At 39.6% G+C, this 72089-nt stretch overlaps 1 protein-coding gene across 1 annotated transcript; it reads left to right on the top strand.

Moving 5' to 3' along the window:
• The first annotated feature begins 13035 nt into the window (after positions 1-13035).
• SLC15A4 (solute carrier family 15 member 4) lies at positions 13036-61533 on the top strand. Its single transcript, XM_036741825.1, has 8 exons — positions 13036-13638; positions 34000-34295; positions 45202-45370; positions 45980-46057; positions 46871-47039; positions 50969-51124; positions 53731-53889; positions 61278-61533. Exons 1-8 carry the CDS (start codon positions 13036-13038, stop codon positions 61424-61426), a joined length of 1779 nt encoding a protein of 592 aa, XP_036597720.1. The 3' UTR covers positions 61427-61533.
• Positions 61534-72089: the final 10556 nt, after the last annotated feature.

The raw sequence follows: 72089 nt of genomic DNA, 5'->3' as shown, positions 1-72089 counted from the left end.
AGAAATTCACAGACTGACAGTATTCTGACAGTCCTGTGCCCCTGGCTACCTTTGTAGCCCATTCTTTTTGGCAAAGTTTGGAACTGTCACCCAGGTCCTATGCATTCTGCCCACTCTGTCCCCAGCAGCTGCAAACCGCCCTAGGCTCAGTAACTTTTGCAGTTGTGGGGGAAGGGTAAGGTAGATGGATTTGGACTTTCTGCTTCCCAGAATTGTCACCGCTGGGATACTAGCTTCTGCTCTAGGTAACTTCTCTAGGTAACTTCACACTTCTTGTTCCAACTGCAAAACTGTATTTTAATCTCTGTTTGACCTGTTTCCTGAGTTTTAAAGGGAAAGTAATAATGATGGTTGTTATGGGATCAAAATGATAATGATTGTAAAATGCGTAACATAAAGTCTGGTATATGTTAGATACAACATCATTATTATCTATCTCTGATTTAATGTAATTGTTAACTTTTGAAGTGGTTTTTAAATACCAAAAGTAATAAGCTGAATAATTTCTATATGTGGAAATCTGGAAATGCAATAGATGTCATCTGAAAATTATTGTTTCTGTGTTTCTAAACTTGCATTGTGTTCCCAAAAATTCTCTTAGATTGTGGAATTTGAGAAGACCATTGTGTGGTAAGAAATGATATTATAGCAATTTTAATCTGATTTTGATATATGTGAATTGGGTTTTCAAAGGGATGTGATAAAATTTGGAACTGTTACATGTGGTTATAACAAGTAAATAATTAATAATACTGATATTTAACCATGAGGACAGACTTTCTGTGTGAAAAAGTTTTCTATTACGAAAATATATCTGGGGATTTAAAGTTATAGTTTCAAATGATGAGATGAAAGATTCTCTGTGCAAGGAGATTTAGAAATATGTTCACCTAACTGATAAATGGGTTGTTTCAAGTTTTAAAATGCATAATTATGTTTAGGGCGCTGTTACATTTCTAAATTGTGTAATTTGACAAACAGATGTATCAGCAATATTGAAAATGTGGTAATCTTTTACAATGCTAAGAGTATTGGGCCTTAGAAATTAAAATGTTACCACCAGTGGTTAGGAATCAGATTTGATTTGCTTATCCAACTCAGTTATGATCACTAGATTGGTAATTAATTGGAATCTGTTTCAAGTCTTAGATACATGATAATTGCTTGTGGTATACTTATCTCTAAGTTAGTTATTATATACAAATTGGTTAACATCGCATTACCTGTGCTGTTAGAGAATAATTCCTCTTATAATCTGGATGTTGTTAGATTAAGAATTGTAGTTAATTAAGAAATTGAGGTTATTAACTGAAACAAGAACTTTTGAAACCATCTAGTCATGAATTCTTATCAACCTTGTGTGGTTTTCTGTGTAGAGGAATTCTTATGGAGAAAGTTTTTAAAGTCCTGGTAAAAGTTATTGTGATAAGGCTAATTAATTGGGTATGTAATTTATAGAAATTACGTGTCCTCCCATTATAACACCTTTTGACTAAGGAACTTTTTAATATCTAGGAATTCTGGGCAATATTTGAGAATGAGGACATTTGGCACCAACTTAGAATGAATCCCAATGTTTAAAGGTTATTTTGCTTTAAGAAGGAAAGGGGAGGGGCAACAATTACTGGGATTTGAGTTTTTACTGAAAGAAAGAACAGTAGGGGTCAGAAGCCTAAAAAAAAAAAAAACCTGGCTTTTTAAAGTCAGCAAAAGTGATGCGTTTTTAGGATAAGACTGGGTTTCGAGGAGGATGTGGGTCTTAAGGATACAGTTCTTATTAGTGAAGCTTGCCATCTGATGGGAAAGAACCCACCCTCAGGGGGAGATGATGTGGCAGATCTCTTTAATCAGAAATAAGCAGGTAGTGACAAAAGGGAAGTTATCTGCCAGAATCTGTTACCATTGTGAAAGAAGTTGTTTTTTGAAAAAATGGGAAATTGGATAAATGCAAATATGTAAAATCTTGTTGTTTTAATCAAATGACTGGTTATATTGGTACTCTTGTATAGTCAAATGAAAGAAAATATGGTTTCTAAAGTGTTAATGAGAATAATTAGAAAGGGAAGAGAAGTTTTATGATGTAGGGTTGAATCATTATCCCGTGGACTAAGACTGGGATTTTAAAGTTGTATTGTATTTATGCGAGATAGAGTTCTTAGGTGTTGTGAAGTGATATAAGAGCAATTGGGTATTGACACAAATAGTGTAATTAATTACTGCGACTACATCAGAGACATCTTCAGTTTAGGTAAACAATTCTAGAAGTATTTTGGAAAATGTTTTTGTGATTTTAAGCGAGAGTTATTGCTTAACAATGTGTATAAGACTCAATTCCTGAAGTGTTCTTTTTTTCCCTCCAGAAGGAATTAACAGGGACAAATCCATTGACTTGTGAGGTCAGTCATTAACCTCTTTTGTTTGTTTAAGCAAACTGGAATGGGATTCCAGTATACACAGTTATGTCAGTAAAAAGTACTAACTTATGAGTTGTTTTGTGTTATGGTTGAAACGTAAAGGGACACTGAGTAATAGGTTGGAAAGGTAAATAAAAGCTTGAGGGGATACAAAAGGCAGATGAGAAAGTTAGGGGACAAATGGGAGTTAGCTAAGCCTTCCCTGTCCTGAGAATGATAGTTTCAGATGGTTTTAGCAAGTTGGAAAAGAGTGTGAGGAAGTATTTAGAAGCTGGAAATGTTATGTAGCTTGACTTGATAATTATTAGCTCAATGAAATTTGAGACAGTCCTATCTGAAGGATATTTATTTGCTATTTAAGATTTTATGGGACTACAATTTAATATTGTTTTAAGCTCTGATTACAGGTATAGGTCACATGAAGTCAGTAGTGGAATGGCAGGCATTACAGACTGAGAATTCTTAAAGGTGGATGTCTATGCCTGGGAAAAAGTCTTGAAGACGACCTTGGACACAACCTAGGTAGGATCTTCCTGACTCTATTTCCCAATTCTGCTATTTCCTTTCTGAAAAGGAAAATCCCCACCTGATTACTCCTAAGCCCTGCTTTCAGCATCTAATGGCTATATGATTGGCTAACAGATATGACTCATGCCTGGAATCAAACAGAGCTAAGGAAGTTCTTTCCTTCTGTTAAGATATATGAAATTGTCCCTCGTTCCTTTCATAGCAAATTTATATTATCAAGAAGTTTTGTAAGCACAATGCTAAATCTATTAGGTAATAGATGAATATTGGAATATCTCTGAGTTATTATAATAGGATACAGGAATGAATAGCTTACAATTTTAACCTATGTTCATGACCAAATAAAGATTAGAAGGAGTTGTAGAGATAACATCCTCCAAAAGGAGGAAATGATTAGACACAGTAATAAGACAAAGATGTAATGTGATAAATGTCTAATTAAATAGGATAGCAAATTTTGAGAGGAAAAGGCAATAGGACCAAATTGATTCCTCTAAGAATTATATACAGATGTGTATGATTGGCTCCAAAATTTATCAGTCATGGAAATTCAAGTTAATTAGTGTGTTTTGGTAGTAAGATCTTAAATGTGGATTTTTGTACAAGAAAAAAAAAGGAAGATGAATTCAATTTATGGTTGGACCTTTATATTTTAAAGGACTCTTATACCAGGTACAAAATTTAGGTAAGGTTAGAAACAGTAGATGATATATGAACTGAAATACTCTGAAGTTAAAAGAAGGAGAGCCAAATTTAAGTGATTAAGTTATATTAAGTTAGAATTGTCTGAGGATTTCTAGATCTGAACCAGAGAAGCAGAACTCTTTTACTATCTAGGAACCAGATAACCACAATCAGGCATCTGAAAAAAAAAATTTTTTTTTTTTGCTTTAAATGGACATTGGAAATATGTAACTGGGATTTAAAGCTACTTTGTATTTGTACTGTTTGAACTTAGCCCTCAGTGGCTGGGACCTATGGTGTGCTGTTTTTCTCTCAATTATCAAATTACATGTGTTCTGAGAGCTCCTGTCAGATCTGACTACTTCTACAGCTGCCAACTTGTGGATATGGACTCCTTGATCCTTCTATCATATCTGATGATTGCCTGTGCTCCTGAGTGGACATCTGAGCCCATAGGACACCTTGCCCTCCGGTTTCAAAGAGCCTGAAGGGGACAGCATCAGACGCAGGCAACCTTCCCAAGAGCCTGGACCAGAACCTGAACGAAGAACTGCTCTTTCCCTTTCTGAGTCCGTTGCATTCCCAAGACTGTTTACTTGTACCTTTGGTGTCTTTAGCTTATTTTACTTAGGTGTTCTAGTTTCCCCATTATGCTGCCTACTGATACCCCTTTCAACTTGCTCCCCCTGCTTGTTTACAAGTAGTTTATAATTACTGTGCATCTCTGGGGATGTCCAAACACAGAAAGAGAAAAAAAAACCTGAATCCACCTACATAAGGATTTTTACAACTTTACCCCTGAGGAAGATAGAGGTTTTTCCATACCTTAATTGGTCTTCAGGTGAAGCTTTCAGCTTACCTTTGACCAAAAGGAGGAAATGTGGAAAATATTATACTATTTTATATCATTTTTGTAATTTCAATAAGACTCAGGGCCTGAACTACTTAACCAGAAGAAAAGCCTGATCCTAACAGTCTCTTTGTTCTCTGAGTAAGCTCAGAGATACCTCTGTCTTGTATCAACAAATCCAGATGGAGCATTTCTTGCTCTGTCCATGGCCATTAAGGGTGAAAACCTTGACCCCAGACACTATCTTGAATTATGTGACTTTTCCTTATCCTAATATTTTATGGGCATATACTATGTTGTGGAATGTTAATGGCCAATTAAACACAGAGATCCTGGGGCTACAAATCCAATTGACACTTTGACAACTATCTAATTTGTTGTATTTACAATCTATTTCATTAAGGAAAATCCTCTTCTTGTATCATGGTTAAACATACATGGGGGTCATAAAAATGAGGTCATACAGGCTTGCTAGCTCTGCTAAAATAACGTATATAAGTTTTCTCATTGCTTTGTTCAGGCTGCCAGAGTTATACTCTGACTCCTTGTACGTACAAGTAAGCTAGCTCCGCTATGCTTTAAGGGAAAATAATAAACAACATGGATTTTTCTATCACCTAGCTCTGTTGTTTCCTTCAACCAAATTTTCAGGTTTAACAGTTACATTCCCAAATCATTACATATTTTAGGCTTACCAAGCATAGAGGCTTTTCTTCTCTCCTCACAGTTGCAGAGCCTAGCTGTGGACTGAAAGGGGGGGGAGGCGCAAAGGGGGGGAAGGTGCTGGGAAGCTGCAGGGTCCAGCACCTGAATTAAAGGTCTAAGGAGTCATTTAGGAGGGTCTCTGAGAGATCTTTACTTTCTAACAGGGGTTGTCGGGTTTGGAAGACTAGGAGCAAAAATTCCAGGTTCCAGTGGTGTGTGTGGGGGGGCAATTGCCTAGAAGTGTGGGCTTCAGGGTGCCCGGGGTCCAGGGCTGTTGTCAGTGGGGTAATTATTTTTGAAAAGGAGCCAACTCTCTATTGTATATTCGCAGCCGAATCACTTTTTAAACTTTTCAAGTAACAAACTTAGGAAAATCACAGCAAGTTAGAAATATCTATATCTATTGAGCTAATTCCTATTTTAGGAAGTATTTTTGTTTCTCAGGAATGTAATAAGCAACAGTCTTTTGGGTAAAATATGTTCAGATTGGCTGTCATTCTCTGGTCATATTTCTCTATTTTGGAAGCTTTAAGCCATTTTTAAATTCAAATAGGAATAAGGGTCACTAAATTGCACATAAAGATCTCTGTAGTTGTATGTAAAAAAAGTACTTACTGACTCTATAGATTTATTTAATACCTTTACGTTATTAAATATTTTCCAATTCTATTTGTAGGATCATTACTTAAAGTTCGTAAGTCTGAAAATTGGGAAACCATAATTACAATGCATCATAGTACACATTCTAGATTTTTTCTTTTCTCCTCATATTAGGGAGCTCAAAGTGTCTCTTTTTCATATCATTTTCTGAATTTGCCTTAGTACCAAATAGCATAATAAATTCTGAGCATCAAATTAGAAGTAACACATTTCACTTAAATTTAAGGGAAAAGTTTCCGCTTTCTTTCTTATCTTTCCACATTCCAAATTGGCCAGATCTGGGATGGAGGGAGACAGAAAGAGCATATATACATACATACATACATATATATATATATATATATATATATATATATATATATATATATATATATATAATTTTTTTTAAAACAACTTCCCAAAAGTTTCCACCTTGCACTCTCAAAACCTCTATTCACACTATTTGTGCAAATAGATTATGCCTTTTTTAAACTTCCTTCACATGTCTCTTCCCTACATGGTTAAACTTTCTTGCCTTTCCTTTCTGGTGGACTTTGATGAAAGCCCTGTAAAACTGCACATACCTTATTTCTTTCTAATTCTGACCTGACACTCCTCTTTACCTTGCCTTTTCCATCACATAACTTAAACAAGAAAACATTTTTCTCTCTCTTTCTCTCTCCCCCGCCCTCCCGCTCCTCTGCACGCCAGGAGGAGTCAGGGAGGGAGAGAAAGCCAGATAGTGGACATTACAGGGTGTCAGATTACACACACACAGAAGCACAGATACAGACAGACACAGACACAAAGATACAGAAATCCAAAAGCTTTTTGTTTTTCGTTTTCCCTGGGAGAGCTTTCCTCAAGACACCAGGAAAAATCCATTCCACCCACCTAGGTCAAATATTTTAAGAGCTCTTGTCTATGGCCATTTTCCTTTCTACTTTTATTGTTCATTCCAATTTTGCAATTGATTGCCTAAAGGTACCTCACATTTGTGCTCCGACTGCACAGACTTAGATTGGTTTTCCCCATAATTTGGTCGGGAGCCGTCACCGCACTCCCCGAGTCTGAGACTCAACAGAACTTAGCTGAACGGGGAGGGCACACATGCCTCAACTCCCCAGGGGGCAGCTACTCCCCCGAAGTCCCCCGCGAAGCGTTCTCGAGAGCATCCTTGCCTTGGGGTCATATCCCACCCTAATTTGGTCGGGAGCCGTCGCCCCACTCCCCGAGTCAGAGACTCAACAGACTCACCCCCAGACCTCTGAGTGCTTACCTTCGGAGAGTACGCGTACTTGTTTATGACTTCAACACAAACCACACGGGCCGGCTGGACTTTTCTCTTATCTCTTACTTTTTGGAATGTCGGAACCTAGCACAGCTTCTGTTCCTCCAAGTCCCTCTCTTCAGGATTTTCCCCCAACTGGGTGGAGCCCCACACCAGGACCAGGAACCCCCAATAAATCTTTGTGGTACGCGCTGGATCCTCCTCCCTGGTGAGGAGAACCCCCCCCCCCAATCGAGGGGGTCCCGGCCGAGCCCCCAACTGTGTGGGACAAACCACAGGCTCAAAATAAACAAAAACAGAGGTGTCTCGGTTTTCTCAAGGTAGAAACAAAACAGAAGCTTTATTTGATCAAGTCTCGCGAGAATTGGGCACCTCCCACTACCAGGGTGGGATGGTAGTGCAGAGAGGCAAGGGGGAGAAGGCAAGCAAAGGGATATATAACCTTGTACAAACAATCCTAAGAAATTCCACCCCTAGAGGCTGGACCCCTGTCCCTATTTGCTGGGACAGGTGGCCTCACAATCTATCCCAGAATAAGTTTATCCAATACTAGCACAGAAACTACAGAATTACCTTATAGGGAAATCTCAATGTTAAGATGACGGCATGCGAGTAGGCTAGGGGAGGGGGAGAGGGGGAGACCACCTGATTTCCCCGAAATCATATGATTTACAAGAAAACGAAACTTAGGCTTAGTGAGGTCTACATCCTAACTAAATTTGTACTATCTGAGTATTACCTTGCTTGATTTATTCATGGGAAGCTTTCACAAACAATCTTGTATCCCACACACTACCATTCCCACTGATACTGTGGAAGAGTGAACCCCAGGTTTGTGGGCGTATGGGGAGAAATATTTTGTAGCTAATGTTCTTATGTACCTAATAGTTCTAGCTTGATGATACTGATGATCCCATCTGGGAGTGTGCTGTTAAATGTTTAACAAATGGCTTTCCAAAAGCATCACCATACTTTTAAGTAGAATCTGCATTATGCTTTCTCTATAATTTTCTTAAGTCTAGATGATCAACAAGGCAATAAACCAAACCTAGATTTGCAGTGTTTGCTGATTTCTGAGGTATAAATGCTCACACTGGAAATCTAGCGATCAATTCTTTGAGATGGTTCAAATTGGCTGCAGCATACATCGGATTAAATGTCTTCACTTTGAGCTAGTTATGTTTATTGGCTGCCTATTAATGGGAGACATACTGGTGGGGATTCCTAAGGTATAGTTTTAGTCAGTGGTGTAAACTCAAATAGAAATGGATTCTTTAGAAAACCACAAGTTAATATCACCTGTATTGTATTATATTTTTATTTTGTTCAACATTTTCCACTTTCATTTTAATCAGCTACCAAGGTGGTTCACCTCTGGTTTTAGTAGTTTTATACCCACAGACTATCTCGAACACAAGGCAGTTGTCTCTGGCTGACCCAATTTCTAGTTGGGGAAGGGGAGGATCATTGAGAGTGCTATTGATACAGAAAAGCAGAAGAAAAGTATCAGAGGTCCAAGGTCCAAGGTCCAAGGTTCTTTTTTGTTGTTGTTATTGTTTTGTTTTTTGCTCCTGGAAAGGTAGTGTTACAGGATATATCCTACCATTCCTTACGGTACTGAGATCTGGAAGTCTAAGGGAGAGAAAGGGGGGGCAGGGGAAAAAAGAGAGTAGTCCTTTCAGAGCCACAAGGCTTTGCTTTAAAAAAATTAAATTTTAATTAAATTTAATTAAAAATTAAATTAGTCAATTAATTAAACATTAAATTAAAATTACATTTAAATTTTAAAAAGATTTATATTTTGCATTATTTTTCTAAAGTTAAAAACATTTTACACAAAATTCAAATATTTTATTCGTCTTTTTTTTTTTAACGTCACCAACATTTCCCCCAGCATATCTCCTTTTCCCTGGTGGAGCAGATATCCCTTCAATAAATGAGGGCTGATAATATTAACAATAGGGCTCATATTAGTAAGTTAATGCAATTATCTGTTTTTTCAGAATCAGTTGAATTCAGCAAACATTTATGAAGGTAGTGTGCCAGGTGCTAAGAATACAAAGATGAAAAAGAAATTTACCCCCTTCCTGGCAAAGAAGCTTACCCTTTCTACTTGAGGAGGGGGGAGGGACTAGAACATGAATGAATGAATGAAGAAGCCTCTACTAAGAGCTTACTCTGTGCATAACACTAAGTGCTGAAGATAAAAATAGTAAGGCTGCCCTCTCTCTCCACGAGAGATACATAGAGGAGGATTCTGTTGCAAGTCAGATAGAAAGGCCCAGTGGTCCTTAGGGCACAGCAGCAAGACAGATGGTGATACATCTTCTCTAGTATCATGGCCGCTAAATAAATCATTTTCATTTCTGACGCTAGCCATCTGACAGTGCCAAAGGATTTTAGTGGTGAGAACCTTCTGGGTCTTCTTTCCTTTTCTAGCTGCAGCTGCAGCATCTGTAGAGGTTGCTGCCCGATCAATTTTCCACAAAGCAAAGGGGCAAGATGAAAGTGATGCTTGTGGTCTGGCAGTGCTGTTATATCTGGGGTCCTATTGTTGGGCCCCAGCAGGGACCTGGGCTGTCTCCACCTGGTTTGAGGGGAGGTGACAGAAAGTTGAGGTGATGGTGGTGATGGTTTGATCTGCCTGGTTCCCATCTCTCCCACAGGATGCTTTGATGCTCCAGCTAGGGTAGCTTATCTGCCCTGCCAGTGCCCCTTGGTAAACAGTGGTATGTAAGTGAATGAATGAAAAATCATTTATTAAGCATTTACTTATGTGCTAAATACTAGAGATACAGAGTGATAGTCCTTTATCTTAAGGGACTCATTCTAATAGGAGTCAAAATAGATAGGATTCAGTTGTGGGGATGGAAAGGTCCAGAGATCCTTAGGGTGCAGCCATAAGATGATAGGTCCATTGATAAAATCACATTGGTTTCTGATGTTGAACCATCTGATGGTGGGTGGTGAAACTGTCTTTTTTTGTGTCTCCAAGGGCTGCTCAAGAGAAAGGATTTCAGTACCTACTACTGGGGGAGTGGTGGGGAGGGTGCAGGATCCTGGATATTACATATAAAGTCATTTCAAGAGGAAGAGCTTGCTAATGTTTGGTAAATCAGGAAAAGCCTCATGTAGGAGGTAGTTACTTGAGCTATGCCTGGGAAGAAGTTAGAAATTCTGGGAGATGGAGGTGAGGATGCCCCACATTCCAGGGATTGCAAGCTTCATATTCCACCAATGAAAACACGGATCTGCTGAAATATAAGGCCAATAGGACTAAACTGCCTGCCTGGAGCTGCGTAGTATAAATGCCCCAGATGTGATTCTAGCAGGTTTGGATCAATTGGTAATTGTAATTGAAATTGAATGGAATAAATTAGTGACTTAAATTCATGCTGCTCACATGCATATGGATTTCTTATTATGTGGCTCATTGCTGAAGAAACTTGAACATCCCTGGTCTAGTGGAAAGCTTGCTAAACTGGAAGCCAAATGTCAGTGGGCTCAAAGTTTAGCTTCTGCTATTTGCTAGCTGTGGCCTGCTACTTTGGGTAAATCACTTCGATTTTATGGTTCTCAGTCCACCCATCTGCAGAATGGGGATGATCAGACACCTAGTGCCCACCTCATAGAACTGGCTGCTTCAAAGATCTCTTAGGTAAATGAAAAGCTGCGTAAACTGTAAACGGGAGCTATTGTTATTATTTACTATACTGAAACACTGAGAAAATGGTGTGGGATGAGTAGGTTCCTGTCCTGCCTCTGACACAAATTGGCCATAGGCATGGCCAAGGGCAGTAAACCTCAGGAAACCTCTCAGTGCCTTCTTGTGGCTCTCTCAGACTAGAAATTGTAGAAGAGCTGCTGATTTAAATCAGTGGAGGGAGTTTCCACACCAGGATTCCTTAATTCACGAAGTCAGAGATCTGAACCAACCCCTCCCTCTCCAGCATACACACACAGACACACACCAGAGGATTTGTGTTGGAAGAGAAAATATAATTTGTCTAACTAGGTCCAGTAAATGCTCAGCCCTCCCCTCCCTACCTTTAGTGAGTATTTATAGAATATTACTGTAGCATAACACTTTCTTGAACAGGAATCTTCTCAACAACCACTGAAACAAGTGGCCATCTAGCCGTCCTTTGGAAACCTCTCCCAAAGTATCTCTGATGGTGACTTTTTTTTTTTTTTTAGCTCTAATATTCCCAGTTCTAAGGACTCTCCCACGTCCAATACTCTCTATTCTAAGGTCCCTCTCAGCTTTGACATTCTCCATTCTAACGTTTTTTCCCAGCCTGTTTCTATCTGGTTCCTATGTGATTGCTGGAATGTCAACTTCCCCACTAGCGTGTGAACTGCTTCAGACCAGGGCCGGTTTGAGGTCTTTCTCATGCACAGCACTTAGTGTAGTCCCTTGCCCATAGTAGGTGTATACTAAATACTTGTTGATATGAATTACCTTGAAGTTCTCTAAGACCCTCTCCAGGTCTAATGTTCGCTAAGATCCTTTGCAGCTCTGACATCAATGTTCTTCCTAGTTCTTAAATTCTCTGCTTTGCAGTCTCTCCCAGATTCTAGCATTTGTGATTCTGTTCTCTTTCCATCACCTGTCCCTTCCCCTCATCCCTTCCACTTTCCTCCAGTATCGGCAAGTGCCCTAGTTTTGGAGTCATTGGGATCTGGGTTCCATTCCCGGCCTTGCCACTTCCCAGAGTGGCACTGTCATTCAGACCCGAATTCTAATAAAATAACTACTAACATTTATATAGCACTTACTATGTGCCAGACACCGTCTTAGCTGCTCTCCAATTATCTCATTTGGTCCTCACAATAACCCTGGGAGGTAGGTGGTGTGATTAGCCCCATTTTACAGTTGAGGAAACTGAGGCAAACAGGTGAAGTGACCTGCCCACGGTCCCACAGCTAGTAAGTGGCTGAGGCTGAGGTCTTGCTGCCAACCTCTGACACTTTCTCCTTTAAATTTTTTTTTTTTGATTTGGCTTCCTTATCTGTAAAATAATACTCTGTATCTCTGGGTTTTTCCATGAATCGAATAGGATATCTATTAGTAAAGCGCTCTGCAACCCACAAAATGATCTATATGAATATATAATGATCTATAATATATAATAATAAATATAAAATGATATATATAAATGTTTGCTCTTATTTCTCTTGTTATTATGGAGTGCTGGATTTGCTTTTCTTGATTCATTGCTGTTGAGTCATTTCAGTCCCGCCTGCTTTGCAGGGTTTTCTTGGCAGAGATACTGGAAGAGTTTGCCATTTCCTTCTCCAGCTCATTTTATTGATGAGGAAACTGAGGCAAACAGGGTGTAATGACTGGCCTAGGGTCACACAGCTGGTAAGCGTCTGAAGCCGCATTTGAACTTAGGTCTTCCTGATTCCAGACCTAGCTCTTTACCCGCTGCATCACCCCGGGGCCCTTGATTCACTCTATTTCTCCAATTAGAATGGAAGCTCCTTGAGAGAAGGAGCTGTTTTCTTTCTGGTCCTTCCTGCCAGGCACTGAGCCTAGAGCTGGGCTCAAATGAATTCAAGCCGTGACAGCTCGCTCCCTCGGGGCCACCCTGTCAGGGTGGGCGCCGGATCTCTCTCCGGGGTTCAATTCCTACAAAGGCGGCCCTTCCCCTCCCACGCCTCTGGGTTTGTGTTCATTCCCACGTGCCTTCGGGGGAGGAGGGAGGACGGGCGAGGGGAGGAACCGGAACTGTCACCTTTGGCTTTGACCGAAGGCGGGCTGGCCCAATCGGGACGCGCGGAGGGCGGGCCGGAGGAGTCAGCTGAGGAGAGGGCGGCTGCCTGGCGGGCAGGCGAAGGCGGTGGCCCGCAGCGTAGACGAGAGGGGGACGCCGGAGCTAGCGGGGGCGGCGGTTGGCGGTGCGGGGCGGCCCCCGCGCATGGAAGGCCGCGGCGGCGAGGATGGGGTGGGCGAGCGCAGCCCGCTGCTGGGCGAGGGCGGCCGGCAGTGGCGGTCCGGGAGCGCGGGCGCGGGCCCGGCGGCGGCGTTCGCGGGGCGGCGCGCGGCCTGCGGGGCCGTGCTCGTGGCCGAGCTCCTGGAGCGCGCCGCCTTCTACGGCATCACCTCCAACCTGGTGCTCTTTCTGAATGGCACCCCGTACGACTGGGAGGGCGCGCAGGCCAGCCAGGCGCTGCTGCTCTTCATGGGCATCACGTACCTGGTGTCGCCCTTCGGCGGCTGGCTGGCCGATGCCCTGCTGGGCAAGTGCCGCGCCATCCTGCTCAGCCTCGCCCTCTACCTGCTTGGCATGCTCAGCTTCCCGCTTGTGGCCGCACCAGCCACCCGCGCCGGCCTCTGCGGCGACCTCCCGCTCAGCCCGCTGGACAACAGCTCGCAACCCTTCCCCAATGGCAGCGACCCCGGCGGCGGCGGAGTGGGGGGCGGCCGATACTGCGCCCGGGCGGTGTACGCCGGGCTGGTCATCGTCGGGCTCGGTGTGGGCACCGTGAAGGCCAACATCACCCCATTCGGAGCCGATCAGGTAGGACCGCCTCCGTCCAGGTCGGGGTCAGCAGCTAGTGCCAGAAGGGACCTCGGTGGTCCGCTGGTCATAGCGGCATCATGTGGAAAGGTCCTCAAAAGTCACCGAGTGCGTCCATCCTTTCCATTTCTGCAGGAGCAGACAGGCTCTTAGAGATCCGTGACATCACAGACTGGCAGCTGGAAGGGGCCTGAGAGTTAGAGCATCATAGATTCGGAGCTAGAAGGGTCATCGGTGCACCCCTCTTGTGGTCATCTAGAAGAGCAAACAGGCCCCTAGAAGTTCGTAGGGTCGTAGACGGGGAGCTGGAAAGGACTTTGCTGGTCAACTGGTCATAGCATCGTTAAAGTCATCTAGTCAGTCCACCCTTTCCATTTCTAGAGGAGCAAACAGACTCTCAGAGGTGCATGGCATCACAGACTGGAAGGAACTTAAGAGCTCAGCTGAGTGATAGATTTAGAGCTGGAAGGGACCGCAGCTCATCTAGTTAATAGCATCATAAATTTGGAGCTGGACGGGACTTTTGTGGCTATCTAGGGACTTAGTTATGCCATTGTAGATTTGGAACTGGGAGGGGTTTTATTGATTATCTAGATGAGCAAATGGGTCCAAAGAAGTTCATTGGACCAACAATTTAGAACTGGAAGGGCCCTCAGAGCTCATCTAGTTATAGCATATATTTAGAGTTGGTCTAAGGGATTTCATTGGTCATTCCAATTCTAGAGGAGGAAACAGGCCCATAGAATCCGAGAGTTGGAGCTGGAAGGGATCTGTAGTTCCAAGTAAACTAGCAGCCGACATAGCGCTCCTTACAGTTTGAACAGTATGTTACATACATCATCTCTTACCTGATTTTTATAGCAGCCATCAGAAATAAGTGCTATCATTATTATCCCCGTTTTACAGGGATGCTAAGGCTTAGAGAGGCTCAGTGGTGGTAAGTGGCATAGTGACTAAGGGTGTCAGAATTGATATCAGGAAGCCCTGAGTTCAGATGTTGTGTCAGAAACTAGCTGTTTTGACTCTTGGTAAGTCACTCAAACCTCTGTGAACCTCAGTTTCCTCACTTGAAAATGGGGATAATAGCACCTAACTCAACAGTTATTATAAGCATCAAGCGAGATAATATTTGTAAAGAACTTTGCAAATCTTGAAATGCTAGCTGTTATTAAGTGGCTTACTCAGTGAGGGAATGTTAGTTAATCGTTTCACAAGTATTAAGCGCTTCCTACTGCCAGGCACTGTGCTAAGTGCTAGAGACAGAGAAAGGGAGAAACAGTCCTCCTCCTTCCCCAGGAGAATCTTCACACGCCTCTGAGGCCAGTGCTCTAGTTTCCAGGACAGTCTGTTTTTAGTCTTAACATCATTTTGTAGATGAGGAAACATGCTTGAGAGGTGAAGCAACTTGCTGGCATTTTCCAGGGATAGTCAGTGTTGAGATAGGATTTGATCTCAGGTCCTGGAGTGATTTCCCAACCCTGCCTGTTCCCATCATAACCCAGTGAAGTGAGTTCTTTGTGGTCAGTCTGGGTGTTCTGCAGTCTCCTCTGGCTGTCCCTATAATCATACTAATATAATAATCCTAGCTAACATTAGTATGGTATATTATGGTTTACAAAGCATTATTGGTCTCCCTTTTACAGATAAATAACCTAAGGCTCAGAGAGGAGTAATAAGAGTAACACATTTTTGTAACCCTTCCTTTTAAGGTATAGAAAGTATTTTCCTTCACATCAGCATGGTTATTGGCATTCTGATATAGCAGAATCATGTCAGGATTTGGCGTCAGGATTTGGCATCAGGATCTGGGTTTAAATCATATTAAGTGGGTAAATTTCAGCACTGGAAGAAACCTCATTGGGCGTCCAATACATTCCATGCTTAAAAAAGGATCTCTGCTACAGTATGCATACATGATGATCTCCCACCCCACGATGGTCATTCTGTCTTAGCTTTAAGATCTTTAGTGACAGCGCCCACTGTTTCCTGAAGCCACCTATATTCCACTTTTGGATAGTTCTAAGTGTTAAGAAAAATTTTCCTGACATCAAGCCTATTGACAGTTTCACCATTTAGTTAACTCTTACCCACTGTTTTCCATTTTAAGTAGGTTGTTAATACAATGTTTGGTCTTTTCATATTGATGAATCCTTAGAATTTTGCAGTAGATTGTTATACATGGAGTTGTTTTTCAGTAGTAACAGTGATACAGCATTTTGCAAGAAAAAAATGCCTTTGGTCTAATTAACATAAAACAAATCCTTTCAAAACTCTATTTGCAATATACTAGTAGTGTGTGCCAATCTCCCTCCTATTAAAAAAAATAGTTAATTCTTTCTGCACTGTTTTTTTATAGTTAAGTTCTTGTGGTAGTAAATTAATTGCTAGTTTAAGCCGAGTACAAATGTATTATAGGTTGTGCTTTCCCCCTCTAAGTTTGACCTGTGTAAAAGCTAAATATAACCCTCACTCGGTTTTATGCCTGTATGTATATTTTTTCATGTCAGACATCTCATTTCTGGGGTGTGGCCCCCATTTTCTCCAGTACGGTTTTGGTCAAAGGGAAACAACTTTTAAAAATGGACTTTCATAATCTATTGCAAGAATAGGTGAGTCCTCGTGATTGTGTGCATACTTTTATACTGGAACTAAGTAAAAGACTCTAGAAACATTTAAACAAACATAAAGATATCTGCATAAATATCATGTGCAATTTAAAAACATTTTCTAAATGTTTTTTTCACCTCACTAAATCAGAGATTTTTACTTTCATTTAGCAAATGTTTTATTGAGCATCTACTATGGACTGATTTCTGGAGTGAGCGTTGGTTGGTTCAGAGATAAGTAATAATGATTAAATGTTACATATAAATATACACATATATATTTATTTATCTTCAGGATTTACAAAGCACTTTACCAACAACCTTTTCCCTCTAAAGGGCTTACAGTCTAGTGGGGTGGAGGTGGAAAAATCCAATCTTTTGCCAAATCCTTTTGATTTTGCTTTCATAATATCTCTTGTGTATGTACTCTCTTCATTCCTCTGAAACTGAAACCATCCTGGTGCAGGTCCTCATTACCTCATATTATTTTAATACCCTGTGGATTGGTCTCCTTGTTTCAGGTCTCTCCCTCCTCCAGTCCATCTTCTACTTATCTTAGCAAATTCACAGAATTCAGGTCTGAGCCTGTCACCTCTCTCCCTCCTCTCTCCCATTCATTCATTAAATGCCAGTGGCTCCCCCTCCCCTCCAAGATCAAATATAAAATTCTCTGTTTGTCATTCAAAGCCCTTCACAAGTAGCCGTCTTCTCTCTCCCCAAAGTACTGTGTAATCCAGTGACCCTGGCCTCCTTACACAAGACACACTGTTTCCCTGTTCTGGACATTTTCACTGGCCACTCCCTGTACCTGGAATAATCTGCCTCTTCATCTGTAACTCCTGACTTCCCTGGGACTTCAAGTCCCAGACAAAATCCCATCTACGAGAAACCTTTTCTGATTCCCCGTTAATGCTAATATCTTCTCTAAATTGATTATCACCAGTTTATCCTGTGTAAATTTTGTTTGCATATGGTTGTTTTTCATTTTGTCTCCTCTATTAGACGGTGAGCTTCTTGAGAGAAGGGATTGTTTTTTTCCCTTCTTTGTAGCCTTAGCATTTAGCATAGTGCCTGGTACACAGTAGGCACTTAATAAATGCTTACTTATTGATTGAATAAGACACATAAATAACTCATACAAAGCAGAATGTAAAGGGGGGGGGTACAGATAAAGTACTCTGAGAAATTTATAGAGGTAGAGGTCACATATAGTTGTGGGAAGCAAGGAAGGCTTCATGGAGAAAGATGTACCAGAGTTGAGTTTTGAAGGAAGGTAAGAGATTTTACCATGAGAAGGTGGTAGTGGTGAGGGAGGAAACAACTTTAACTTGGGAGATACTTAGAGGCAGAGAGGTGAGAAAGTATGCCAAGGTCTAGAGATAAGGAAAGGAGTACAGCCTGATAAGAGTGCATATGCAAAGAATGGCTAAAGGGGGCCCTGCTGTGCAGGAGCTCACCTTCATGGGGAGCCTAGCAAGGTTGGAGCCAGCTAGTATAGGTCCTTGTATGTCTGGACCAGGAGTTTCCATTTCATTTGGAAAGTGACAGGGAACCAGAGAAGTGTGGAAATAGAGTAGTGAGTGTCTCTCTGATCAAGATTATCAACGAATGAAGACACAAGCATTTAAAAAATACTTGGTATGTGCCATGCACTATGCTAAGTGCCATGGATACAAAGAAAAACAACACCCCTGCCCTAAAGGAATTTACATTCTGATCGGGAAGACATGTTATTAACTAGGTACACATGAGATACAGCCAGGTGGTCCTCGTATAGCACTGAGGCCCGAGTCAGGAAGACCTAAGTTCAGTCTGGCCTCAGATGCTTACTAGCTATGTGATCCTGGACAAGTCACTTCAGCTCTTCCTGCCTCAGTTTCCTCATCTGTAAAATGAGGATCATAATAGCAACTACCTCCCAGGGTTGTTGTGAGGATATAATGAGATAATATTTGTAAAGTACTTTGGAAACTTTATATAAATATATGCATGTATGTATGTATGCACACACGCACATACACACACACACACACACACACACTCTTGATACAGAACAGATGGAAAAAAACAACAGTGTGGAAGCTGAATGTGGGGGGGTGGATGCATAGGCTGGGGAAGCAATAGGAGGATATTAATCTAGGTAAAAAAATATGCTAGTAACTGTAGATGAAGATAATAGTCCCTGCCCTTTAGGATTCTAGACTAATGGGGAGAAGGGCATGTTAGAGGAATGAGACTATAATAGTAATTCCCATTCATGTGCTCTAAGGTTTGCTGAGAGCTTTGCTCACAGTCCCCCTCCAAGGTGGACAGTACAGGCATCAGGATCCCCATTTTACAGTTGAAGAAACAGGTTCTGAGAGAATAGGTGAGTTGCCTATAATCAGTGCCACAGCAAATAGGGAACTGTGGCTGAATTTGAATCCAGGTCTGATTGCAAGACCAGCTCAACCTGCTAAGTGCAGAGAAGCAGCACAGCTTTATTTATGGTCATGAGCATTAAAGGCACCCAGAGCTCTCCCAGGCTTCCCTAGGAGAGCTTGTTATTGCCAAGTTCTCGTTGGTCTCTCCTTTCATTCCCACCTCTGAGCTCACCCCAACATCTTTCAGACTCGTATTCTAAACAAGTCCAATTCAACAAAACAATTTTAAGTGTCTGCCATGTAAAGGGATCTTTACCAAATGCTAATGTTCCTGTCCTCCTACAACTTAAAGTCTTGTAGTGTGTGTGGGGGTGGGGAGGGCGGGGAGGGAATGATACAGACATGCACACACATTTAGTGTAAGTTAGTGTATGATAAGTGAGAGGAAGAATCCAAACTCTAGCATTAATGATTCCGGTACAGATAGTTGGGATAATTAGGTAGGGAGAATTCGGAATTGGGAGATTATTGGTACCATTAGCAGAAATAAGGAATTTAGGAAGAGGGGGAAAGATTATGAGTTCATCTGGGGACATATTGATTTTGGAGATCCTATCAGGATGGGAGTTGTAGTAGTTAGAGATCAAATATCTCAACTCAGGGGAGAGATTAGGGTTGGAGATAAAAATTTGCTAGTCCTTGTGATCTTTGGAACAGGGAGTAGAGGAAATAACCAGGGAAAATAATGTACACGTTAGGATAGCAGTTGCTTTTTCTTTGGACATCCTGCCCGTCAGAATTTAACTAATCCATTCCAATCCAGTAAACATTTATTAAGTGCCTACCACGTGCTAGCCGCTGTGCTAAGTGCTGGGGATACAATTAATAAAATTGTCTCTGCCTTTGTAGGAGCTTAAAATCTAAAAATTTGCTGGTGATTCCTACTGCCCCCTTTGCTGTGAGATGTAAGCTATTCTTGAGTATGATGCTTTTTAAGTGGGTGATCCCTTAGCTGATTTTGCTCTTCTTTTGGTCATTCAGTGATACATTTTCCCTTGTAGCAGTGTAGAAAATAAATTTTGAAGATTGGAAAAGTTGGGGGACTGTGGGAGTGAAATCTTATTACCTTTGCCATTAGACATGGTTGATGAGTTGGTTGGTTTTTTGAACTGCTTTTTTTCCCCCCATCTTTTAAAATCTTTGTTACGAGAAATTACTTGTAGTGGGTGTGGAGGAGGGTGAGGAATATATTTGGGAATAAGTATTATATAAAAATAAAAGGAATCCATAAAATAAAGACAGTGGGGGATGGCCTTAAAGAAGATTTGTCCATTTATGTGACTTTTTGGGCAGGTCACATTCTCTCTGAGGTTCGACTTCTTTATATGTAAAGTGAAAGAATTTGACTAGATCTCTAGGGCTCTTTGCACCTCTAACTCCTGTGATCTTGAATGAAGATGTGATCTAGGGAATGGGAAGGGAATAGAAAAGAGAGAACAGATTCAAGAAAGATTGAAGAGAGAACATCAGTTAGACTTAGCAGCTGATTATGGAGACAGAATTGAATCAGATGATTTCAGAGCTTCTGCCTTGAGTGATTTGGAGAGCATCGTGCTATTAAGAGAAATAGAGATGTTAAAAGTGACAAGTTTTTAAATGAAGAAGAAGATGATGTCTGTTTTAGGCATCTATTAAAAAAAAACTGAAGAAAAGGAAGAACCATTGGAGATAGGAGCTGGGTTTTAAGACCCAATTTTGCCCCTTTCCCTGGTTCTTAGTTTCCTCATCTGTAGAGTTGGCATAACATGTATACTGCCTACCTGTTAGGATTGTTGAGGAGTGCATTTTGTGAATTCTGAAGTATTCTATAAATGTTATTACCTACCATGTGGAACTGTGGTGAAGACATTACTTTGTTAACTACAAAGTGTTGTGGCAGTGTGAGCTGCTATAATTAGTAGGGTAGTTTTTGTAGGAGGTTGGGTCTGGACCTGTGATTTCTTTCTTTTTTTAAAATTAATTTATTTTTTATTTTTGTTTTATAACACTCAGTTCCACAAGTTTTTGAGTTCCACATTTTCTCCCCCTCACACACCTCCCCCATCCCTGCCCAAGATGGAGTGTAAATAGGTTCTACATATACCTTCGCATTGAACTTATTTACATAATAGTCCAGTTGTAAAGAAGAATTATAACCAATGGAATGAATCATGAGAAAGAAGAAACGAAACCAAAAAAAGGTGAAAAAAAAAGAGAGAGCAAATAGTTTGCCTCAGTCTGCATTCAGACTCCATAATTCTTTCTCTGGATGCGTATAGCTTTTTCCATCATGAGTCTTTTGGAGCTGTCTTTGAGCCTTGCATTGATGAGAAGAGCCAAGTCTATCAGAGTTAGTCCATACAGATACCGTCTGTGTGTAATTGTGTATAATGTTCTCTTGGTTCTGCTCCCCTCACTCCGCATCAGTTCATATAAGTCTTTCCAAGTTAAAATGAAGTCTGTCTGCTCATCATTTCTTATAGCGCAATAGCATTACATTACATTCATATACCATTATTTGTTTAGCCATTGCCCAATTGATGGAAGGGCATCCCCTTGATTTACAATTCTTTGCTACCACAAAAAGAGCTGCTAAAAATATTGGAACTGTGATTTCTTTGGTGTGTAGGGACTCCCCATGAGGCAGCACCTTCTTCAGTTGCAGATCAGTAACTGTTTTACAGCTTATGGTCTTAGAGAGATGAGTGGGGGGAACCTTGCAAAGATAGCAGTAGCAACTTCTAACGAAGAAGGCATTTTTGCCAGTTAAATGTGTGATTGATAGGAAATGAGCTGTTCTCAAAATATCCTTGAGAGCATTTCTGTTTAGGAATGTCTGATTCTGGGAGGGGTGGTCAGTCCTCCCCAGTAGCAGTCATCATAAACAGCCCTTCAATGTCTAGCTAGGAATAAGATTACTTAAGAGTCAGATTGCAGGCATACTGAGTGAGGTCAGAAGGACCTAAATGAATTTATGCATCGCAATTTGATTAGTGCGTTGGTTGGTTTTGATGAACTACTTTTTGTTTGTTATAAGGGGTGGTTCTGGGTGGGAGAGGGAGGAGGGGTATATTGGGAAATAAGGTCATGTAAAAACAAAAGACAGCAATGAACATTTTTTAAAAATTTCAAGTTTTTGTGTATCGGTATTTTGTTTCTGTGCTTGTGGGTAGATACTTACTAGTTGCTAAATTTTTGCAGCCTGCAGTCATATGTTGCCATTAAGCTCAGGCCTCTTAAGAGTGAACTTTCTGTAGTATCTTGTAGCAGTGATACAACAATCTTGCATTACTCTTATGAACCCTTCAAATTTATGTAAAGAAATCTGCTTGACTCAGCTATTTGTTCCTTGTCGACATATTTTTGGTTTAGTTTGTGTAGAATAGATAGTCTTGCATCTTAGCTGTTTGATTTGCATTTTAGCTGTTTGATAGATTCTAAAGTACCATTTGTTAAATTTAAAAGGTTCATTGGTCCCTGATCAGGCTTAACTATTGCTGTTACTTGATATCTATTCAGAAATTATTTCTTTACATTTTGAATTTAGTGTTACTATGTAGTCTGAGAATATCTTCTATTTTATGAATAGTATTAATATTTATGTAGTTGCTTTGGGGTGGTAGCCCTACATTTTGTTAATATATGAGTTTTTGTTTTAATACTATCTAGATCCACTGTCACCCATTTTACTCTTTTGAAGGTGCTGTTAAGATTGGTATTTCAAAGGTGCTAAGTGGGTTTTTCCCCTTGAGCTGTGATTTGAAGATGTCAATGAGTCTTTTTACATACATAGCCATGTAGAAGCATAAAACTCCTGAGATTAAAGCCTCTTGGTTAAGTCTGTAAGAAAAACATTCAGGGCAGCAAGTTGGTGCAGTGGATGAAGCACTGACCCTGGAGGCCTCAGAAGGACTTGAGTTCAAATGTGGACTCGGACGTTTACTAGCAGTGTGACCCTGACAAGTCACTTAACACTGATTACCTCCAATAAAAAAAAAATACAATTTTCCTGACCTGGTGAGTCCATATTGTTGATAAAGGCCTTTCACAGCATATATACATATATAGTATTCTTCAGTTTTCCTATAAGTATTCTAAGATGTTCCAGAACTTTATCTAGGAAACTGCCAGGTCATGTGCCAGAAGAGGAGAAGCAAAAAACAAGAATGTTAAAAGAAAATATACTCACTATGCAAGTAAATATATACTGAACTTGAAGACATGATGAGCAGAGACAGAAAAACTTTTAACACTATAATGAAGGAAATAATAGAAGAGAACTGGCCTTTACTTCTGAAAATAGAAAATGAAATTCCAGTGGAACAAATTTGCAGATTAACCCCAGAAAACAGAACAAAACAAAAAACCCAAAAGGCCAAACCCAAACCTTTAAACCCTAAGACATATGCAGTATTGGTTAAATTTAATGGTTCAATCCAGAACCACTAAATTCTGCAAGCCATCAGGAGCAAGACTTTCAAATACACAGGAAAGGACATTCAAATAACTCAGACTATTCAGCACTCACTAGAAAAAGGAGGAAATGGAATAATGTTTTCTGAGGAGCACTGCAGCTCAGAATACAGGCCAGAGTGACCCACACTACAAAGCCGGGACATACAGGACAGAAAGGTGGACATTCACTAATGAAGAATTCGAAACGTATTGGAAAGAAAACCAGAGCTGAAAAGACTATTTGCTTCTTGAATACCCCCAAACAATAGAAATGTAGGAGGAATGAATGAACAAAGATGGCAGTGACAACAACAGTGACTAGTAAGAGCCTTATTTCTAAATGCACACATGGAGACGGGGTGCAAGTGGAACTCTGATAACAGAGAACAAGCGGGCAGGGACGTGTTATGGACAGAACCTGGCCACAGCTTGCCTACAGATGAATGCTTTTATGGGACTACATTACAGCATGGAAGGGTACATGAAAGGGTGTGGGGGTGGTAGGAAACAGAGGGCTAGAGAGGACTGAGAGCTAACAATGAGGGGAAGGTGACATGTGTGGGCTGAGAAAGACATGGGGAGTAAGTGAAGAGAAGGGGGGAAAGATTGAAAAGGGGAGGAAAGGAAAAAGGGCTTACTTTGGAGGTGAGAGGAATTCTACTATGGATGAGTGGAGATGAGGACTTTACACTGGGTGTGGCCTGGGAAAGTTGGTGCCTGAAAAGTCTATTTGTCCTAGGAGGTTGGGAGGTGGGAGAATTCTGGGGGGCAAGAGCATAAATACAGGGAGGAGATTTCCAGGAAAATGTAAAAAAAAAAAAAAAGGTCAACAAAACAGGATATAGATAGGTGGGAGGGGGGGCGGATGAGCTGGGGTAGGGGGACAGGGAGGTACCTTACAGTGGGGCAGCAGCCTCTCTGACACCTACTATAATAGACATTGTTCTGAGAGTGAGGCTCAGTGGCAAAGGAGAATCCATGGGGTAAGCCCTACTAGGCAGAGGCAGAAAGCACCTAGAGGCCTGAGCCTAGAATGGAGGCCTTGGAAGCTTTGGTTGCATGAAGAATACAGAGAAAAGAGAAATACTAGATGACTCTAGGGGTCATGAATCAGAGAATGAGGGTCAGAGTAAACAGAAAGAGAAGATGGAAAATGAAGAGAGTGAAAGAAATCCTTTTTGGAAAGGGACACAAAAAATGAAGTAAGAAACAAATTAATGAATAGGACTAGCTGAAGGTAAAGAGGAAGGGAGACTGAGAAGAAAAAAGAGTGGGAAGAAATATATAATTAGATAAAAAAATAGGAGAAGAGGAACAAAAGTGTATCTAAGAACTACAAACCCTCTCCTTTTGTGGCATATTGATTAGGCACATTTATAATCCAGTCAACTGCCATTGATTTATTTTCTCATTTTACACTCTCAATACTGAATACAAAGTGCTTTGATCAGAGCTCAAACAGCTGAAGGGGAAACACAGAAGGTATCTTTCACTCTGAAATTGCCTTTCCTTATAGGTGCTTGTAACTTCCATAAAGTATGTCTGTCAGACTTCAACCTCAGTACAGAGTGAAGATTGTTTTCTTCTAAAGATTGTTTTCTTCTGTAGTTATTGGTGCCATGACTTGGATTCTAGCATCTGGTAGAAAGACAGCCTCTTCTTGGACCACTGTTCTTCAAACCCCTGGTATCAGTAGAAGGTGACAGATCTTTTGAAAACTCTTAAGAACAGTTTTTGGAGGAAAGCTGTCCATCAAGCTGGTTCCTTGTTTAGGCTCATGGCATTCAACCATTTGAACCAAATCTGTCAGATACATTGCAGGGTAATTGATATATGTATATGTGTGCTTGTCTGTAGCTGTCTTCTGCTGTGCACTGTGAGTTACATGCTTATTGTTCAGTAATTTTCCTATAAATTTAGAAGCCCACTACCAGGACTGGGACTAAGCCAATTTTGGCTACCTCAGACTCCCTATGAACTTCTAGATGTGATGACTGGTCAAGTTCAGAAAGCCAGAGAAATTGGCTGAACCCCATAACCCAGGGACAAGAATGCTTTCACTTTCTCTTTGCTCTTATTATTGAACAAATACCTGGCCTAGAAATATTGTACCTGGTGAATGACTAGGAATCTAACCACTCCTTTCTCCTTCAGGAATCCAGCAAATATAAATGCCATCTCTCCAGGGATCTTGACTGGCAGAGAAGGGGAAAGACTCCTTACGTTGTTTGTTTGCAGACTGCTTAAAGTTCTCAGACTTGCTCAGTAATGGGGTTATGATCACGTCTGTGTGAGAGTGAGGAATGGAGAGCCTTAGAAGTGCCTTTGGGATGTAGACTGGTTGTGAGTTTAGGTTGTCTAGAGGGAACATTAGCAGAATAGTATTAGTTGCTAGAAGGTATTATTGAGATTAGTGTGATAATGACATTGAGCCAGTTACCTGAGGAAAGTCAGTATCTTTCAGTGTCTTAGGTTTGACTCTTGCCCATTTTCTCTGTGAGTGAGCCTTGTGTGATCATGAGGAAATAGACAAGTAGCCATTTTTATGGATAATGAACAGATCCTTAGGCCCCTTATGGATGGAGAGTCTAATTGAAAGATAAATACTATTTTTGGAAATGGGCTATGGAAAATCTTAGGCTAGGGATATCTTTGCCGTGGAAAGAGGAACACTGCTCTTTTATGTATGCATCTGCTTTAGAAATGAGACTTGCAATTTTTTAGATAAATGGTTTTAGTATATACTAAGGGCAGTCCAGTTAAATAATTTCTCAAAGAAATATCCTTGGACATAGATAAGATGGCACGCTTAAAGATATTCTTTGAGACAAGGCCAAAATTAGAAAGAGCTAAGAAAGTCCAGAAGAGACAGAGGGTCCTTTCCTTCTCCCTTCTAAGGAAGAGAGAAAACTTAGACCAGGTACAGATCTCAGAAAAATTAGCAAAGTATTGTGTTTGGTGTCACAAAATAACAGAACTTGAGAGTTGGAAGTGTGTGGGACAAAAAACCACTGGCTCAAGTAAAAAAACCAGAGATGTCTCAGTTTCTCAAGGTAAGAAAAAAAACCAGAAACTTTATTTGATCAAGTCTCGAGAATTGGGCATCTCCCACTACCAGGGTGGAGATAGTAGTGAAGAGAGGCAAGGGGGAGAAGGCAAGCAAGGGTCTATATATCCTTGTACAAACAATTCTAAGAAATCCCCCCCCAGAGGCTGGACCCCTGTCCCCATTTGCGGGGACAGGTGGCCTCACAATCTAACCAGGAATAAGTTTTACCCAATACCAGCACAGAAACTACAGAATTACCTTATAGGGAAACTTTAATGTTAAGATGGCAGTTTGTAAGTAGGTTAGGGGAGGGGGAGGGGGAGAGGGGACTATCACCTGATTTCCCCGAAATCATATGATTTACAGGAAAACGAAACTTAGGCCTAGTGAGGTCCACATCCTAACTAAATTTGTACTATTTGAGTGTCACCTTGCCTGAGTTATTCATAGGGAAGCTTTCACAATCTTGTATTCCACTCAAAGTCCCCCCTCTTATTCCATAGTTGAAAGCTTCCCACATCAATCCTTATATACTTCTTCAACCTCACGATCTAACTCATTGGTCTTCTCTTCAGGATCTAGTTGGTCCTCCAGCTCAACTGGTTCCCATTCCTGCCCCTTCTCTAAATATTGATTCCCAAACATTTTAGATATAAATACATACATACATATATATATATATATATATATATATATATACATACATACATACACACACACACACACACAGATATACCCTGTGAAATCTTCACACTTTATTCTCTCACTACCTCATACAATCCCTCCTCTCCTTGACACTATTTTGAAGATTACACACACACCATTGCTGATATGAACTATCCACCCACCTATCTTCTTCATTCATCACACTTTTATACCACATTTTCTTTCCCATCGTGCTGGTGTCCCCATTACCCTTTTTAATAAATATTGGAAGGATCAATCAGTGTATTGACAAATCAAAGGGGGCAGTCCCCTTTACAAGTACAACTACAGAGACCCAAAAGAAAACAACAATACAGTCATCCCTTTAAAATTGAAAAGTCTCTTCCCATACAGCTGTCTGGCAGGGAGCATCAGTAAAGTCTTCTGGTCCTAGGTATTTGTTTCAGCCATCCCCACAGCTTATTCTTCTTGGAGGAACCAGCTTTATGTCCATTCTCCTACAAAATTTACCTTAGCACAATTTTAAGTTACCATTTCTAATAATTATACCCTGATCATCTTTACAAATTCAGAATTGAAACCTTGGCCAATTGCCATGTTTAAGAAATTCACATCAGAACCCAAATTCTCATACTTTACATGACTCATCACTAATTTCCCCACCAGAGGGATGAGACTCCAGTACATACATAAATCCATTGAATAACCAATTTTTAACGCAGTACATATAAAATCTTAACCTGGTCATGTCATGTTTCCTTGATGGCACTACAAGATAAGCCAAGCCACAAACCATTTTTCTTTTTAGCATCATTAATTGTACCAAAATATTAAACATGCATGATATTAATCAAATAACAAAATAACATTCTCACATTGCTTAAGGAACATTTACAAAGTGAGTTCTAAGTGGCTCGTATGCATTTCTACCCTTCTTCATAAAGCTTTACTAAGTTGGTGCAAAAGTCCATAAGTAACACTAATTCCAAAGCATCCTAACAAAGTTTCTAGTTATTGCAGAATTCTTAGATATCATGAAGTTGTTTTTTTTTTCTTTCAGTCAAAAAGGTGTTGTAATGGAATTTCACGTTGGTAGCAGTAAGAGAGCGATCAAAGGAAAAAATACTACTGCTCTTAGATTCCTTTTTAGACAAAGGGAACATCTTAAAGTGAGTCTTAAGCAGTTTGTTTAAATTTCTGCACATGCCCTAGTTCTAGATAAAAATATTAGATTGCTCAGTAAGATAACACAAAAGAGCTCATATCTTTTACTGACTACTTGCTCTGATCACAGAAATTTGCAATAGAAGGAAAAAAGCAGGGACATGTGACATGCCAAATATGACAGGATAAAACATCCTTGGCTTTGTTTATAATCCAGATATAGTTATGATTCCTCAATTATGTAGTATCTCTTCCACCTCATTGCTACACTCAGAAATAGTTAGGTGAGAAACTTCCTTTCCAAAAGAAAACAGGGGGAAACTGAGGCCAGGAAGATCCCATCCTAGACTGAGACTAAGATTGTCCCTTCAGCTTTTTCCCAAATGCAGATATCCACCTTTAACAGTATGGATCACATTCCTTCTGAGTAGCTTGTGGCATTTCTCTCAGATATTGATGTAATGTAGACAACTATAGCCAGATTCAAACTCAAAACAAAATTAGTTATGGTCCCAAGTGCCTTTTAACCTTAAACAGCAAGTCCCACCAATCACAGCTTAGAGTCAGATACAGAGCTGCAATAAGCAGTAAAGATTTACCAGGACTCACATACATAAGGGATTTAATTAAACATCTTTCATTCTCCACTTTAAACTTGTCCTGGTGTAAAAGCCAAATATTAAAATCCTTTCTATCTGTTGTACATAAACTTTCAATTTCTCAGCAAGCTAAGTTCATTGTTTAGGACCTACATAACTCAAACAAGTTCTTTTTCTGGGGCTGATGACCTTGCCCATGCAGATAGTTTCCAGGGGCCTTGGCAATTTTACAAAATAAGGAGAAGTAACATGGTGCCCAGGAACGGGTTAAATAGAAAAACCTTGGGTCTGTTTGCTATCTTTTGCTGTTTCTCTGAGCATACTTATTCAAGGTTGAGGCTTTCATGCAAAGGATTTTACAAAACTTTTCTTCATAAAAAAAAAAATCTCTCTTTCTCAGAAACAGCTTATAATTTATCGTGATATTATTATTAATTCCTAAGTGCTAAACAATTCTTAAATTTTGATCACCAAACCTTTTCCACATAATTGAGAAAAAAACAAAACTAAACGTACTCTGGTAAATACTATCTCTAAGCAATAACATCAATAGCTTAATTAATGATCTCAGAAATTTCTCAAATGATAGCAAAACAATTAAAGACAAAATTTGGTAATTTAAGATGTCTTAAATTACAATTCTTAACTTAATAACATTTAGATTATAAAAGAAATTGCTTTTCTAACAACACAGATGATACAGCTGCTTACCAAGTTATACAATAAGAAAAATTTTAGAAATATAACAATATCATAAACAATTATCATCTATTTAAACTTGAAAACCAAAACCAATTAATTTCCATTTTGGTGGCTTTACCTCAGTCAGATATGACCCCAAACTGCCTGATACAGAGAATCATTCATCTCATCACCAAAACGTCACATTGAAGAAAATCCACATAAAGTTAAGGAATATGAAGCAATTATTTTTAACTTAAAACAGTTTACATTCAAATAGCATTTATTTTATGCCAAGCATTGTGCCAAGCACCTTTACAATCATGCGATCTTTGTAATACCCCTGGGAATGGATTCCACCACCATCCCCTTATTGAACAGTAAACTACAGTAAATAGAATTTTCTTGGGGCTGTATAATTAATAAATTTCTCAATGCCAAGTAACAATATGCACTTTTAAAAAAATTATTCAAATATGAATTTCTAAATTCCATTCACATTTTTCTTGGGAAAGTTTTACAGATAGTTTGCAATCACCTATTATAATTAGATCGGTTTAAAATGTGCTGGGCTAGTATTCTAACTACTTCTTTTGCCCTGGGTAAAAAGGAAGCCTAAGAAATTTGAATCATTGCTAACAAGGTATAGTCAGTTTCCCTTCCAGGCAGAAGGGGTTGATAATTAAGTGAACAGCAATAATAATAACTCACAATAATCAATATCTTTACCCTAATCAATATCCATATAAGATCCATATAAGTGGGTGGACATAATTTCTTTTATCTCTTCAGAACTTTATTGGTTTTTAACATTAAAACAGTAATCCCAAATAACCTAGTTAACAATCTTACGAGTAAGTGCTGGCTGAATTGTTTTAGCTGTGACCTTCCATTAACTACAGGTAAAATAGAAAATACCTGGTTTTCCAAATGGCAATTAAGGCTGAGAAAATAACTTAACCAGTTTTACACAATTGTTTTCATATTATTTTTTTCTCAACAAAATTCAGATTAAAAATTGCTTTGTCTAACACTATTTTTAGTCACTTAAGTTTGACAGTATAGGAAAATTTTAGTACAGTTTAGAAGTACAATAATAGTACAAATAGAAAGATTTCAGATGACATTAATTGCATTCCCAAATCATTACATATATTAGGCTTACCAAGCATAGAGGCTTTTCTTCTCTCCTTATAGTCGCAGTGTACTTGGTGGTGGTTGGGGGGGGGGGCGGTGCTGGGAAGCTGCAGAGTCCAGCCCCTGAATTAAAGGTCTAAGGAGTCATTGAGGAGGGTCCCTGAGAGATCTTTACTTTCTAATAGGGGTTGTTGGGTTTGGAAGACTAGGAGCAAAAATTCCAGGTTCTGGTGGTATGGGAGCAATTGCCTAGAAGTGTGGGCTTCAGGGTGCCCAGGGGTCTAGGGCTGTTGTCAGTGGGGTAATTATTTTGAAAAGGAGCCAACTCTCTATTGTATATTTATAGCCGAATCACTTTTTAAACTTCCCAAGTAACAAACTTAGGAAAATCACAGCAAGTTAGAAATTATCTATATCTATTGAGATAATTCCTATTCTAGGAAGTATTTTTGTTTCTCAGGAATGTAGTAACAGTCTTTTGGGTAAAATATGTTCAGATGGTTCTCATTCTCTGGTCATATTTCTCTATTTTGGAAGTTTTAAGCCACTATGTGACTTATATGTGACTACTATGTGAGGTCCACATCCTAACTAAATTTGTACTATTTGAGTATCAGCTTGCCTGAGTTATTCATAGGGAAGCTTTCACAATCTTGTATTCCACTCAGAAGGGATGTCAGTGACCTCCAGTCTAACCCATCCACGAAAGGAATATTCTTTATAACATACCCAACAAGTGATCATCCATCTTCTTGGTTGTATGAAAGAGTAAATGTTGATAAAGGTGTTCATTTTTATCTTTTTCATTTATGTCTTTATACATGGAGAATCCTGGAAGGGATAACCCCTAATAAAATTGGAGTTCATTTTAAAAGAAAATGAGAGTTTTCAGTAATGAAACTTCCTCATATTTGACCAGTCGTTTTTTTTCCTCTTGGTTTACGTAACCAAGAGGAGAGGGGGAAAAAAGATGTGTGTATGTGTATATTTGTACACATATACACATATTGTAAAGAGGAAAAAATATAATGCACCTCTAATTTCTAAGATTTATTGTGTTGAAAATTTTCTTTAAAAAGATAACATTTGGGGCAGCTAGATGGTGCAGTGAGTAGAGCACCAGCCCTGGAGTCAGGAGGCCCTGAGTTCAAATGTGGCCTCAGGCACTTGACACACTTACTAGCTATGTGACCTTGGACAAGTCACTTAACCCCAATTGCCCTGCCAAAAACCAAAAAAAAAAAAAATAACATTTATGATTCTACAAAAAAACAAAATAGAACATGACCTTTTAAAATAGGAATTTGCAAGTTATAATGGGTACTATCAATGAAAAAACATTTATTAAAATGCATGCTGCGTAACTGGCATTGTGCTAAGGCCTGGGGATACGAAGACAGAAATAAAATTATCCTGGCCCTTGTGGAGCTTGTATTTTATCAACATGAACTTTCTTTGGATGTAAGTATTCAAATTTCTTAGTTCCTAGATGGTCCCTCATTTGGGGAGTTTGAATGTTTGTGGTCAGTCTTCTTAGTTGTGAATGACACAAAAACTAAAAAAACCAAATTCTACTTTCATGACCCAGACCTTGTTCTTCTGTCCATTGATGGCTCCTGCAAGAGTGACAGTGTCAGGCCCCTCCCTGCAGGGAAAGTCTTTACTTGCTCAGCTCAGAATTGTTGGTGCTCACTTGAGTCCATTCTAGCCTCAGGTAAGTCTGCCACTATCTATACTGACTCTTAGAAATGAGACTTGCAATTTTTTGGATAAATGATTTTAGTATACTAAGGGCAGTCCAGAATGTAAGAATGTTTTTGCTGACTCTTCAGCCAAAGTTGTGACCTTTTTATCCTATCAGGTCAAACAATTTGAAAAAAAAAAAATTTTTGCAAGGCAATCAGAGTTAAGTGACTTGTCCAGGGTCACATAGCTAGTAAGTAACTAGTGTCTGAGGCCGGATTTGAACTTAGGTCCTCCTGACTCTAGGCCCAGCACTCTATTCTTTGCACCACATCGTTAGCTTTTTAGTCTCTTTATTCACCTAGGAGATAGGCCTGATTTTTTTTTTGTCAGCAACAGTAATGAATAATATTCATATAAATCTTTAAGGTTTGCAAAGTGCCCCACAAACAGTTTTTACTTTTTCTTATTTCTCCCTAACTTCCACTGTCCAGTTTAGATGACTGCTTTTCTATGAGCTCTATTCTTGATCCTGAAGAGACCCCGAAGGCTGACAAGATGCTTTTTCTTCTGATCACCTTTGGCCCCCTCTCAATTGCTCTCTGGCTTTTCATGCTATGAAACCCCAAAATGGCTGTTTGAAATTCCAACCTAGATTTGCCCTTGTCCTCTTCAGAATCATTTGAGACATCAGCATTGATTTTGTCATCTGTATCAATATTGGGTAGAACTTTAGGAGTTAGCCTTAAGCAAAAGCTTGTAATGATTTCGAGTTCTTCAGCTCAGCTTTTTCTTTAGACATAATTCCTCAGTTTCCACTTTCATTTAATATGGGTTTAGAGATTAAATTATTTCTGAGGATTGCCCTATACTGATTTGCTACGTGATGCTGTATAACTTGGAGCAAATGATATAGTTGGCAAAAAGTTGTGTGCCACCTTTGGCTGTTGCTGGTAAAGCTATGTTGCCAATTTTGTTGTTAAGTCATCCTGGTACATAATTAAGGTGTTCATAGTATATTTTAGGTACGTTTGTAGTTTACCTGCTTTCATGAGCTGTGTTGCCTATGCCTAAGTGATTCAGTGGATGTGGGGTATTGTTATTTTTAATTTGTTTCTGTGTCTCTGGCCTTCTTGGGATCCAGCACTCATTCCACTCTCCTCAGTGTTGAGATGATCATCATGAAGGTTCCAAGGAGGGCCAGACTGCAAGGTCGCGTTACTTTGACTATTTATTTGATTCTTCTGAGTATCACATTGACCAGGGCACTAACTCAGTTGAGTACCACCAGACCCCAGTTTGCTAGCATTTCAGAGTTTCTGTCAGGCTTTGTGTCTCCCCATGCCATTACTCACCTCTTCTGGCAAGGATGTTGGGGTGGGCTTTGAAGGTGTTTTTGTTATTATTATTATTGTTACCACCACCACCACCAACAATACTCCTCCTCCTCCTCCTTCTCTACTTCTATGTTTCCATAGAGGAGGAAGTCAAGGTCTAGACAAGTGTAAAGTTTTTTGGTTGAGGGTTACCTCAGTTGGAGCCTCAGTTTATTTCCTGAAAGTAGTAGTTTTGGTCTAGTATTGAGCTCTGTAAGGTCTGTCTAAAGTAAAAGTAGAGGGAATTTATGGGCTCTCAGGGTCACTGATATTGAACAGGAAGGGATCTCAGAGGCCATCTTGTCCAGCCTCTTCCTTTCATGAGGATGAGAAAATGGGGGCACAGGCATGGGAAGTGACTTGCCCATGATCACACAAGGTAGTAAGCTTTGGAGATGAGATTTGAATGTGGTTGTCTTGAGTTTCTTAAATACAATTCAAACACTTTGACATAAAAAGTCATTAGAGGAGCTTTCTAATCTATTAGAAACCATGATAGTACTATTGCATTTACTAATATTCTTTTTTCTGTCCTTGTTTTAGGTTAAAGATCGAGGTCCAGAAGCTACTAGAAGATTTTTTAATTGGTTTTATTGGAGCATTAATTTGGGAGCAATTCTTTCATTGGGAGGCATTGCATATATTCAACAGAACATGAGTTTTGTTATTGGATACATCATCCCAACAGTTTGCATTGGAGTTGCATTCATGGTATTCCTCTGTGGTCAGAGCTTTTTTATCACCAAACCTCCTGATGGCAGTGCTTTTACTGATATGTTCAGGATTTTGGCATATTCCTGCTGTTCACGGAAACGATTCAGGGAGCGTAGGAGCAGCAGGTATGTAGTGACAAACCAGTGTAGGCTTTATGGTTAACAGTTCAAAGTTCAATATGGGTGTGAAGTGCATGGGCTGCCATGGGGCTGATATTTAAGCTATAAACCATTAATGTAGGACTTTTCTTCTCTTCCTTTGAGTTTTGGATTCAGGTACTTTTAACAGGAAATTTGGGAGGAAATGAAGCACGCTGAATTACATTTACTTTTTCAGGGCACTGGTTACATCAGCTTACCTTAGTAGGTCCTTTCCTTCTTTCTTAGTTCTAAGCTTCACTCTTTTCTGACTGGCTTATCTTAGCTCTGTTTTGGGATGTAGAAATATGTATGCCTGTTAAGGTTTCGGTAGATGTCTGGGTGACCTGGTCCTGAACTATTGATATCATTGGAATGAACAAGTAGAATACCAGAATTAATACTGGTTTGAAATTTGAGTGGGAATTTCCTGTCTGTTTAGGTCAAGGTTTTTAGGTCTAGGATTGAGTCTGTGGGCCAAATATTCCTTTACTCACATACCAGTTCTACAAAGAATAGAGCCATCAAGTAGCCTGGCAAAAAGCTGGCGTGTGGAGTACATCATTTTCTGTGCACAGATGAGCAGCTTTGGAAAGTGGAATGGGTGCCATTTATAAGTAGCCAGATTAATCCCTTGTTAGTAGTGGAAGGTATAAATACCCAGCTCAGTTTAGAACATAGGAGATTTGTAAATTGAAGTAGAATTATGCAGTTTGAAATGCACATCATCTAAATCCAAGAACCTAAGTCACCATTCAAAGAAAAAAGCAGAAAGGCAAATAAAATAACAAAACACAACAATCCAGAAGAATTATATATAGTATGTATGTAAATTTAATTAGAAACAGTTTAGACTGACTAGCAGCTCTTTTGACTTAAGTAGGCATTCCTACAGAGAGCACAGCAGGAAAAAGGAAGAAAATGAGTGGTTTTGTTCTTGGAAGATGGAGGAAAACAGAAGGGAGAGCATTGGGTGCCCATCATCTAATTGGACTTCAGAGGCAAGTAGGGCCAGAAAGAAGATAGACCCAGTAATAACACAGCAACTATTCCTTAGTGCAAGGAATGGGATACTCCTGGTATTTAGTACTGAAAGGGACTTGAGGGATCACCAAGGCCAATCCCTTTTTTTGACAGAGGAGGAAGTAGGCCCGGAGTGGTAAAGTTACTTGTATACATACAGTTGTCCGGATGGCTCTGGAGACCATGAGGGCCTAGTAGAATTAGACATTTAAAAGAGATATTTGTAGTCTGGGTTACCAGAAATTTATATGAATAACATTTATATATGTTTTTTTTTTGGAGGGGGTAACCAGATATTTATATGATATATATATACACACACACACACACACACACACACACACACACACACACACACATACACGTATATGTACGTATACACACACACATATTTTTTTTTTTGGAGGGGTGAGGCAGGGCAATTGGAGTTAAGTGACTTGCCCAAGGTCACACTACTAGCAAATGTGTCAAGTCTCTGAGGCTGGATTTGAACTCAGATCCTCCTGACTCCAGGGCTGATGCTCTACTCACTGTGCCACCTAGCTGCTCCCATAAGACATATTTTGAGTCATTTGTGAAATAGCCTAGTGTTTCAGCAATCTGGCTAGCAGCTGCTGTGAGAGTGTGTAAAATCAACAACAACCAGTGCACAGAACGCCGCAAGCCCAGGTTCTTTTGATCTGCTTTACTAAGGAAAGCAATGTTAAAGGGTTGACAATTTTACTTTAATCCAGCATACAAATATCACTCACTTAGTTCAGGGGAAAAAGCCAGCACCCTGAACTTCAGAGCAAATACAAATACAAAGATACATTAGAAACAGACCAAATCACAATTCATAGTTACCAAAAAGCATCAATACCTGAGTTCATGAGCCAGGGAGCTCGACAATGGCTGGCCCATAGTCACGTGCCACTCCTCCTGTGGCTCAGAACTCTGAGAAAGAGAAAGCCAACCCTTGGTTTTATGTCTTTTTCAGGGTCAAGGGTGAGTCACACATGTGACTCACCCACGTGACCTAAAATTGTCACAAAGAGGCGACTTAAACCCACATGGTCTAAAAGCCTCTGATGTCCCAAACATGTCACTCAACCCCATGTAATTTAGGCCCTCACCTGAGGCAAGGAGGTCACCAAGGACTCCCAATCTAATCAAGGAAACAAAGGCCAAACTCTTCAAGGGCACTTGGTTGAACTGAGTGCTGAGAGCCCATTTTGATTGCCAACACACCTAGTCATATTTGTAGCCTGTTTTCCATATTTTTAGTGTAGCTACTCTGCATGTTGTATTTAAATTTGAACTGGGTTTTGTTTACTGTTATGAATAGTGAATAGCCATAGCTTGGTGGCACATTGGATCAGGCACTACACCTGGGGTCTGAATTCAAACTTGACCTCACAGAAGCCAGCTCTGTGACCTTAGGCAAGTCATTTAACTTCTGTTTGTTCAGCTGTAAAATGGGGATAATAATAGCACCTATCTCCCAGGATTGAGGTGAGGATCAAATAAAATAACATTTGCAAAGCATTTAACATAGTATCTGACACATAGTAGATGATTTTCCTTCCTCCCTCCCTTCCTTCCTTCCTTCTCTTCCTTCCTTCCTTCCTTCCTTCCTTCCTTCCTTCCTTCCTTCCTTACTTCCTTCTTTCCTCCTTCCCACCCTTTTCCCCGCCTCTCTACTTATTGTGCTTTAATGGCAGCATGTGTAATTATAAGATCATTTGGGAAGATATTAGTAAAGGTAATAACCAGCTGGAAGTTGGCTTTATCTCCTTTAAGGGATAAGAGCCTATTCAGTAAGTAACTTCCAGTGAATAGTGACTCATAGCCAGAAAAACTAATGCATGTCTAGTAGCTGAAGAGTTTATGTGCTATAAGGCTGAATGTCATTGATAACATTTAGTGCTAGGGATTGATTTATACAGAATGATTTCTGTCCCTCCTCTGCTATGGTGATAATGTTGACAGAAGTTGCTGAGGGAACCTGGGTAGTGGTCTGGACCCTCCAGTTAGTTGTGTTAGCTTACAGAAATACCATATGACCTTTCCTTGTTGTTTTTGATGTAAGCACTTAATAGCATAGCAGTTGTGGCCTTTCACCAAAGAATTGCACACTTGTACACACAGTATCGGTTTCAAAATTAGCCAGTTACATAGTATATGTTATGGGGAACAAGTATCTTTGTTTATTATGGTCCTTCCTTACCACAATCGAAGAAAAGGAATTGTTATGAAAATATTTGTACCTGAATGACAAGTGGTAGCAACCTCATTACGTGTGTCTATTGACTTCTCTCCATTACTGGGAGGGAAGGGTAGTTTAAGCCTGGAACTATTCTGTCAGTTCTTGATGTGTAGAGACAGGGCTATAACTGAAGATTTACTGTTTATTTTATATTGCATTCACAGCCAAAAGTAAAGTTCTGGCGCAAGCAGTGCAATGAAATATGGGCGTGTTTGTGTGTGTGTGTGTGAGAAAGAGAGAGAGAGAGAGAGAGAGAGAGAGAGAGAAACAGAGAAAGAGAGAAGACAGAGAGAAACAGAGAAAGAGAGAAGATGGGGGAGGGGAGAGAGGGAGAGAGAGGGGGAGAGAGAGGGGGAGGATGGCTTAGTGGATAGAGCTGGCCTCAGTGAGGAAGACCTGACTTCAAGTCTTAACTCTGAGTCTTACCACCGCATGTCAGTTATCTGCTCAGTAACTAAGAATGTAAGTTGTGGAACACTTGCCTGTCTGCAAATTGGCAGAGATAGTTTCCTCACAGGAAGTTCCCTACACCAATGAAATCACAGCCTTGAACAAATATAAATAAATAAGCAGGCAAATAAATAGATAAATAAATAACTCACTGGGTAGTGTAGACTAGAAAGCAGTAGGAGGAGGCATCTATGAGCCAAATCCAAAGGAGTTTCATCACTGGGGAGAATCTTATTTTAAGGTAGTTTCCTCACTAAGGCACTTTCTCCTTTACCTTTTCATGAAGATTGAAATTTGCTTCAGTGATTTTTATACATTTATAAGTGTATATTTGAAGGTGCGAATAGATTTGAAATAATAAAAAAAATTGGCTTGTACTTCATACACACACACACATACACAATACATACATATATATATATACACACAAAGAATAGCTAAGATTATTTCTAGGGTATATGATTTTTCTAGTGAGTATGATATACATATGTTGGAATGTAATTTTAATTACCCATATATAGTATGATGCTCACCAGATGTATTTGTCATCTGTTGATTGTTTTGGTAGCAAAATAGCCTATGGACTTGTCTCCCAGTCTTCTTCACAGCTGTGAATGGTGAATAACTAAGGTTAGCAGTCTCCTATTACAAGCTCTAAGGTATCATATGCATGGGATCAAGGAGTCAAAGTGTTAGAGCCAGTTCAGTTAACAAGTGTTCACTAAGTGCCTACCACATGATGTTGAGCATTAAAGGAAAAAAGGACCAAAGTAAAAAGTGCTTTTAAAGAGTGTGACGTGTTTTGATAATTTTTTTCCCATTGATTTTAGTCCAAGGGAACAGGCAGGAGTCTTAACTGCAGGCAAGACTGGTTTTCCTTGCCCAGGGAAAGAGCCTCTTCCTGCCTATGTATGAGGGCAATTGAAAGAGTCTGGAGAATAGAAGGGGCAGCTTCTCAGGGAGGAGAATTCTTTTTTTGTCTAATAAAACCCAAGAATTAATATAAACCCACTCACTAAACTATGAGAAAAAGAAAAAATAATTAAAACAACTTTTTAATTATTTCTTTTTGCTCTTCTTTGGTTCTCTTTATACACCCTCCTCCCCCTTGTCCCTTCCTTCCCCTCCATCTGTCCCTCCCCCCACATGTTTTATCTCTTACTTTTAATTTAAAAAATAGTTACAGTGTAGTTCTCCTTAGGCTGCTGTTTTCACTTTAGCATTATTTCGTATATATCTTTCCGTAGTTAGATGTGTTTCTCTGATTGGTCATTTGTAATGTGGTAGCTACTGTATTTAGTTATGTTAATATATATCACCGTTAGTACATCATTTCCTCATTTGGATATTTATTATATACCTCCCATAATTAACAAACATTGAAGAAGGGAAAGAACAGTCAATCAGCAAGCATTTATTAAACACTATGGTAGGGATTGTGCTAGGTGATTGAGATGAAGAAAAAGGAAACATTTTCTGTTTTCAAGAAACTTATATTCTCTAGGGGAGAAAATAAGTACATAAAAGTGTATATGTTGTAAGTATACACACACATATACACACATATACAGAGACAGTAATTTTTTTGAGAGAGAGGCCTGAAGAGCCAGGATGGTCAGGAAAGACTTCATGTAGAAGATGGTTGGGGATCTTCAACTAAATCCAGCACTACTGTGGGAAGCCCCTGGAAGTTGAGGGCCACTAGGCTGCCTGAGGAAGGGGAAACTGGCCCAGCTCAGAGCTTCTGTGGTGATCTTGTTCAGGTGAGTGGCTTGGCCACACTTCCATCCTGGGTGAGATAGGGAGACCTGGTCTCAAACAAAAAGAACAAATGAAGATAGTACTTGAGCTGAGTTTTGAAGAAACATGAGATTCCAAGAAGCAAGGGTAAAATTAGTACATTTAAGAAAGGAAGGATACTTGGTGCAAAGGTGTGGGGGTAGAAGGTATAATATTGTATTTGTGGAATAACAGGAAGGCCAGTTTGGCTTCTACACATCATGTGTGTAGAAGAGAGTAATGTATAATAAGATTGGAAAGGTAGATTGGGGCCGGGGTGTGAAGGGATTTAAGTGTCAAATAGAGGAGTTTATAGTTGATTCTATAGGTAATAATGAGCCGCTAGAGTTTGTTGAATAAGGTGAGTAACTCAGTGAGACTTGTGCTTTAAGAATGCGCCTTTGTCAGCTGTGTTCAGGGTGGATTGCAATGGGGAAAGACTTGAGAAAGAAGAGCAGTTAGGAAACTCTTGCATTTAATCTGGGGAAGCAGTGATAGGGACATGAATCAGGATGGTCACTGTGTGTATAGAGAGAGGGGGGCAGATTGAAGAGATGCTGCTGAGGAAGAAGTGACATAATTGGATATATGGGGGGAAAGAGGAATCAAGGGTGAATCTCAGATTGTGAATCTTGTTACTGGAAGGCTGATGGTGCCCTTGGTAGAAAATAGGCTAATTCAGAAAACGTGGGCTGGAGGTAGGGTGAGGGAGAGAATGAGAATTGGGTAGCTAGATCTGAGAATCATTTGCTTAGAGATTATAATTGAAGCTATGGGAGGCAGAGCCAAGATGGCAGCTGGAAAGCAGGGACTTGCTTAAGCTCCCCCCCAAATCCCTCCAAACACCTGTAAAAAATGGCTCTGAACAAATCCTAGAGCTGCGGAACCCACGAAATAGCAGAGGGAAACAGGTCTCCAGCCTAGGAGAGCCTGGATGGTTGCCAGGAAGGGTCTATCGCATGGTACTGAGAGTGGAGGGCAGCTCAGTGTGGGCTGCTCCAGGACAGACCAGACCTGGAGTCAGCCAGCCGGAAGAGGCCTTGGGGCCATGAAACAGTGAGCTGTGGCAGTTACCAGACTTCTCAACCCGCAAACACCAAAGAGCAGGTTAGGGGAAAACTGCAGGATTGAGTTCAGAGCAGTCTGGCCACCGGCTCTGGGGGTGGAGGAGGTGGTACAGCGGTGGCGGTAGCAGCAGCAGGAAGCTCCTGAGGCTGCTTCCAGAACTGCAGCACCAGCTGCTTCCTGAGTCCCTGGCTCACACGGTGGGAGGAATCTAGCAGTGGATCAGAGTGGGAGTGCAAGGAGCACTTTGTGGGCACAGAGGCAGGTTCTCTTGCTGTTCCCTGCTTGGATCTGGATTGCAGTCCTGGTTGGTGGTTCTTGGGGGAGGAGAAGCACTGCTGTGACAGAGCCTGGGCTGACGGTGGAGTAGAAGTAGCTTGGACCCTAAAGCTTGGGACAAAGTACTCTCTACTCTACAAGCAGTCATATCCTGATTAAAAAGCTCAAGAGTCAAGTAGTTGGCTGGGAACATAAACAGGCAGCAAAAATGAACTCAGACTTAAACTCAGACTCAAACTCAAACTCTAGATTCTTTTTTTACTGACAAAGAAGAGCAAACCATAGAGCCAGAAGAAGTCAACAAAGTCAGAGAGCCTACAGAGCCTACATCAAAAGCCTCCAGGAAAAATATGAATTGGGCTCAGGCCATAGAAGAGCTCAAAAAGGATTTGGAAAAGCAAGTAAGAGAAGTAGAGGAAAAAATTGAGAAAAGAAATGAGTGATGCAAGAAAACCATGAAAAACAAGTCAATGACTTGCTAAAGGAGACCCCCCCCCCAAATACTGAAGAAAATAACACCTTAAAGAATAGACTACGGGGGGTGGAGCCAAGATGGCGGCTGGAAAGCAGGGACTTCTGTGAGCTCCCAGCCAGGTCCCGCCAAAAACCTATAAAAAATGGCTCTGAACAAATTCTAGAACTGCAGAACCCACAAAATTGCAGAGGGAAGCAGGGATCCCACCCAAGACAGCCTGGATGGTCGCTGGATGAGGTCTATCACGCATGGAGCTGGGGGCAGAGGAGAGCGGAGCCCAGCGTGGGCAGCGGCAGGACCAACCAAACCAAGAGCCAGGCGGAACGGGCCCTAGCACCCCGAATCAGTGAGCTGTGGCAGTTACCAGACTTCTCAACCCACAAACACCAAAGACAACAGAGAAGGTTAGTGGGAAAAGTTATGGGGGGACAGAGTGAAAGTTCTTGGGTTTGGCCACCGCCCCAGGGGCAGCAGGGGTGGTGCAGCTACAAAACTACAGCTGCAGTTGCTTCTAGCCCCACGCCCACCTGGTGGGAGGAATTAAGTGGCAGATCAGAGCAGGAGTGCAGAGCCTGCTTAAGATCCCACTCAGGTCCTGGCTGGCTGTTTTTGGGGAAGGAGGAGTGCTGGTGTGGCAGAGCTGGCTGTATAGAAATAGCTCTGAAAACAACAGTGCATCCCCTCAAGCTTGGAACAAAGTACTCTTTACAAGCAGTCATACCTGACAAAAGACTCAAGTGTCAAGTAAGTTGGCTGGGAACATAGCCAGGCAGCAAAAACTCTCTCAGATTCAGACTCAGACTTTGGAATCTTTCTTTGGTGACAAAGAAGACCAAAATATACAGCCCAAAGAAGTCAACAAAGTTGAAGAGCCTATATCAAAAGCCTCCAAGAAAAACATGAACTGGTCTCAGGCCATGGAAGAGCTCAAAAAGGATTTGGAAAAGCAAGTTAGAGGAAAATTGGGATGAGAAATGAGAATGATGTGAGAAGACCATGAAAAACAAGTCAATGACTTGCTAAATGAGACCCCCAAAAAATACTGAAAAAATTATTGAAGAAAACAACACCTTAAAAATTAGACTAACTCAAATGGCAAAAGAGCTCCAAAAAGCCAGTGAGGAGAAGAATGCCTTGAAAGGCATAATTAGCCAAATGGAAAAGGAGGTCCAAAAGACCACTGAAGAAAATGCCACCTTACAAATTAGATTGGAGCAGGTGGAAGCTAGTGACTTTATGAGAAATCAAGATATTATAAAACAGAACCAAAGGAATGAAAAAATGGAAGACAATGTGAAATATCTCATTGGAAACACCACTGACCTGGAGAATAGATCCCAGAGAGATAATTTAAAAATTGTTGGGACTACCTGAAAGCCATGATCAATAAAAGAGCCTAGATATTATCTTTCAAGACATTATCAAGGAAAACTGCCCTAATATTCTAGAGCCAGAGGGTAAAGTAGAGATTGAAAGAATCTACCTATTGCCTTTTGAAAAAGATCCCAAAAAGAAAACTCCTAGGAATATTGTCGCCAAATTCCAGAGTTTCCAGGTCAAGGAGAAAATATTGCAAGCAGCCAGAAGGAAACAATTTGACTATTGTGGAAACACAATCCGAATAACACAAGATCTAGCAGCTTCTACATTAAGGGATCAAAGGACTTGGAATATGATATTTCGGTGGTCAAAGGAGCTAGGATTAAAACCAAGAATCATCTACTCAGCAAAACTGAGTATCATGCTCCAAGGCAAAATATGGATTTTCAATAAAATAAAGGACTTCCAAGCTTTCTTGGTGAAAAGACCAGAGCTGAATAGAAAATTTGACTTTCAAATACAAGAATCAAGAGAAGCATGAAAAGGTAAACAAGAAAGACAATTCATAAGGGACTTATTAAAGTTGAACTGTTATATTTACATTCCTACATGGAAAGATGATGTGTGTAATTTATGAGACCTTTCTCAGTATTAGGGGAGTTGAAGGGAATATAGACAGAGGGCACAGGATGGGTTGAATATGAAGGGATGATATCTAAAAAAGTGAAATAAATTTAAGGGGTGAAAGAGGGTATATTGAGAGGGAGAAAGGAAGAGACAGAATGGGGCAAATTATCTCACATAAAATTGGCAAGAAAAAGCAGTTCTGTTGTAAGGGAAGAGGGGGCAGGTGAGGGGGAATGACCAAATCTTACTCTCATCAGATTTGACTTGAGGAGGGAATAACATACACACTCAATTGGGTATCTAACTCCACGGGAAGGTAAGGGGAAGGGATTACAAAAAGGGGGGGACGATAGAAGGGAGGACAGATAGGGGGAGGAGGTAATCAAAAGCAAACACATTTGAAAAGGGACAGGGTCAAGGGAGAAAATTGAATAAAGTGGGACAGGATAGGATGGAAGGAAATATAGTTAGCCTTTCACAACATGAGCATTGTGGAAGTGTTTTGCATAATGATACATACATGATCTATGTTGAATTGCTTGCCTTTCTAGGGAGGGTGGGTGGGGAGGGAAGAGGGGAGAAAATTTGGAACTCAAAGTTTTAAAAGCAGATGCTTAAAAAAATAAAAAAAAGTAGTTTTTTGCATGCAGTTGGGAAACAAGATATATAAGGAATGGGGCATAGAAATTTATCTTGCCCTACAAGACAGTAAGGGGAAAGGGGATGGGGGGAGTGGGGTGATAAAAGGGAGGGCTGATTGGGGAACGAGGCAGTCAAAATATATGCCGTCTTGGAATGGGGGGGAGGGAGAAATGGGGAGAAAATTTGTAATTTTGTGGAAATCAATGCTGAAAACTAAAATATTAAAATATATACAGTAAAAAAAAATTGAAGCTATGGGAGCTGATGAGGTCACTAAATGAGGAGAGAGCAAAAGAAAAAGAAAGAAGAAAAAATGATAAAATATTAATATAATAACAGCTGGCATTAATAAAGCACTTTACAGTTTGCAAAGTGCTTTACAGGTATTACTTCATTTTTATCTTCACAACAACCCTGTGAGATGCTATTATTCTCTCCATTTTACAGATGAAGATACTGAGGCAGACAGGCAAAGTCACTTGCCCAGGATCACAAAGCTAGTAACTGTCTCAAGTTGGATTTGAACTCAGGTCTTACTGATTTCTATGTCCTTCTGGACTCCACGGGTCTGTCTTAGGAATATTTGTTCTATACATTAACTTAGAATATCGATGTTGTCTGAGCCTTAAGAGATGAGCATAGTAAGCTAAAAGTAGGGAGACTGCCTTCTCCAACATGTTAGAACTGTTGAAGTAGTACTAGAGCACCTTAATGACTTGTGATATAATGCATTTTTCCTACTGAGACCATTTCTTTGAAAGGTGGTATAGTATTTGTACACATTGCCACAGAAATGGCAAAAGGAATATAGGAAAGAAAAAGTGGGGCTGCTAACTCTTAGTGGGCACAGTGTAGTGAATATGAATGTGGAATCCATAAATGTATATAGTAAAACACAAGGATATTCCATTCTCCAAACTTTTTTTTCTACGTTCATTTGGCTACAGATCAGTATTAAACTAATTCTTGTGTTTTATTTCCTAAAGAGAAACCATTGGAGTATTTCAGCAGTCTCGTAAACAAAGTCTGTTTGATTCATGTAAATTGTCCCGTGGAGGGCCATTTACAGAAGATAAAGTGGAAGATGTAAAAGCCCTAGTCAAGATTATCCCGGTTTTCTTGGCTTTGATACCTTACTGGACAGTATATTTTCAAGTGAGTGGAAATAAGTAGAATAATTTGCTTCAATTCCCTATGATGGCTACCCTAGTCCTTTCCCTTGTCTATAAAATATTATTTTGGGTACAGTGTAGGTCAGTAGACAGTAATTAACAAAGGAAACAAAAAGCTTAAGTCAGCCTGTTAGAATGGCTTTGTATGGGACTCTTATCCAGACTTAATCTGTAATGTCTGGGGACAGATATAACGTAGTCAGGAGTTATCTTGTTGACTTTTATGCAAGAAATGTTAAAGAGCTTTCTAGCCAATTGTAAAAACCCTAAAATTCACCTCTTCTGCTCATATACCAGTGTGGCCCCCATAGCTTTTCTAGCTAGGCCTTTCTCTTTCATCTGTAAATTGTAACCACTTAGTACTTTTTAAAAATATTTTTCTTCATATTTGGTTAATATGCCTGATTCACTTATTTCTCCTTCCTTTCATTCCCTGACCATTTTATTTTTCATGGATCAATGTTGAATCTCTATAATTGCTTAGACTGATCCCCCTGTCTGTAGGGTATCAGTGTGGGTATATATCTATAGAGGAGTCATAGTTGCATCTTTAAAACGTATTCTTAATGTCACATTTCTCTATTATATCTAGATGCAGACAACATATGTTTTGCAGAGTCTTCATTTGAGAATCCCAGAAATTTCAAGTATTACAACCACTCCACATACGGTAAATAAAGCCAAAACTATTTCAGTTATGAAAATGGGCTTATTGTGTGGAAAAAAAATTCCTCCTTCAGCTCTTTTCACTCTGTACCCAACCCCCTAAAAGTAATTGTGTGATAAACAGTAGTAAGGATAAGTAAAGGTGTTCTAGTTGAATTGGAACAGTTGCTTGCTCAGGTAGTATGGAGTTTGCTCTGTTTCTACAGAGAAAGGATAAAGTGTGGATTCTGGTAGTGGGTAGTTGTGTGGTTGTTGGCAGTAAATTTGTAATGGAGAGCTAACTTAGGCATGCTGTGTTGCTTAAACATCCCTGCCTTATGCCAGAGCATTGGAGTAGGGTTAGCTAGACCATACCTGAAGTTGTGCAGTTTGGTGCAGTAGTGGTAAGTCGAATTTGTGGTATTAATCGTATCTGTTTCCTGGAGGATCACTTCTTTCATCTAGGTGCCTAGACAGGAAGAAAAACTGCTGTTTCACAAAAATGCATAGACAGAGTAGTGTTACACAGAATGAGTGCTATTTCATATAACTAAGTGGCAATAAATATCTGGCATGGTGACTCCTTCGTCACTGAAAAGTCAGAAGAAACGAGTACCGTTATTTGCTTTATTTCTAAATGATTTTTTCCCCAACTATGAAGTCCTTGTTTCTCAACTATATAATTATGACATAAACCATCAGTAAATACATATGTGGTAGTAAGTGAACTTAAAAATGAAATATACTGTATGCGAAGTTTTCTTCCTTGCTTTCTTAAAAAGATACCTATGTAATTAAGACTGGTAATTTAGCTACTGTCTCCATTTTAATTGTCCAGTTTCCAGCAGCCTGGCTGACTATGTTCGATGCATTGCTGATCCTGGTCCTTATACCTGTAAAGGATAAACTAGTAGATCCTATTTTGAAGAGAAATGGTTTGCTGCCATCATCTTTAAGAAGGATTGCAGTTGGCATGTTCTTTGTCATGTGCTCAGCATTAGCTGCAGGTAAGAATGTGTCAGTGGTACGTAGAAACTGACTCACGTTTCAGCCCCCAAGGACATTCCTACTACAAACATACAGGCCATGTCAATAATAGTGGCAGGTGAGTGGCATGACAGGCATGTGCCCCTCTTAGCACATTCCCTAAAACTTATGTTGTAGAATATAGGAATTTAACTCTTTATACTTTTAGGAAGGGGTAGGGTAGTGTATATTAGGAAACAAAGTGTTTGTTTTTCTTGCTTGCTTAAATAATGCGTAAAGAAAGAAGAAAGGAGAACAGAACATTTATGTGCTAAGTGCTTTACCATTATTATCTCATTTGATCCTCACAACAACTCTGGGGTCAGGTGCTATTATTATCCCCACTTTACAGATGAGGAAACAGGCAAATGGAGGTTAAGTAACTTGCTCAGGGTCACACAGCTAGTAAAGGTCTGAGGTCATATTTGAATTCAGATCCTCCTGACTCCAGGCCCTGCACTGTATTCATTGTATCATGTTGGTAGTTTTTAGTCTCTTTATTCCTCTGGGAGATAGGCCTGATTTTTTCACAACAAGAATAATAACATTTATAGAAATCTTTAAGGTTCATAAAATGCTTTACATATATTACTTCATTTGAGCTTTAACAATCCCACAAGGTAGGTAGTACAAGTATGATTAGCTCCATTTTACATATGAGGAAACTGAGGTTCAGGGAGTTTGCCTATGATCACAGAGCTAGAGAGAAGTGGGATTTTACCCAGGATCTTCCTAGCAAAGACTGTGGCTAATCTGTATACTGTGTACAGGGGGTGTACAGTGAAAGTCTGTGTTAGTAAGTCCTGAAAAGGTTCAGGAAGAAGGAATGAAATTGATGCAGATGATAGGTAACTATGATGGTGCTTAGGGGCTTTCTACATTTTCATCTCTGAAGTCATTTCGTAGAGTTGTTGTTTGTCCTAGTTCTCAAGGAGGACCAACAACATCAGGAAGGTGATGTCTCCATTTGCAGGTGAATTGGATTTAAGTGAAGGAGGGCTGTGCAAAGTCACGCCTCACTCTCTCCTCTGGAGCCCTCTGGGCCCAGTGGCAAGGCATAGGCAGGATGAATAGAGATGGCCCCAGATGAAGTGGGAGACCCTGGCCTTTTTAAGCTAAGGTCTTTCCCAAGTCTCAGTTTGTCTGAGACAATACCCATTCAGTGATTTAAGGGCTAGGTAAGAAATGAGGCAAAAGATACCCTAGTTTGCCTGCTCAAAAAAAAAAATCAATCTGGGAAAAGACCCTCACCTGAAGTCAGGAAGATCTGAGTTCAAATGTAGCCTCAGCAATTGCATTTATGCTTGACCCTTATAAATGCGCTTACAATTTTAGTTAGCTTTCATGTACCTTGAGTGGCTACCAATATCTTGTCTCTTATTTGTGTTTGGAATGTTATTGTAGTAATATTTGAGAGTGGATATTCTCTAAAAATGCAAGGACATAAAAAGTGAAAAGGTAGTCCATTGTAGCTAGTCATTAATCATCCATTATTGTGAAGGAATTACACACAGAAGTGTTGCTGATGGGGTGGTTGACATCGGTTTGGAATAAAAGATGAATGTGCTCATGATAGCAATACATAGATGAACATTTTTATATGTGTACTTGAAGAATTTATGATATTGTCAGTATCAGTAACTCCACTAACTCATATCTCTTGACTTCATAAATTCTAGGGAACTATCTTATGCACAGAGAGGTTAGGGTACCTGCCCAGGGTCACACAGTAAGTGTCAGGGATGGGATTGAACACGCGTCTAAGGCAATCCAAACCCACTGCTTTATCCACTCTGTCAGGTGTTCTTAATTTTAGGTTCTGTGTTTTTGTTTATAATTTGTTGTATTTCATTTTATGCAAATAAAAACATTCTGAGAAGGGGTCTGTAAGTTTCACCAGCCTGTCTAGAAGGCAGAGGATTCCAGAATGGTTAAGAACCCTTTGTACTACAATACAGGACTTACTTTACACGGATAGTGGATCAAATGCTGCAAACCTTTATCGTGCCTAACCATTATTCCTGGTCAGCAGTGAAATTAATGTGAGCAGCAGCCAAGTATATTTGTTCTACAAAAGGGTGTTTCATATAAAAATGCCTTTTTGCTTAGAATCAGTTAAGTTCATTTGTGATATGTGCATATGGTTACACTGAGAGGTTTTGAAAGTTTTTTTTTAAATGAAAAGAAAAGAAGTTTGGTAAGTTGATGTTGTTATGAGGGTTATAGGCATGGTTTTTTAATTCCGCAAAAGTTAAGGGTTCACCACAAGAATCCAGGGAAAGGGACTAGTTGAATAGTAAAGTGTACCTTGATATCTGCTGGCTAGAGCTGAGGACATGTTTCTTAGAATCACAGTGGCCTCAGTCCACACCTAGTCCAGGTCATGTTAGACTTGTTGATACCTGAACCAGAAGCCTTTTCCCCAACTTACCTGACAGATAGTCATTTAGCCTGGGGAAGGTTGAAAACCTCCTGTGTTGGGGAACCTTCTACTATTTGAGGTGGCCCATTCTACTTTTCCATAGCTCTGAGGGTTAGGAACTCTTTCCTTCCATTAAGTCTGCATTTGCCTCTTATAAGTTCTACCCTCTGGGGCAAAGCAGAGCTAGTCTGATCTCTCTCCTACATGACAGCCCTCCAAATGTTTGAAGGCTTTTGAAACTATTTGGGTAAGTAGAATCTTTATTTTTGTAGATACCTCAGGTCATAAGTATAGCTAGTATAAGATATTTAACCTGGAAGACTGACATAAGGCAAATACTACACACATAACATCTAACATACTGCTTGGAGTTGTGTGTATTTATGTGGTTCCATATCTCCCTTTGAAGGATCTAATTTAGCATCTGCCACAGAACTTATGCCAGAAATTAATGAAAGGAATGGATGAGATGCAGGCTTACTTTCTGAATTAGTATCATAGTCAGTGTTGGTGGATAACGAATATAGTCCAGGTTTGGTAGCATCAACTTCCACAGGTTTTCATCCCAAGCGTAGTGGGGCTGCAAGGGTGGAACACTGAAGGAGTTCTAGTGAAGCATCTGTGTCAGCAAATAATGAGTGATTTTGGTTTCTAGTCTGAACTGAGCTCACTTTTGATACCAGCTGTGTGCAAAGTTCTGTCTGAGACAGTTTTTTCTTTTAATTTTTTGGTGATGAAAGAAGGTAAAGAATAAAGAGCATATCCTAATGGAATTAGACAAGCCATCTTAAAAACATTTTCCCCTATATAGAGGTCAGTTCAAAGTAGCATTTTCTTGAACTACTTTGTGGGCGTCACAGTGTTTATATGCTTACTTAAAATGTAAGAGTCTCATTTGCATATCCTTTTATCATTTTCTCCACTTCATTTTAGAGTATCAGTTTTCAATTAGAATTGGAATAAAAAAAGACTATCCCAGCCACCTCTTCCTTTTATTACCCCTTCCTAAACAGTGTTTATTTACCATACACTTATATATGTATGTACATGTATAGTATGAAGTTGCTTCATTAAGTAAAATTTAGATCCTCAAATGCACTAACAAAAGAAGTACCAGTGACTTTATAAACTTAAAAAGGATGGCTTTTCTTTGATTTCTTTCCTGCCCTTCAGAGAATTATTTATGAAGATATGGGGGAAGGAGAGAGAGAAAGAGTGCCTTCTGTTTGTGTGTAAACTTTTTTCAATTAAAATGACAGTAAGAAAGGAGCATGAGGAAAGTTGAGCAAGCAATAGAAATGAACAGTCCTACATGTTAAGAACTCTAAATGCTACCATATAAGTACTTGTTATAATTTTGACATGTAATCTAAAGCTTATATGAGATGATAAAAGAGAGGGGCCAGAAAAAGATTACCAGTCAACTTCTACTGCTTCTAAGTATCATATACAAACAAACAATTGAAAAACTTGCATTTTTAATTCTAGGAATTTTAGAGAGTAAAAGACTGAACATTGTGAAGGAGAAAACAATTAATCAGACAATTGGAAATGTCACCTACCATGCTGCTGATTTGCCAATATGGTGGCAGGTTCCACAGTACGTGTTGATTGGAATGAGTGAAATATTTGCAAGTATAGCAGGTAAGTCTTGTTACAGATTTAGTAGATGGGCTCAGAGAGTTGTTACCGATTCAGCAATGGTCTTTGAATCATTGTAAATCCATTAAAGCCTGTTGATATGCACCTGTTTGCCGTCCCCTTAAAATGTATACTTTAAAAAATGATATTTATAAATTTGCCTGGCATTTGGTGGATCCACATAATGTTTTGTCCAAAGAAATACCCTTATTTTTGAAGTTGTTTCGAAGTTGGCCCTTATTTTTGAATATATAGTTTCTGCTTCACTTAGTATATCAGATGTAAAGATCTTTTTTACTTTTAAAGTAAATATGAGGTTATCTTGGGGGGGGGAATATTTTATTTAGGTAGAAAATATGCCTCTCTCAAATGGGTATCCTTTTGTGAGCATTTAAATTCTTGACAGATTATACACTTCACGTTAAACAACCACATATGCCTATGGCTGGCTTCCCTTGTAAATATATAATAAAGCTTTTCCAAATTTAATCACCACACTTTACCAAAACTTGTTTGCAGGTTCTGCTTGATTAATGCCAACCTGTATTAATGCCAACTTGTAGCTGCTCTACAAGTAAGTCTTAGGAGTTGTATTTTTCCTTTTAGAAAAGGTGGAGAGATTATGTTTGAAAAAGCTACTTATTTCCATTACTGAAGAGGATGGAATATTAATGAGCAAAACAAAACAGCAAACATTGAGGTTTTTTAAATGATTGTGATGGTGATAACTTGGTTTTCCTTTTCTGTAGATTATAGTCCTAATTTACCTGTGGTATAAGAAAGGGCAAGAAATTGGGCTCTGAAACCTTTCTACCAGTTTGTAAGATTCAGCACTCTCAAAAGTGAGTTTGTAGCTGAATCCTGGCAAGAAGATAGTGAGAGTACACCTAGATAGTATCTACATTGATGATGACTTCACTATAGGATACTTTGTTCTTCACCCTCCCAGGGACAGAAAACCAGCAAAGGGCAATAGGACCTTCCTCAATCAGATTTAATAACATTCAGTATGTTAACTTTTCTGAATGATCATTTTTAATATTTTACTTTTGAAGATATTAGAAGATATTGTGATTAATTCTAACTTAGTCCATATGTAGATTTGTGTTTCTGAACTAGTGAATGTACTGAGTAGCAAAACAAATAATAGGTAGTTCTGTAATCTATAATCCTACCACCATACCTGTGTAGAAATGATTGGTGAGCTATTTATCTCCAAGAAAGGAAGTAACTGGTATAGGGATTATAAGACGCTGAATCAAGAGAGAAACTTTATCCTTATTTCTTATACACGTTCAGAAATAATGTACTGGTGAACAGTGTTATAAACATCCATTTCTTGAAACATTATGTATGATGACTGTGTCATCACATGATCATCAGCTTATCAGCTTGCATCATACCAAAAAGGAAGGAGATTCTATGAAAAGGTCACTTTTCGCGTCTTAATGCAGTGGGTCTAGAAAAGCTGAGCAGTTGGCTTTTGATTAGAGATGATGATTCCCAAGGATTTGTCACTGATTTACATTGAGGCATAGATAATTATTATTAATGTTTGTTAAATTTGCAGTTGACACAAAGCAGAATCCTAGGTGACAAAGGGATCCTGCCAGCTGAGGGGCCAGGACTGAATCTGAGAAGATGAAATTTAAGAGGCGTAAATTTAAAGTCTTCCACTGGAGTCAACAACAACGAAAAAAAAAACCTTAGCAAGTACAAGATAGGGGAGGTGTGGGTAGACATCCATTTGTCTGAAGAAGGCCTGGAAGTTTTAGTGTATTCTAAGATTAGTCTGAGTCAGTCGGGTGGTATGCAGCAACACAACAATAAAGAGGGGTGGCCCCCCTTTACTTTGCCCTGTTCATACCATGTGTGGAGCATTGTGTTCAGTTCTGAGTGCCATAGGTTAGAAAAACACCAATAAACTCAAGAGCATCCAGAGGAAGGCATCCAGAATGACAGGTGACCTATTCACTCCCAACTCAGGAGACAGTTTAAGAACCAAATCAAGTTGAGTCAAAAAAGAATATGGCCCAGCTTCATTCCATGTGAGGATCAGTTGAAGTAACTGGACATGTTTATCCTAGAAGAGAGAAGCCTTAGGGAAGAGTTATGATGTTTTTTCCTCTAAGTATTTGAAGGACTGTCATTTGGAAGAAGGATTAGACTACTTCTGCTTGGCTCCAGAGGATAAAATGAACAGCAATGAATAAACATTGCAAAGAGGTGACTTTAGGCTCAATGTCCAGAAAATTCCCTAATGTTTAAAACTGTCCACAGATGCAGGAGGCTGCATTGAGAGGTAGTACATTCCTCTTTGTTTGAGGTCTGACTGTTAGAACACTTGTCAGGCATGTTGTAGGAGCAATTCTTTTTCTGATTTAGGGTTAAACTTGATGGCCTTTAAGATTCCTTCCATTTCTGAAATTTTATGACTAGTTTTGAAAAGTAGTAATGGTCATTTTAGAGCCCTTAAGTATAATGCAATAGGTTTAATAGTGATAATGGACTTAACTGCTGAAGGTTTTCACAGATGTCAGTTGTCTTAGGTTAACATTTAATTGCCTATATTCCATGCTCTTTCTCTGTTGTTGTTTTTTTTTTAACAGGACTGGAATTTGCATATTCAGCTGCTCCAAAATCTATGCAGAGTGCCATAATGGGATTATTCTTTTTCTTCTCTGGAGTTGGGTCATTTTTTGGCTCAGGATTGTTGGCATTGGTATCGGTGAAAGGCATTGGATGGATGAGTAATCACACAGACTTTGGTAAGGATGCTTTGTTGGATTGAATCTCTGTCTTTTGCCAGTCCTTAATGAACAGGCAATATTTCTTGTAATGTGAGTTGCCTTGCAGAAATTATCATGGAGCCTTGATTTCTTCATACACAGATGCTCATTTCCCTAAGAGGTTGGTGATGGTAGATAAAGATGCAAAGCATATAAATAGAGATTTAATTAAATGCCAGAATTTGGTGTTACATACTTCCTGTGTAGGTAAACTGGCTTACTTAAAATACCTGTAATAGTAAGAAAGTTGGTTGGTCATACTATATACTTAATACCACAAAGTATGATGGATAACATTGCTTATGATTGTAAGCAACATGTTTTATTAATTACCTGCAAGCCAAGAATGGCTAAGCACTCTTATTTGTCAGAACTGGCAACCTTGGTAGCTTAAAAATGGAATGGTATCTTGATAACTGGTACATTAATCTCATAATGCATTTGAATTTAGGTGATTCAGAAGCTATAGGATTAAGTCCAAGCTTCCATGGTGGCCTGTCATCAAAATACCTCCCAATCTTGTGTTTTTACAGTGACCCCTGAGAGTCACTAGACAGAATCACAGAACTAGAAAGGATACTCATTCAGTGGCTATCTAGTGTATCTTGTGCCTAAATAAGAACCTTTTGTACATTATGCCCCCAAAATGGCCATGTAGCTTTTGCTTGAAGTTTTCAAATGAATGAGGACCCACTGCCTCCTGAAGCAGTCCATTCTACTTTGAGATAACTCTAATTGTTAGGAACTTTTTTCTTACATCAAGCCTACATTCACTTCTTTGTGATTTTCACTCATTCCAGTCTTTGCCTTTTGGAGCCAGGCAGAACAAGTCTAATCCTTCTTCCATGTGATAGCCCTTTAAATACTCAAAGACAAATGTGTCCTCTCCTTACGTCTTCTCTCCAGTCCCTTCATCCAGTCCTCACCTGGCATAACTGTCATTCTCATTGTCCTCCTGAGGACATTTTCAAACTTAGTTCTTCCTGAAATGTGGTGTGTCTGGATCCCAGGGCTGTAATGGCCACATTCCAGGTTTCAGTGTTTCCAGTGCTCAGCACAGTACCTGGCACCTGGTAGGTGCTTAATAAGTATTTGGTGATTGATTGATTCCCTTCATGCAGTCTAAGATCACGTTGTTTTTCTTGGTGACTTTTTGCTATTGTTTCTTACCTCTCTTGCCTCACTAAAAGCCCCAGATCCATTTCAGATAAAATCTGATCATGGCTGTTCCTTGTGGAGTTGATTAGTTGAACCCACATAAAGGACTTCATATTTATTGCTAAATTTTATCTGATTTATCATCCTAGTTGTGAAAAAGCCCTCATTTATAATTTCTCCAAGTGTTTAGTCAGCTGCAGTGTAAGTTAGCATCATTTATTTTGATACCCATGTTGTATCCCCTACCTCTGTGTATAACCAACTCCCCAGTACCTGCAGTTGGCACTTCTTCCATAAACTTTTCTTAATATTGTCTTTTGGATTTAAGGGAGTTTTAATGGTACTAGACACTGATTGGTTGTGTTTCTTGTAAATTCTTGTTTTAAAAACAATTTATAAGTCGTGAGTTATTTAAAGATAATAGATATGTAGTATAACCCCATGTGTATATGTGTTTGTGGTGGGAGCTAGGAGTGTTCTCGCATCACTGTTGGCTTATGTTTACTTAATAATAACAATGAACTGATTGAAGGTTGGGAGATGTGTGGAGATATCTTAAACACAACATGTCCAAAACTAAGCTTGTCTTTTCCCTCAGCAGCCCCTTTGTTCTTACAAACTTGCCCATTTCCTTTGAAGGCACTATAATCCTGCCAGTCTCTCAGGTTCCTTGGCATTATACTCAACTCCTCATTCTCCTTCACCTCACACATCCAGTTAGTTGCAAATCTTGGTCTTTCTCCCTTTACAACATCTCTCAGATCAGACCCCTTCTTTCCACCTTACTTGAGACACTCATTACCTCTTATCCAGATTATTCGACCAGCTTCCAAATTGGCTTTCTTGCCTCAAGTCTCTCCCCATTCCAGTCTATCCTACACACTCTAACTTGGTTAACTCCAGTGGCTTCCTCTTGTTTCTAGGATAAGCTCCCCTCTTTAGCTTTTAAAGCCATATATTTCCTGGCCCCAACCCATCCAGCCTTGTTGGGCACTATTTCTTTTCTCATGCTTTGCAGTCTAGCCAAACAAGCCATCTCTCTGTTTTTCATACCATAACACTCTTCCTCCTTTCTCTCTTCCTTTACACTGGTTGCCTCACGTGCTTCACATGTTCTCCCTCCTTGCCTCATAGAATTCTTTTCTTCCTTTAAGATGAAATTCAGGCACCATCTTTGTGTGAAGTCTTACATGATTTTCTCAATTACTAATGCCCTCCCTAGTTCGTATTTAACTACTTTGTACATATTTGTATTTATTCACTTTATGTTGTATATTTCTTTATATGTACTTGTTTTCTTCCCCATTTGATATTTCTTTATATGTACTTGTTTTCTTCCCCATTTGCCTTCTAGGGAGTAGAAATTCTGATGAGTACCTGCTTTTGTACTTGTTTCCTCAGCGTCCGGACATAATAGGCACTTAATAAATACCTGTTGATTGAATAATTTATTAAGACTCCAAAATTAGAAAGAGCCAGATATATTTTCTGTATCTTTTCTTAAAAACAAATTGTTAGCCAAGTAATAAATAAAAATACCCAGATTGAATATAATGCTTTCCAATTCTCAACCCTAAATTGAACTCTACTTTTGGTTTATATAAAGAAATAAGCACTGGAGGTTATCTTATGCTGGGGTCTCCTGGGCTCAGTTAAGCCAAAGATAATTTTCCTGACATGATTGTATTGGTAGCACATCATTTACTTGCTTTTGGTCTTTGGTCATAAATGTCTTTATCTTGTCATAAAATAGCCAGTAAACATTTATTAAATGCCTACTATGTGCCAGGCATTATAATAAGGGCTGGGGATATAGATCAAAAAAGAGACAGTCCCTGTCCTCCAGAGCTCATAATCTAATAGGAGAAGGCACAAAAGGAAGCTGAAAAGCAAGGGATAGAAAGTGGAGAGGACAGGAGCATGACAGAGATGCCAGCCGCAAGGGAAAATGAAGGGATGTTTTTGCTGAGCCCCTTCCTTAATGGAAGTTTGGAGTTCTTGGTTCTGCCCTCCAGTCCCAGGGACGGAGGGAAGGGAGGAAGAGATGATGAGGCTTTCCTAGTGATAAGTTTCCTTGGCCATGGTGGAGAAGTCAGAGACGTCCCAAAGTTGAGTAGCCAGGTGGGAACTAAGATGTCTGTGCTGAGCCCCCTCCTTAGATAGACGTTTAAATGGAGACACAATCTTAGAGGAATGTGCCAACCCACCCAGTACTTTACTATCGTAGCATGCGTCTATTTGCCTACTGAACAAAACTGATGTACTGGGAAAAAAAACTATTCTGGGAACGGATTGATTTAGATGGAAGAATTCTCAGATCCTTTTTCCCTACCTGATGTACTGGGAAAAAACTGATGTACTGGGGGAAAGAAAAAGCTGTTCTGGAAATGGATTGATTTAGATGAAAAAACTCTCAGATCCTTTTCCCTACCTGATTCCTCAGCAGAATCATTCAGTATGAGCATAGATTACCACAATGGGAACTTTAGAGATCATTTTACAATTGGTCAAACATGCCCAGAGTTAAGTTACTTATCCAAGGTCATACAGTTAGTAAGTGGCAGAGCCAGGGTTTTAATACAGGTCTTTTGCCTCCAGTTTCAGCATTCTTTCCACTGCATCATGCTGTCTTCTAATAGTAGTAAACAGTCAGGAAAATAGGAAGTTTAGGCCTTTGTTTAAGTAGACTCATTCTCAGAAAATGAGATAGGACAGATCAGTGCACTTTCATGTTACAGATTTTTCTTTGTGGCTTTCATTGCCTAAGGATAAGTATTTTTTTCTCCTATCATTTATATTGAAGTGTTTTGGGAAAAAAGCAGTCAACTTATGAAAGAAAGCATTTTCTTCTTTCTCCCTCCCTTTGAAACCCTATGGAACATTTTCCTCCTCCTGTTCTTTCTCCCCTCTTCCCCACTCCAACATGTGCATCTCTCAAGTTTAGAAAGAACATAAATTCACACTAAACTCAACATAACTCAGTAGGCAAGGGAAATCTAAATGTCAAGATCTTTTGTTAAATTTTGGGACACAGTTTCATTGCATATGATTTAGAAGAGTAGGTGTGCCTGTAAATGCAATACATTGGCTTCCGTTGCTCTTTGAAGTCCATAAAACTGATGTACTTGTCTCAGTGGAAAATTCTATTATAGATTCTTCCCATCGTATTTGTTTTTTCCTTTGGCTCATTGACTCTTGTTTTTGTATTTCCCCATTTCCTAGTTTACAGCTTCAGTTTTGTTTCCCTTTCTACTTCAAAAAATACTGCTATAAATACTTTGGTGCATGTGAGACTTTTTTTTTAATCTTTGACTTCCATGGAGTATATGCCAATGGGGATTTGGCTGTTTTTGTTTCAGGTTATTTAGAAATGGTTAAGTGCATTTCTTAGCATAATTTCAAATTACTTTTCAGAACTGGAAACCATTTCACAGCTCTCCCAACAGCATATTAGTATGCCTCTCTTTCTCCAACACAATTTCCATCTTTTGCCATCTTTACTAACTTCCTGGGTGTCAGTTGATTTGCATTTTTTCTTAATAATTGGGGAACCTATCTGTGGGAGAATAGCTCTAGGCCTTAAATGCATCTGTTAGTTGTCCATGTATTTTGAATATTAGGCAGATCTATATCAGAGATTTTTGATGCAAAATTTTTTTTCCTGAATAAACAGCTTCCTTTCTTATTCTAGTTGCATTAGTTTTGTTTATGCAAAACCTTTTCAATTTCATGTAATCAAAATTATGTATTTTATACTTTTTGGACACTTCTGGGCTTTGTTTGGTTAAGAATTCTCCTACTCATAGCTGTGAAGGCTACCTGACAGTCTCTTTTACTATGAATTTATTTACTGTTCATATTGTGCCAAATTTTTAGTTGAATCTTTATGGTTCTCTCTAAATGTTATCTATAAAAAACAATAATTTTGTGTCTTTTATGATTATTTCCTCAATTTCTTTGTCTTATTGTTATAGCTAGCTTAGCTAGCTTTTCTAGAAAATCATGTCAAATATTAGAAGTGACAGTGGACATCCTTGTTTTACTCCTGATTTAAAGGCCTCTAATGTTTTTCTGTTACAGATAGTTAGCTCTTGGTTTAGAGAGATACTTTTTACCATACTAAGGAATACTCCCATTTAGTCCTGTGCTTTTGCATAAATTGATGGCATATTTTATTAAAAGTTGTTTTTTCCATCTCTTGGTATAATTATGTGATTTTTATTATTTTTATTATTAATGTTGTCTTGTTAGGTTTATAATTTTCCTAATATTAAATCAGTCCTGTATTCTTGGTATAAATCCAACCTGGCCATAGTGTATAATAATCATTTTGAATATGTTGTTGTGTAGCCTTTTTGCTGATATTTTATTCAGCATGTTTGCATTCATATTAATTTGTGATATTTGCCCATTTTATCATTCCTGTTTTTAGATACTTTACATTGTCTCCAATTTTTTCCCCCCAATCTTTTGAATTTTTCTAATATGTCCTGTGGTCTCCATTGAGTTCTGTTTGCTCTATTCTGGGATTCTACTACTTTTGGTGAAGTTTTCTACCTTTTCTTCTAAACTATTTATTTTCCTCCTAATTTTTGCCCTAGTCTGTTGTACTGATTTGCTTTTCTGTTTTTTAATTCTGTTTTTATTTACCAAATAATATTGATGATTCAGTATTTCTTTGTACTATTCCCCTCCATTCTTTTTTTTCTTTAAGATTATTATTTCTTTTGTGATTTCAGACTTTTTTCCTCTTTCAATGAACTGTACTGTTATATATGTAGCTCTGTAAAGCATCTCCCTGGATTGTTTGTTATAGCACCAAATCTGTAATAATTTAGGTTTAATTTATTATATTGGCCCAGCCATGAGGACCGAAAATCTCTCCAGTTATTTAAGTTGCTTCTTATTTCTTTGAAGAGTATTTTGCAACAGTATCTTTATGACTCTTGAGTATGCCTTTGTAGACCCAGCTATTTTATACGTTTTTTTTAGCCATTTTGAATGAGACTTCTTTCTAGATTATGCCGTCCTGTTGGCATATAAAAATGGTATTATTTTTGTGGATTTTTTTTATCTCTGTACTTCCAGAAGCTATTGTCTCAGTTAATTCTTTTACTGATTTTTCATGGTTTCCTAAGGACACCATCACATCAGCAGGAAGTGGGAGTAGTTTTGTCTCCTCTTTAGCTATGTCCATGCCTTTAAGTTTTTTCTTTTGTCTTACTGCTATCATTAGCATTTGAAAAGATTTGGAACAATTAAAATTGTTAGTATTCTATTTGCCTAAATTTTATCAACTTAAGATTTTGTTTAATCCCTGCTTCATTAAGTATTCAGTGAGGGAAAACTTTGAACTTTTAATTTTAGAATACTTACCTGTTTAAAAATAGCTAAAGTTTATGATCATTATTTAAAAACTTACTGGTTAGTGGTTTTAGTTTATTGATAAATTGTAACCATGCTTCAGTTGGTAAAGGATGTTTGATTTTATTGGTGTAGATACACCCTCCATCAATATAAATTACGGCCACTCTGATTCAGAGACTGTCTTTCAGAGTTGCTAAGGCCGAAGAATCATCGTCCTGGAGCCAACGTGGTGGGAATCTCTCTTAGGTTATCATAGCGACCATTCTTGAAGCATTTCCTAGGATTATCTAGAGCTTTTGCTCTAGGGTCGTGCATACTCTTTACAATTCTAGGGTCACTTCCACACCATTGTGAAGCACCAGGGCAGGATTTTAATTCACAAATGTCTGCTATGAAGGTTTATCATCCTTCATAAACTTTATTTTTACCTATCTGATGATAGTAGCATCTTAATAATAAAATCAGTCTGATCACCAAAACCAATCTTCGGTTAGTTGGGTGCTGTAATTAAATGTTTTTAAAAGTATTTGACTTACAAGTTTGTTTACTTGGTAAACTGTAAGTTTTATCAATCACCTGTTAGTTCTGTCATGTTAAATGCTTTTTTTGTAGTGACATTTCTGAGCTGGCCAAAGTGCCTCTTTTATAAACTAGTCAGTTCACCAGCATTTATTAAGAGCTTACTCTAGGTCAGGTGCTATGCTAAGTGCTGAGGGTATGAAGAGAGGCAGCAACAGTTCTTGTCCTTAGCCTCTCAGGTGTCTCTACTTTAGGAACAGAGCCTGTCACCTCCTGTGTGAAGCCCTGCTGCACTCAGCCAACCCACTTTGCCCTCTTTCTAGGTAACATTAATGGCTGCTACCTGGACTACTACTTTTTCCTGCTGGCTGCTATCCAAGGAGTGACCCTCCTGCTTTTCCTCATTGTCTCCGTGAAATATGACCGGCAACGATCTCGGGCCAATGGAATGCTTGCCAATGGCAAGTCCTGATGTTCCCTGACCTGTGTGCACACTGTCTTGACCTTGCAGATTTTTAGTATACTGCCAAGCTATGGATTGGACAAGAGGCGCCATTAAATACACAAAAATTTATTCTACCTGTGTCTGTTGTAGTTTCTTTTCTGGTGAGCTGGGAAAAGCTTTCATTCTTATCCTTACATTTGGAGCCCCTTGTAGGTTTCTTCAGTAAATTTATACATCATTCAACAAGTTTAAAGTCAATACTTTGAAAAGTCTTACTTTGTTTGACCCATCCCCACCCCCAATTGTGGAAACAGCGTTAGTCCGCTGAAAATATTATTTTAGTTTAAGAATTATTTGAATTACACAGTACCCTGTAGAGAACCTTTGTATCTGAATCTGAATCTTTCTCCTATCAGGCAGTATAAAATTATCGATAACTTCAGGATATACTCTCAGTATAATTGTCCTAGCAGGGAGACTTTTTAGATAGATTGTGGTTGTCCAGACACCCCTAGCATGGAGAGGGTCCAGTCATAGAGTAATTTTACATGAACCTGTATTGTTAATTTCAACATGAAAAAATGTTTATTCCTGGGGAAGTAAATTCCCGCTCTTACACAGTTCTTTCAAAATATTGGAGCTAACAAGGCCTCTGTGGCTTACTAAAACATCATATTTTTGGCCTTTGAGGCCCTAAATTTTATGCTTTTCAGTCCTAGTAATTCATGACTTTAAACCATGCAGTAAGAATTTCAGTTTAGGTAAATAAATCAAACCTCTGAAACTCAGACATGTTTGAAAGTGTTGCCTTATATTTACTTTTGTCATTACAGAAAAGGAAATTGCAGAAATTAAAAAAATTCAAATTCAGTACAATTGTATCATATAATATTATTGCAAGGGTGACATCTAAAATGTGTTCTACAGATGGTCAGTCTCAGTGCCATGTACATTTATGTAGGAAGCAGTCACAAGTAAATTCATTCTTAAGAGGAAGTATCTGTTTTACAACATACCAGACTTGACTTCCCCAGTGTTGGGCAGCAAGACCAAAAGAATTGTGTGGGAGATAGGGGTGCAGATGGTCATAGTTGAGAATGTATCAATTCATGCCTTGGCTTTGTGCACTTGAAACTAACCAAATACCCCCCACTCCCACCCAGCCCTTATTCACCAGTAAAATTCTAATCAAATGTAAGATCTGATAATTTTTCAGCTTTGCAAACCTTGAAATTAAGCATGTAGGAATTTTGTTCCCTCTTCTGTCCCCCCACCCCTCACCCTTCCCTAGTAACCTATGTCTTCGTCCATATGTAGAACACTAGTATTTTCTGATAACTTATTTCTTCCCCACTCCCACTATCCAGACTGTTCTCCCTTCCTCTGGTTAGTCTTTCCCTCACATAAGTCTGACCCTCAGCCAGCAGAAGAATTTATTTGATAAATCCCTAGCTCTGCCAATGTCATACCCTTCCCAAACTTTTCATTGTCTTCCAGAGAAAGGTCAGATCCAACTTTTAAACACACACTGCATTTTAGCTTACTCTATTCCTTTCTCTGACAGTTGAAATATTTGGTTGAAGAGGAAGAGAGAGTAAGCAAGTGAGGAATTTGGTGCTAGTGGTGGTGATATTAATTGGTTTCTTGAAATTTTAAGAAGGTAATAAATCATGGTAATTCTCTCTTTTCACATTCCTAATAGGGGTGCTAATTAAATTAATCGAAGACATATGCACAGAAGGCTACCCACACTTACCTTTCCCCTCTTTTCCTCCTCCTTCCCAGGGCTTGTCTCTGTATAAATGAGGTTCTTTGTCCTGGGCAACTGAAAGTGATTGAGGAATATCTACCCCAGGACACAAATCCATGCATATAGTTGATGCTAGTGACATTTTCTATCCAAAGCAGCCATAAACAGCCATATACAGGGTTACTATTTATGGCCCAAGGGCCTTACTCCTACAGAGAAGCATCAGTCTTCTTCAGTGCTCAATTCTCCTGTCTTGAGACCTTAAACTTAACTCCTACTAGGCAAAGGAATAAGCATTTATTAAGCTACTATGCCCCAGGCACTTTGCTAAACGATTTGCAAATATTGCATTTGATCTTCACAGCAACCCTATGAGGTAGGTACTGTTATTAGTTCATTTTACAGATGGGAAGACTGAGCCAGACAGGTTAAAAGATATCCTCATTTTACAATTGAGGAAACTGTGGCAAACAGGTTAAATATCTTGTCCAGTGTCACACAGCTAGTAAATATCTGAGGCTGGATTTGAACTCACCTCTTCCTGACTTCAGGCCCAGTGCTCTAACCATTGCACCATCAAGTTCCTACTGTTCCCTTACCAAGGTCTCCATCCTACAAGCAACCTTGTTCTTCAGTAATTCAGGATCAATAAGGATATTTACTGACTTTTCTTCTCTACCTAACCAAGACAGAGCTATGTTTCTGCTGTGAAAGGGCACCTCCAAAGGCACAGTTGCTTCTTGAAGAAATCCTTCCATTTTGTTAATTCACACTGATTTTCCTGTCCTTCCATGTAGGATTGGTTTCACCTCTTAGAGGTCTAATTTATTTATTTAAAATATTATGTCCCAATGACTTCTCTGCTCTGCTCTCCTTCTCCCTTATAACTCTACCAAGTAAACCACAATAATCAAGTAAAACCAGTGAAGGACAATGGCCAGATCATAGAATTTAGAACTGGAGAAGGTCTTGGAGGTCATCTTTGTCTTGACTTTCATTTCATAGAAGGGAAACTGAGCCTTTGAGTTGGAGGATGACAGTGGAGTACAGTAGAAGAAGAAGCATTAACTCTGATGTCAGAAAGTCTGGGTTCAAATCCTACTTCTGATATGACCTCTGTGACCTTGGATGAATCATCCTCCTTGGATCTCAGTTTCCTCATATATTAAATGAAAGGATTCAACTAGTTAAATCTCTGATGTCCCTTTCAGCTTTAAGTTTATGGTACTAAAAGGTTTAGTGACGTCCAAAGTCACACAGATAAGTTATAGAACCTAAATTCACATGCAAGTCTTTGACTTAAGATCCAGTGTTTTATTTTCTTCACATTTTATGTCACTATCTTCTGAATCAGGTTTGCCTTTATTATTTGATAGTCAAATACTGTTTGAACAATCTGCATAGCAGCTTCTGTGGGGGTATAAGATTCACCCACAGCTAGCACCCAGAAAGCTGCCAACAGCACAGGTTCTTCTGATCTGCTTAATTAAGGAAAGCAAGGTGAAGGGGTTGACGAGCTTACTTTTAATTCAGCATTCAAATATCATTCAGTTAGTTCAGAGGAAAAAGCCAGCGCCCTGAACTTCAAAACAAAATGCAAACAAATTACAAACGTCAACAGACTTTGTCTGATTCAAATCCCAATACACGGTTACCAGAGTTCAACAAAGTTTCAGCATCCACGTTTACAAGCTGGAGGGCTCCTTGGCTACAGCTGCCCGGAGTCTCCTCATCAACGCCATCTCCAGAGCCCCACACAAATGGCTCTGTCCTCCCTTCTTACAGGGTTTCAAACATCATCTGAATCACCAGAGCTCAGGCTCTGGTGATTGGTTCTTGAGTTGGCCCCTCCCCTTAGGACCCTGGGAGGTTCACATCCACATGGATTATGTGAACACCTAATGGGGTTTGGGCCCAGGGCTTAGCACCTAGTAAAGCTCACTGAGATAAATTGAGTCACTCAAAGAAAACAAAGGCCATTCTGGTTACAAATACCTCCTCCATTTACTGTCAGGAATGAGGAACTGCCAGTTCCTTAAAAATGAACTGAAAAGTACTCTGGCCTTAATTTCTTGTCTTGATGTATGGATAGGTACTCAGGGACATGGGTAGGATTTCACTATGGACAGACCAGGGTGACCAAGCTGTTTGGGGAACTGAAGGAAAAATGTAGTCTACTGGGAGCTAACCATGGTCCTGAATCACGATGTCTGGCACAGGACTCATTCAGTCCAAGCACGGTGATCACTACGCCACATCCATCTACCAAACTTCGCAAACTTTTATGTCTGAAGTTTAACCAGAATTTTTTCACTTGCATGAAGGAAAAACTTCTTCTCCCTACTGATGGAGATTGTCTTATTGTAGGTACTATAATAGTAGTTGTAATAATAATAATGGGCGTGTATCTCTTTAAGGTTTTCAAAGCACTTCACATATATTTTCAAATGAGCCTCATTACAATCCCATGAGGCAAGCCCTACAGTTATAAGGATCCCATTTTCCTTATGAGGAAACAGACTTTAGAGGAATTATGTGATTTACTGATGTTCACAGGGCTAATAAGTGTGAAGGGTGGGCTTGAAATCCTGATCCCAAGTCCAGCACTTAGGCCACTAAATCTTGGCTTTTCCACTTGCTTTTGGTTTGATCTTGGATAGGTTATTTCCTTTCTCTGGGCTTCAGCTTCCTCATAGGTAAAATGATAGAGTTAGGCTAGGTGACTTATGAGATATCTTCCAAGTAAATCCTATTAAATGTCATAAAATTATATTGGTAAGATTTTGGAAAGAAAGGCTTTTCCCTGGAGGCCCCTCAGTGTGCTAGGTGAGTAATTGTCTTAAGACTTAGGAGCCCAATTTTGAGTTTCCATGATTCTGTTGCTCTCTGTGGTGCATCTTTATTAATTTTTGTTTGTATGTATGTTTTTCCCCCCTATTTAGCTAGCATACTTAGCATAGTAGGCACAATTGGTAACATGAGCCAGGAAAGGGGCAATCAGCACCTGCCCTGCAAATGAGCGGAGAGGTTGAGGACTTCTTGAGAGTCCACACAGGAGTTTAGTGGGGAGTAGAACAGGGAGTTCTGGGCTTTGAGGCAGGAATAATATTAAATACTTACATTCCCTTTTAAGTAGTTCTTTATGATGTGCAAAGGCCTTCGAATAGAAGAAGCAGAAAGAGCCTTGAAACCATTTTAGTTGGACACTCCTACATTTTAAGAGTAAGGAAAGTGGCCTAGAGAGAAGTGATTTTTCTAGAACATGACTGCCTTCCGGCCCCCATCTCCTACTGCTAGTGCCTTCCCTCTTGAGATTACCTTCTCCTTAGACTGTAGTTATCTTTGTTGTGTATGTTGTCTTTCCCTTTGGAATGTGAGCTTCTTGTGGGTAAGGACTGTGTTTTTACCTTTGTATCCCCAGTGCTTAGCACAGTGCCAGGCATGTAGTAAGTGTTTCATAAATGCTTGTTGGCTGACTGACGGGTAGTAAGTAGGCAAAGCCGTGATTTAAACCCACATCCAAATCTATTGTTTGTTTTGTCGTACCACCTGTAATAATCAGAGAATTTCCAATAATGTGAGGAACATTTCCTTCACACAGGTCAGAAGATTTTGCACACAACCCTTTGAGGTAGGTAATGAGATACTATCTCTGTTTTACAAGTGAAACAGACACAAACAGGTTATATGAGTTGCCCAGGGTCAGGCAGCTAGTAGGTAGTAGTAAATATTTATTAAGTGCCCACTAAATACTGGAAATTAAAAAAGACAAAAGACAGTTTCTGCCCTCAAGAAGCTTACAATCTAATGGAAGAGACAACATGCAAACAAATATATACAAAGCAAGCTATGTACAGGATAAATAAGAACTAAGAAAGGGAAAGCACTCAAATTAATAGGAGTTGGAAAGGCTTCCTGTAAAAGGGGGGATTTTGTTGTTGTTGTTTGTCCTTCATTCTCAAGAGCACCGTGACATCAGGAAGGTGATGCTATGCAGGTGAGTTGGATTTAAGTGAGGGAGAGCTGTGCAAAGTCACCAGCCTCACTCTGTCCTTGGGAGGCATGTGGTTCCAGAGGCAAGCTATAGATTAGGATGACTGGAGATGTACCTGGATGCAGTGGAAGACAGCCTTTTTAAGCTAAAGTCTTTAACAGGTCTCAGTTTGGTTGAAGCAGCACCCATTCAGTGATTAAGGCTAGGTAAGAAATGAGGCAGAGAATGGTAGGATTTTAGTTAGGACTTAAAAGAAGCCAGAGAGGTTAGAAGGTGAAGAGAAGGGAGAGCCTTCCAGGCCTGGAGGACAGCCAAAGAAAATGCCTGGAGCCTAGAGATGGGCTGTCACTGGGTCAAAGAGTTAAGTGTTGGGGAGTAAGATTTAAGAAAACTGGAAAGGTAGGAAGGACCAGGCCATGAAGGGCTTTGAATGCTAAACAGCACTAGGAAGCCAATGGAATTCATTGAGTAGGGAGGGCAGGTGAGCAGACCTGTGTTTTAGGAAAATCACTTCAGTGGCTGAATGGAGAATGGACTGGGTGGGGAAACACTTGAGGCTGGCAGACCCACCAACAGCTATTGCAACAATCCAAGTGTGAGATAGAAATTTTCCCCTAAGCACTGCTTTGGCTGCATCCCATACATTTTGGTATGTTTCATTGTTGTCATTTTCTTGAATGAAATTATCCATTGTTTCTTTGATTTGTTCTTTGACCCACCTATTTTTTTAGGATTACTTAATTTCAGTTAATTTTTAATCTGTTTCCATTGTCCATTATTGAATGTAATTTTTATTGCATTATGATCTAAAAAGGATGGAGTAGTCCAGGCAAGGGGTGATGAGGGTCTTGAAGTACATGTGTAAGTGGAGAGAAGGGGACAGATGCGAGACTTGGCAACTGATTGTGTGTGGTTGAGAGGCAGACTCAGCCAAGTTGACGGAGACAGCCACTTCAAGGAAATCTTCAATAACAAACATGCTTCTCAGCCTGAAAGAGAAGTATTTGAAACCATTGAGGTAGAGCAGTTGTTAACATTGACCAAGTCTGGGAGCGCTCAAAAGCAGTGTGTTAGCTAAACCACCAACAGTTTCAGAGAATTGGGGGGAAATCAGAGTTCTTGGAAAAAAGAAAAAAGAACTTGGGTGAGAATATTTTAGTTAATTTGCATTAATAATAGAAATGATACAAATTTAAAAAGTCTCATTTTCCCTTCTGTCGGAATGACTAGAAAGAAAGACAGGCCTAACAATGTTAACACCAAATGCAAAGAGACTCAATGCCATCTTAAAATACAAAAGAGAATGTTAGAAAAGCAGAATCTAACCATGTTTAGCTTCTAGAAAACACATTTAATTCACAGAGATCTGAGTAGATTCAAAATGAAAGACTGAATTAAAATTTACTGTGCTGTTGAATTTATCCTTAAACATTTATAGGTCATGTGACCTGGGATAGGTCACAGCCCTCACAGCCTCAGTTTTCTCATCTGTGGAATGAGAATGATCATGACTGCAATGTCTGCCTCACAGGGCTATCATGAAGAGAATGCTTCAAGCTGAAAAGTGCCATGTGGATAATGTTTTTTTATTAATATTATTATATAACTGCCACAGCACAAAAAACTGAAATGACACTGATGATATTAGAGAAAACATGAACTATGCATGTAACAAATATTAATCATATATGCATCTAATAATTCTACCACAAAACTTATGAAGGAAAATCTTATTACATCCACCAGAAGAAGAGATGGGGTAAAAATATATCTATAAGGAAATGATACGTATCTATAAGACTAGAAATACTTTCATCAGTGGAACCACAGTTAAAGAATATGAACGCACAGTCTACAGTAGTCAATCAAGAAACATTTATTAAGTGCCTAATAGGTGCCAGTCCCTGCCCTCAAGGAGTAATAGGGGAGACAATACACAAATAGATATATACAAAGTAAGCAGTATATAGGATAAGTATGAAGTAATTGCCAGAGGGGAGGGAACTAATTGAGGTCAGGAAATGCTTCTTTTAGAAGGAGGGAGTGTGGCTGGGACTTGAAGAGGGTGTGTGTGTGTGTGTGTGTGTGTGTGTGTGTGTGTGTGTGTGTGTGTTTGTGTGTAAATGGGGGTATCAGTACTTAGAGAGCAGGGAGAGCATTCCAGGTGTGTGTGTGTGTGTGTGTGTGTGTGTGTGTGTAAATGGGGGGATCAGTACTTAGAGAGCAGGGAGAGCATTCCAGGCATGGGGAACAGCCAGAGAGAATGTCCAGAGCCAAGAAATGTAGTGTGGTGTTTGTTGTTTGTGGAACAGCCAGGAGGTCAATGTTAGTAGATCAAAAAGTGTTTGTTAGGGAATAAAACTGGAAAAGTTAGGAGGGGGCTAGGTTATGCAGGGCTTTGAAAGCCAAATAGAACATTTTGTATTTGCTCCTGGAAGCAATAGGGAGTCACCAAATTTTATTGAGTAGGAGGGTGATTTGATTGACTTTTTTGGATAATGCATTCCTGTCAATAAAAATGATTTGAATGACTCCACTGTGTATATTTGTTTACTTATTTATAAACTACAGTGTATTGCTGTACTAATTGTTATAACACACAAAATAGAAATAAAAATGATGAGACCAAGTTGAAATGGTATTTCATATCAAATGGTATTTAGAAGCATTCAGGTGGTACAATAAATAAGTGGACTTGGATTCAAGAAGATTGGGGTTCAAATCCTGCCTTAGACATTTACTAGCCATGTTAACTCTGGACAAGCCAGGGGTTCAAATCCCGCCTTAGACATTTACTAGCCATGTTAACTCTGGACAAGCCAGTTAACCTCAGTGAGCCTCAGTTTCCTCATCAGTAAAAGAGAAACAGTAGCAACTACCTCCCAGAGTTGCTGTGAGCACCAGATAAAGACGATGTGTAGAACATTTCTATCTATATTTTGTATATAGCTATGTAATTGCTAGTTATTGTATTTGATTCTAGACTCGTAAGGGAGTCACAGGAATTCATCGGGTAGGGGAGTGATACAGTCAGACCTGAACCTTTGATATCCAATTGCTTTGGCAGCTAATAGGGTGCATTGGAATGAGGACTTGAGACAGGGAGGCCAATTAGAAGGGTGTTGAAAGAGTCTAGGCACAAAACGAGAGCCTGCTTATTCTTAGTAGGTGAGGTATAGGGGTATTCAGGAAAGAGTAATACCTCTGGCGTGAGAGCCAGAGAGCCATCCAACTGTGGTGTCCACCCTGATTCACCCAGCTCTCACCTGTGGCTCCAAGAAGCTGTAGCATGCCCTGTGGCCACACCCTGGTAAACTGTTTTGGCCAACGGGCTAAACCAGGTAGAACTGTGATCAGTGAGTTACTGGGACGTCTACCGGAGCATGTGAAGACTTCCCCTAGAGCAGGGCTTCTTTTTCTACTTGTGGCCCCCAGTGTAAGAAGTGCTGCTCCGGAGGAATCGGCAGATGAGAACAATTTGTTGCAATGGCCATGAAGGCTGCTGAAGCAGGCACCATGGAGCATTTAGAGCTTGGTAAGACATCGAAGATGCCAAGGTCATCCAGTCGTCTTGGCTCGGTCTTGCCACCGGACTCTACTGACTCTGGAAGAGACAGTGAGGCCGATGACTGCTGTTCACTTATCTTGGTGGTATACTTTCCAGGGATGTATGCATAGGTGATGAGGTTGATGCACACATTGCCAGAGATAGTTTAGTGTTTGGGAGGCTCTGAAGGAAAGTGTGGGAGAGGAGAGGTATTAGGCTGCCTACCAAACTGAAGGTTTACAGAGCCGTTTGTGCTGACCTCTTTGTTGTATGCCTGTGAAACCCGGACAGTATCCCAGTGCCAAGCCAGAAAACTGAGTCACTTCCATTTGAATTCTCTTAGGAAGATTCTGAAGATCACCTGGCAGGATAAGGTACCAGACACTGGGTCCTTTCTCGAGCTGATCTTCTAAACATTCAAACTCTACTGCAGAGAGCACACCTCCAATGGGCTGGCCTCATTATTCGAATGCCAGACGTTTCCCTAAAAGACTATTTTACAGAGAACTCATTCAAGGCAAGAGCTTACATAGAAGTCAGAAGAAATGATAGGACACCCTTAAGGTCTCTCTGATGAACTTTGGAATCAATTGTGAGACTGGGAGACAATGGCAAAGAACTGCCCAGCATGGAGTGCCCTCATCCAAGGAGGCCAAATGGGGCCATGAAGAGTCAGACAGGACTGAAAATGACCGAACAACCACAAAATTGTACACTATTAAGCACCTACTGTGTTCCAGGTGCTGTGTTAAGTGCAAGGGATAGAAATAAAAAAAAAAAGACAGTCTCTGTCCTCAAGGGACTTAAAATCTAAAGGGGAAGGCAGTACACAAAGGGAAGCTGAAAAGAGGGGACATTGAGAGGGTACCCAGTGGGGCATGATGATGAAGTTAGAATAGAAATAAAGCAGACAGCTGGAATCCTGAGCTTTCTATAAAGGGAAGCCCTGGGAAGAGTTTTTTTGTTTTTTTGCTCTGCCCTCCAATCAGAAGCAACAGGGTACTGATGAGTTGTGAGTACCAAAACTGAAGCAACCTCCATGATCATGAGTTTCCTGGTGATGAGCTTATCCTGGGGGGGTTTGGGGGAGGTGGGGTGGGATGATCATGATGACAATGGTGATGAAGTCAAAACCAAGAAGAGCAGTTTTTAACAAATTAATTTTGTGAAAGTGTAATGATAAGACATAGCACCAGATTGGATACTGGGGGTGAATGAGAATGAAAAGTTGAAGATGACATAGAGGTTATGACCTGGAAGAGTGATGGTGCCTTCAGAAGTGTGGAAATATTGGTCAAGAACAAAACCTAAACCTGAAAAGTTTTAGGATGAAGTTTAATGGGTCAGTTGGCCAAGGAGAGAGCCAGGAAAACAGTGTGGCTCCCTCTGGAGTCTCTGT

This window comes from Trichosurus vulpecula, chromosome 1 (assembly GCF_011100635.1).
Source record: "Trichosurus vulpecula isolate mTriVul1 chromosome 1, mTriVul1.pri, whole genome shotgun sequence".
In the NCBI taxonomy this organism is placed as follows: Eukaryota; Metazoa; Chordata; class Mammalia; order Diprotodontia; family Phalangeridae; genus Trichosurus; species Trichosurus vulpecula.
Note: the sequence above shows the minus strand (reverse complement) of the source record. Positions and strands in the feature narration are given on the sequence as shown.

Bases quoted from the DNA above. Each gene is read 5' to 3' on its own strand.
- SLC15A4 (XM_036741825.1), top strand. From the start codon at position 13,036: ATGGAAGGCCGCGGCGGCGAGGATGGGGTGGGCGAGCGCAGCCCGCTG. The intron at 45,371-45,979 runs GTGAGTGGAAAT...TATTATATCTAG, and splicing joins ACTGGACAGTATATTTTCAA to ATGCAGACAACATATGTTTT. The intron at 53,890-61,277 runs GTAAGGATGCTT...CCCTCTTTCTAG, and splicing joins GAGTAATCACACAGACTTTG to GTAACATTAATGGCTGCTAC.